Source organism: Dama dama, chromosome 15 (assembly GCF_033118175.1).
Source record: "Dama dama isolate Ldn47 chromosome 15, ASM3311817v1, whole genome shotgun sequence".
NCBI classification, from domain to species: Eukaryota; Metazoa; Chordata; class Mammalia; order Artiodactyla; family Cervidae; genus Dama; species Dama dama.
This window is the reverse complement of record NC_083695.1, coordinates 90,580,237-90,652,325: the sequence shown is the minus strand read 5'-3', so window position 1 is coordinate 90,652,325 and position 72,089 is coordinate 90,580,237. Positions and strand designations below refer to the sequence as shown.

Sequence of the window (72,089 nt, the reverse complement as noted above, 5' to 3'; positions counted from 1 at the left end):
ATTTCTCTCTGGAATCTTCCTCTTGTCTGTCAACTTTGTGCAAAGGAACTCGCCTCATCTACATTACAAATATCTCTAATGGTCTGGAAGTAGCAGAGGGACTGCATAAGAGTGAGCTGTCCTGTTGGAGGGTCTCAGGCTGGTTTCTCCCCAATTATGGTTGGACATAATTGCTGTTGAGATTGACCAAAAGATGTAGGCTTAATTCAGTTCCACCCAACAGACACGTGTGTAGTCCTACGCTCCACAGTGGGTTAAGGATCTCAGCAGGATGGGTTTCCTCACCTTAAGGGCCTTTGATCTAGTTCTGGGGAGAGAACAAGGGCTATAGCAAGAACTCAGTTTAGGAGGTGATCTACAGTGTGACCAATAGTGTGACCACGGAGGAAGGGAAAAGACCAGGTGTGGGGGACATTCTAGGTTGCGATGAACACCCTGAGCTGGAATGGGTGAGGGTTCCGGGAGGTCAGGAAGGGCGGCGCAGCCTGAGGTGTTGAGGAGGGACTTGGAGGGTTGGGTTGAGGGGTGGGACAGTGAAGGAATAACACTGTCAAAACGTGGAGGTGGGAATTGCTGAAGGCTACGTGGGTACAAGAGTGTCCTCCGCCTGGGTGGAACCCAAGAGGCAAGGGGCTTAGTGGGAGGGATTCAGGAACAAAGGGTGGGTGGGGGAGGAGAGCAGCTGGTTCTTCCTAGGTTAATAACTGTTTTTGTTTAATGACTAAGTCATTTCCGTCTCTTTTGCAACCCCATGGGCTGTAGCCCACCAGGCCCCTCTGTCTGTGGGATTTCCCAGGCAAGAATACCAGAGTGGGTTGCCATTTCCTTCTCGGGGGATCTTCTCTACCCAGGGATCTAACCTACATCTCCTGCATTGGCAGGTGGATTCTTTACCACTGAGCTACCTGGGAACTAGACAATACTCACTCCTAAATAAGGGAAACCAATACTGGATTTTTATTTATTTTTTGAAATTATTTTATTTTGGTCACACTACACAGCATGAGAAATCTTAGTTCCCTGAGCAGGAATTGAACCTACTCCCCCAGTGTTGAAAGCGCAGAGTCTTAACCACTGGACCACCGGAGAAGTTCCAAAACTGGATTTTTAGAGCGTGGCTAGGAAAAGCAAACTCCAGGCCACCTAGGAAATGGAAAGAAATCAAGGTGGGCTTCATGAAGTTTAGGCAGCAGAAGTGGCATGAGAAAACTCCAGGAGCTGCATGAAATAAAGTGGAGCCTGCTTCCACTACCCAGGCAATGCATTTTTTAAACTTATAAATGAGGCTGATAGTGATTCCCCACTACATAAATTGTAAGTATAACTGCAGTATTTTTCTGCTGAGTTCTGAGAAAATATGGTTTTTTGTTTTTGTTTTTGTTTTTTTTGTCTCTGCCAGTGAAATAAATACATGGACAGAAAATTCCAAGCATTGCTTCCATGGGAGGGATTGCAAAGGAGATGGTGAGCTTTGGCAAAAGCTCATGTTTTGTAAATGAAGCAGAATAGAAACTTGATTTTTCAAAAGAATAAAATTTTCATTACAAACGTAGGACCATTTATGTTGCAAAATTCAAACAATAGCAAAGTACACAAAGGCAAGAAAATGTATTGTCCCACTATCCAAAGAACATGGTTTTTAATATTTTGGTGTCATATGATTTTGGAACATGTTTTCGATCCTGAATGACGTGACTCATTCACCCCCCGCCCCCATTCATTGTGTTCTCAGGTTTGGGATTAGTATTTCTGTCTCTGTTGACTTTCAGAGTCAGTTCACCTCTGAACTCTGACTGCAGATAAGAAAGGAGATCGTCTTGATATTAGATGAGAGGAAAGTTTATTCTCAGATATGCATGAAACCAGCCCTAGGCTTGCTTTTTGATTTTTGTTTTTTGTTTCTTTTGTTTGCAGGGCTGGGGGAAGGCTGTAGATGGAGGTCTACATAGCATATGGCTAAATATCTAAGGTATGTGTGTGCTAAGTCACTCCAGTCATGTCCAACTCTGTGTGACCCTATGGACTGTAGCCCACCAGGCTCCTCCATCCATGGAGTCTCCAGGCATATAACAGGAGTGGGTTGCTGTGCCCTCCTCCAGGGGGCCTTCCTAACCCAGAGATTGAACCTGCATCTCTCTTACATCTCTTACATTAGCAAGTGATTCTTTACCACTAGGGCCACCTGGGAAGTCCATCTAAGGTATATATTAAGCCAACAAACTATTAAATGAAATCCATTCTGTCTTCCTTCCTTGACTGACCCACCTTTTATTGTTCACTCAGTCGTGTCTGACTCTTTGCGACCCCATGGACTGCAGCACGCCAGGCTTTCCTGTCCTCCACCATCTCCTGGAGCTTGCTCAAACTCATGTCCATAGAGTTGGTGATGCCATCCAACCATCTCATCCTCTGTCATCCCCTTCTCCTCCTGTCTTCAATCTTTCCCAACATCAGGGTCTTTTCTAATGTCAGCTCTTGGCATGTAGCCAGAGTATTGGAGCTTCAGCTTCAGCATCAGGCCTTCCAATGAATATTCAGGACTGATTTCCTTTAGGATTGATTGGTTTGATCTCCTTGCAGTCCAGGGACTCTTAAGAGTCTTCTCCAACACCACAGTTCAAAAGCATCAGTTCTTCAGTGCTCAACTGTCTTTATGGTCCTACTCTTACATACATACATGACTACTGAAAAAGCCATAGCTTGACTGTATGGACCTTTGTTGGCAAAGTAATGTCTCTGCTTTTTAATATGCTGTCTAGGTTTGCCATAGCTTTTCTTCCAAGGAGCAAACATCTGTTAATTTCATGGCTGCAGTGATTTCATTTGCAGTGATTTTAAAGCCCAAGAAAATAGTCTCTTGCTGTTTCCATTGTTTCCCCATCTATTTGCCTCAAGGTGATGGGACTGGATGCCAGGATCTTAGTTTTTTGAATGTTGAATTTTAAGCCAGCCTTTTCACTCTCCTCTTTCATCTTCATCAAGAGGATCTTTAGTTCCTCTTCACTTTCTGCCATAAGGGTAGTGTCATCTGCATTCCTGAGGTTATTGATATTTCTCCCGGCAATCTTGATTCCAGCTTGTGCTTCATTCAGTCCGACATTTCTCATGATGTACTCTGCAGGGAAGTTAAATAAACAGGGCGACAATATACAGGCTTGACATATTCCTTTCCCAATTTTGAACCAGTCTGTTGTTCCATGTCTGGTTCTAAGTGTTGCTTCTTAACCTGCACACAGGTTTCTCAGGAGACAAGTCAGCTGGTCTGGTATTCCAATCTCTTTAAGAATTTTCCACAGTTTGTTGTGATCCTGACATAGTCAAAGGCTTTAGCGTGGTCAGTGAAGTAGAAGTAGATGTTTTTCTGGAGCAGCCACCCCTTGGAATCTATTAAAATGTGCTGTCATCTGACCCTTGCACAGAGGCCCTCTGGCCACCCCTTGGGCACAGGGGTGAAAGCTACAGGTCTGGAAAGCAGCCTGTGTGGGCCCTGAAGCAGGCTTGAAGCCCTTAGGGCAGGCTCCCTGGAGCTCCAGATGGACCTGTCTCCCTGCCAGAGGGAAGCCAGAGCGGGCACTCCTCTGGCCTGGAGTTGAGTGAATCATTCCACGGTTTTATGTACAGGTGGAGTGCTGGGAACACAGAGGTGAGCGAAGACAGTTTGGTGGGGGCATGCAGAAACTTTCAAATATGTTCCCCCCTAAATGTGAATTCACAACTATGAATTGACCCAGTTGGGAAAGTCAGAGAGAAGGTAACTTGGCAACAAGGGGAGAGAAGAGAATTCCAGGCAGTGGGAAAAGGCCAGGCAAAGGTATCAGTGGAGAGACACCCAGAAAGGTGGTGGTGAGACTGGGACAGGAGCCCCAGGGGCTCCAGATGAGTGATGGGGCTGGGGAGGCAGGTGAGCACTGGCCAGGGGAGGGCGCTCTGACCTTGTTAAGAAATTTCTCAGTATCCTCAGTGAAGAGCTTTGGTGAGGGTAAATGAAGATACACCATCTTGAACTGGTCCAGGCTGGAAATGGTGGTCCTTTGGACCAGTGGGGTGGTGATGGAGATGGAGAAAGGCAGACAGGCTCCAGGGAGATTTAGAAAGTAAATGGCCAGGACTTTGAGGGGATTGAATCAGCGGCAAGTAGGAAATAGGTATCAGGGTTACCTGTTGGATAAATGGGAGGGGTGAGCTGGAATAGCAGAAAAGACAAGGCTGGAGAGGAGGTCGTGAGTTGTCTCTGGGACGTATAGGTTTGCGACATTCAGGAGGGCCCTCAGCAGGCTGCAGGGTACACCGCTCTGGCTGTTAAAAGGGATCAGGGCTGCAGACTTCGGTGTGGGAGTCATCTCTCCATGGAGGTGGTGAGCCAACCTAAACCTTAGGGTCAGGGTCCATGGATGTGATATCTGGGGACACACTGCTCATCTGGTAGGAATTAAGCAACCCAAGCTTTCCAACGCATATGAGAACCTTAAGGAAGAAATCAGCCCAGCAGTGAACTGTAATGAGAAAGAGAAACCTTCCGGCCACCCTGCTCGTGACATTTGTTACTGTCAACAGGCTTGTTGTGCACAAATCACCTGCAACACAAAGAGGATTATGGATGACTTGGTCATTGTCGCACGGAGTCTTTCTGTGCTGGTGACTTTAAATCAGATTCTTGTTACTTGCACACCATTTTGCCGTGTGTATTTGTAAATATATCTTGCTGGCATATTTTATGCTCCAGTTAATTTAGTTGACATCTAATTTAGTTGACATATAAAAATAAAATCAATTTTCAGACAAAATACCCATAAAATAAGTGAAATGCGATAATAGGTTTCAAGAAATTAAAACGTAATATATTTAGGCTTCTATTCTAAAGCAATCTCATCTAGAATAGTAGATATTGTAGATGTAATTTTTTCCCGAATCTCTGTCAATTACACAATAATAAATGTTGCCACTATATATTCAGAAATTTACTGCTTGGAGTAGTTTGTCATGAAAAATGAAAAATTTTTGTTGATGTTTCCTTTAAAATGTCAAAAAAAAAAAACCCCTAAATACAAATAACTTTGTATGTTGATGTTCAGCTGTAATTAAGCCACGACAATGATTATTACTTTGGATATAAACAGTATCAAATTTTCATTGGGTGAATTCTTTTTTAATTAATGTTGTGTTATGTTCTGTTTATTATCCTTTTTGCTTATGTTTCCTGCCATTTTCCATTTGTCTGCTTGAATTTTCTTTTTAAATGGTGAGTTAGCAACTGATAATGTGTATTGATTTCAGCTTTGCTTCTAATTTACATTTTTATCTCTTTGGTTGATGTATTTGGCTTAATCATTTTATTTTTATAAGCAGTTGTACAATTTTTTAATTTAGCAAGATGATTAAATTTGGCTTTTAAAGAAAGTTTGTTTTAGAAACTGGTCCCCAAAGCAAATTAGCATTTGGCATTTCCAGCATGTCAAAGGGGCTGGTCTCTTGAAGATAACTAGACACGTTAACGCTAAAATTTTAAAAGCGGTTCATCGTTTTGAAACCTCTGACTATAGAGAGCTGTGTATTCCAGTAGGTGGTGCAAATCGACTCCATTTCAAATGGAAATGTAATTTAAAATTGTGATGTAACTGTTTTCACTGTAAAAGTAATAGTTCAACATGTTTTCTAACTGTAAACTTATTTTCCTCTATTTCTAAAGGAAGCTTGATGTACTGTTTCAGTGTTCATTTTTCTTGTGTTTTATTCCACAGGTACTGTTATGGCCATACTGGGACAGGGGAGCTGAGAGAGAAAATTGGGGGGGGGGGGCTGCAAAAACCAGGGAAAGCTGGTAAAAATTATAACACAAAGACAAGTTGTTTGCTTCTGTGCTTCAGTTCTGTAATGAAATGAGCATAATGTCAGTGTTATTTGAGTAGTTTTATGCTCACACGATGAACTGAATGCCTTGTTTCATCTTTCATAGAAACTGGGGGTGTTTCACTCCCAGGAATCTGATACTCTCACACGTAAGATATGTATATAAGCATATTTTTAAATTAATTTTTCACTTGTGTCACAGTAATACACATGCACGAAAGGCAGCAAAGTCAAATGATTAAGAGCAGTGATTCTGGAGCCAGCCTGCCTGGGCTGGATGCCCCCTCCCCACCTCCCTGGATCTGTTTTCTTTTCTCTAAAATGTGGAACAGACTCCCAGCTCATAGTGATGCGAGGATTAAATGAGCATATACAGAAAGTATGTGAAGCAGGCCTGGAGCACAGTCAGCACTGCAGGAATGTTAACACTAGACTTTTTACAGTAAAACAGTGCAAAGAGAACTGTAATGCAAAGGAACTGTCTCTTGCCACATCCCTCCCATCCCCCCGTATCACTTCCTAGTGGCGAGCAGCTATTTCTCCTGCTGGTTGCCGACAGAACTTCAAATAGGATTCTTTAAAAAAATAGACTTATTTATTTGGCTGCGCCAAGTCTTAACTGTGGCATGTGGGATCTTTAGTTCCAGCACGTGAACTCTTAATTTGGGTGTGTGGGATCTAGTTCCCTGACCAGGGATCAAACCTGGGTCCCTGGCATTGGGAGCATGAACCAGCATGAACCACTGGACCACCAAGGAAGTCCCCCGATATTATCCTTACACAGGTGTTTCTTTTTGTCCATTTTGCCTATTTTTACGTGTGCAATTCAGTGGCATTACGCACATCCTCGGTGTTGTGGGACCATCCAGCTCCAGAATTTTTTACCTTCTCAAACAGAAGGCAAAATGCACAGAGGGAAGCTCTGTGCTCATTAAGCAATAGCTCTCCACTCTCCCGCCCCCAGCCCCTTGTCATCTCTCTTTTCTGTCTCTGAATTTGCCTGTTCTAGGTATCTCATGTAAGTAGAAGCATATTTGTCTTTTTGTAGTCAGCTTATGTCACTGAGCATAAACTCTTCAAAACACACCATGTTACAGCATGTGTCAGAACTTTCTTCCTATTTAAGGCTGAATGATATTCCACTGCGTGTCCATGCCGCATTTTGTTTATCCGTTTATCTGCTTGTGGACATTGGGTTGTTTTCTACCTGTGGGCAGCTGCAAATACGCCATGAACATGGGTATCCAAATACCCATCAGAGCCTCTGCTTTCAATTCTTCGGGGCAGCTATTTCTTGATTTATCAGTTTTTTACATTATCTTTTAATTTCCAGAGTTAAATCAGACAGGTGGGGACTTAATTATAACCCATCCCCTCTCTTTCTACGTACTCCCTATCCCTACCCCACACAGTTTCAGTTAAGTAAAACACCGGTGTTTTCTCTATTGTAACTTTACACATGTTGTCAGCTGCTGAACCAGACGTGCTGTAGTCCCTGGTTTACTTTCTGGAATACTCACTTTTATTTTTTCTGGAGTTAACAGTGACATCAGCTTTACATTTGCTCAGTTTTCTACGTACTGTCATCACTACATTATCTTTAACGCTCTGCTACACATTTACCAATAACAAGCTCCACTGGGGCAGACACAGGAGTTCTTTTTGTTTTGGTTTTCTCCTTTTGCTGAAGCCTAGTATCCTCCTGTCTAGAGTGGGCTTTCCTTTGCACCACGGCATCCTGTGGCTGTCTTTCTTTCTTCTGCTGCTTCCCTCATCCCATCTGTGTTGTCCGAAGCACGTTTTTCAGTGGTTTCCTGAGAAAAGGCACATGGGCTATAACACTGTTGAGTTCTTGCATGTGTTAAAAATAACAGCAGACGAATGGATAAGAAAGCTGTGATACATATACACAATGGAATATTACTCAGCCATTAAAAAGAACACATTTGAGACAGTTCTAATGAAGTGGATGAAACTGGAGCCTATTATACAGAATGAAGTAAGTCAGAAAGAAAAACACCAATACAGTATACTAACGCATATATATGGAATTTAGAAAGATGGTAATGATAACCCTATATGTGACACAGCAAAAGAGACACAGGTGTATAGAACAGTCTTTTGGAGTCTGTGGGAGAAAGTGAGGGTGGGGTGATATGAGAGAATAGCATTGAAACATGTATATTATCATGTGTGAAACAGATCACCAGCCCAGGTTGGATGCATGAGACAGGATGCTCAGGGCTGGTGCACTGGGATGACCCTGAGGGAGGGGATGGGAGGGAGGTGGGAGGGGGGTTCAGGATGGGGAATACATGTAAATCCTGGCTGATTCATGTCCATGTATGGCAGAAACCACTACAATATTGTAAAGTAATTAGCCTCCAATTAAAATAAATAAATTTAAAAATGTATTTGCTTTCCCCTCCCTATTTGGGTAGACAGTTTGGCTGGGAATAGAAAGCTGGATTGAAAAATCGCCCAGTATCATATAGGGCACCCTTGTTATTGGTTTTTGCTTCACTGCCGCTGCTGAGAAATGATTGTGCTACTTAGATTCTTGTTTCATCTTGAAAAATTTCAAGCCCACTGTAAAAAAAAAAAAAAACCCTGAAGAACAGAACAAAACACCTGAATACTCCACATCTTGCCTCATTATTGTTAACAATTTGCCACATCAATTTCCTCTGAATTTATCTTTCTTTCTCCTGGTCAGTCAGTCCATCCATCCATCTATATTTGTATCTATCTTTCTGCATGTATATTCACATATATATCTGTATGAGTATAATTTCTTTGTTGAATATCTGAAAGGTATAGGTATCACAATGCTGCCATCCTAAATACTTCAGCATAGCTCTTCTCAGAACAAGGACATTCATCTATATTTGCATAGAGTTCCCTGGTGACTCAGTTGGTAAAGAATCTGTCTCCAATGCAGGAAGACTGCCTATAATGCAAGAGACCTGGTTTCAATCCCTGGGTTGGGAAGATCTTCTGGAGAAGGAAATGGCAACCACACCAGTATTGTTACCTGGGAAGTCCCATAGACAGAGGAGCCTGGTGAGCTATGGCCCATGGGATTGCAAGAGTAGGACATGACTTAGTGACTAAATCACTACTACCACAGCAAGATATTCAACCCTGATAAAATAAAATCCAATATAGAGTCTGCATTTGAATTCCCCAATGGTCTCAAGTCATCCTTTATAGCTGCCTTGCTTCTTTTGCTGACCCAGTCACATCACATGTGTCCATTGTAATAGACTTTGTTGGGGCCCCGCCCATGTCTTGAGACCATTCAGTGAGCTCTGGCCAACTTGCAACTGCCAGAAACTGCATCCCTGTGCAGGATCCCCGCATCCCTAATCTCTCTGGATTAACTGTGAATTATCACCTCCCACTGAACTGCATTTTCAGTCCTGTGCTTCCACACCTTCATGTCTCATGTCAAGGATGAGCCTCTGCTTGCCTGCTGGTGATATCAGAGTGAAGACGGGAGTAGTTGCTTGGCTAAATAGGGTGGGAAAGGGGCAAGGGTCTAATCCTTCCATCTATAGATTTTCAACCAATTCTGCTTCCAGCCCCTGTTTTGCCCTGCCCCCACTTTCCCGAGTATTTGTGTCTCTGAGTCTTGGGGTCCCCAGTTCTGTATGTGGCACCTAGTCGACCTCCTACTGGTACCTGCGATATAGCCACTGCTACCTGTTGCATCGGCTACTGCTTCCCCATCTGTTTTGTATGTTCCAAAAAATATGCTGAACTTTTCTTTCTTATTGTCTCTTCTTTAGTTCTCTTCGTTCTTATGGGCCTGCACCTTTGAAAAGTTCCTTTATTGGTGGGATTCCAGAAGGAGAGGAAATAGAAGCATGTGGTCAATTGGCCACGTTGACCCAGAAATTTCTCTGTAGCATAATTTTAATAGAAAAAAAAAAAAAACCCTACTGTTTATTTAAGACTATTGAGTACCTGCCATGCACCTGTACATGGGGGTCAGAGCAAAACCAGAGATAATTCCTGGGTTTATGGAGCTGATGGTCTAGAGGAGACATGTTAACCCATGATCCATTACCAGCTGTAATAGGAGCTTTGAAGGAAGGTTCAGGTTTCTCCACTTTCCTGGGTGAACTGACTTGATCTAGAGAATGTGATGTTTAAGATCTGAAAATGAATTGGAGTCAGGGAGAAGATGGGGCAAGGTGGATGGGGGGAAGAGCAGTTGCACAAAAGCCAGTGAGAACAGAGAGTAAGGTTTGTGGATGGAATGCAGAAAGGGAGGGAAAGAGGGTGAGAGATGCTGCCAGAGGCAAGGGCAGGGGCCATAGGAGGCTTTGGACTCAGTAAAGACTGTCTTTGTTGTTAGCACAATGAAGGCCTCTGAGGGATTTTAAGAGTTGGCATGGTCTGATTCAGGTTTTCAAAGCCCACAGGATGCAGGATGGCTTGGTGGGAAGGGCAGGGTATATGCTGGGATTCCTGGAAGGAGGAAGTCACTCAGCTGAGAAATAGTGTCAGTTACATTAGGGTGTTGGAAGCACACATTGAGAGAAGTGGATGGATTAGAGAGATATGCCAGGACTAAGGGATGGCTTGGATCTGGGGAGCAGAGAAGAGAATGGAACAAGTCTCCAGTGTGTGGAAATGAATGGATGGTGGTCCTTTCACAGGGACTGGAAACTCTGCAAAATAACTAGATATTAGAACTATCAGGAACAAATAAATTGTCCATTAACAGAAGAACAAGCAAATGGATTGTCAGAGAGGCAGAGTTGGAGCAGCTGCGACTTTAACCAACCAGGAAAGCCAGAAAGTCAAGCAGACTAAGGAGAAAGAACATGGGTCGTGATTTTAGAAAATAGGGTCATGGTCATGGTTAAGGAACAGCTGATCAACCAAAGGTCCTTGATACACTCCTGATCTCAGTTTTAAGAGGACAAGATTCGACAAGGGGTCTCAGGAGAAGGAAAATTCAAGGATGTTGGGTAAGTTGCCTCTTTTAAATGTGATTACTTCATTTCCAAGGGAAGTTGGTTGTCCTAGATGACCACAAGGAAGACATGGGTTGGCCTCCAACGCAGGATTGTCCAGGTGGGTTGTACCTGATGCCACTGGTCTGGAGGCAGGCTAGGCAGAGCCAAGGGGCTTCTACTCAGAAAGGAGCAGTGGGCTTCCATCGTATCTAATGAGGAGCTATGCTCTGAGTGGGTATTGAGCTGCCTCTCTGTTTAAACAGCCCCCCAGGACCCTAGCTCCAGCTCCAAATTCAGCCCCATCCTGTTCCACCCTCTATCTGCCAGGCTTCAATGGGAAGCAGAGCTTGCTCCAGACAATTTAGAAGCAATGCTTTATGATGGCACTGCTCATGGAGGTGTGGGCAGGCTGCGAGCCCACGTGGGAGGACAAGGCTTCATCACCACCATGGGCGACTGAAGGTCCATGGGATGGAGTGGTGTTCTGGAGTATGGTGAAAACCAGAACCAGGGCGGAGGTAGAGGGGAGTAGAGGTTGCCCAAGAAATTGTGCCCAAGCAAGAAGGAAGCAGGGAAGAGACATCCTGGGTTTTCTCTTCTTTCTCTTCTCCCGAGTCCTTGTGCTCAAACCTGCCAGGAAGCCAGAGGGCAAAAGAGCTCAGGTGATACCGTTGGCAGGGTTGGTCTTCTGGACAGGTCAGACGAGAATGGAGAATGGACCAGGGGCAGAGGGGCAGGTGCAGAACCCCTACTGAAGGGCCTGCATCGCCTCCCGTACTCTGCAGGGATCCCGGCCACGCTGCTGCTGCTGGGAAATGCTATCCCTGAGTGCAGCCTCATCCTGGGACGCGCCCAGACCCCACGTGCACCCCAGGTCTGGCAGAGAACCTCACATACACCCACACTCAGCCTGAGCGTGGAAAGTTCTCCTGAGGCCAAATGGAAATGGCTTTCGGATTACCCACCATTTGGCTGGATTATCTGCACCATTGCCTCTGTCCATTACTGGGGAGAGCTAGGAGGGGTCTGGACCGTCCTTGGAGTTCCAGGATGACCTTGTGGAGAGCTGATTACAGTCTGCGTGCGGAAAAAGAAAATGTTTGACTGTCATTTTTTCCCCTCACTCTGGTTCAGTGAAGCTTGATCTCTGGCCTGTGGCTGGATCCCGTATGAAGAGCCTGTCATCGCTGGGTGATTTTTCTTGGAAGACCTCAATCCAGACCGAAGCAAGGCTTTCCATTAGCAAAGCTGTGCAGAGTCCGTACTTGCCTTTGAGGCTTCCAGGCTCCGGTGGGGTGCTTGGGGTGCCTCCTGCGCAGTACTTCTCAGCCCCCTCACAGACCCACCACCTCCAAGTCACAAGAAGGACAGATGCCAACACAGCCGCCGATCTGATGTCTGAGCCGAGGAAGAGACAGAGGCAGAAGCCACGGTCAGGGCCTGGGGGAGTCCCAGAGAAGCCTGGGAATTAGGATGTCTTCTGGGTGGGCTTTTCAGGTTGGCCCGGAGAATACCTGCCTCCGCCACAGTCTCCTTCACATTCAGAGCCCCTACTCTCTGGACAGACTTCCAGAACCTCAGAGCAGGTCCTTAGCTCTGGTCCTGCCCCCTCTGACTTCCTAGGCCCCTCCTCCTTCTGCCCTCATCACCACTGAGGCCCCAGGGGCCTCTTGACAAAATTCACTCACTTTGGGAGACCAGTAAGATGTAGTCACAAAAGAGCTAATGTTTGTTTACACCTAACCACACGGCAGGCAGGCTCCCCTGGGGGCTCAGTGATAAAGAATTCACCTGCTAGTGCAGGAGACATGGGTTCGATCCCTGGGTCAGGAAGATCCCCTGGAGAAGGAAATGGCCACCCGCTCCAGTATTCCTGGGAAATTCCAAGGACGGAGAAGCCTGGTGGGCTACAGTCCATGGAGTCGAAGAGTCAGACATGATCTAGTGACTGAACAACACTATATTTCTAAGTGTTGGGATTTTTGTCCTGCAGAGAAATACTGAGAGTATTGAGAAATACAGGGAAATATTGAGGTGTTAGCATTCACGTGGCTTTTGCTTTAAAGTTTGACTTAGAGACCAGACAACCAGTAATTCTAGATACACTTCTTTTAAAAGATATTTCAAAATGTGGACTATTTTTTTTAAAAAGTGTCTTTATTGAATTTCTTACAACATTCCTTCTACTTTATATTTGTTTTTTTGGCCACATATGTGGAAATGTTAGCTTCCTGACCAGGGATCAAACCAGCACCCCCTACACTGGAAGCGAAGTCTTAACCCCTGGACTGCGATGGAAGCGGTGCACTTCTAGCTGCACTTAAATTTTTTTAAGAACTCTGCTTGACTCCAACTGGATTGAGTTAGAATAGAGGTTGGCAATTTTTTCAGACCAAAGAGTCCAACCGCACTAAAATCCAGAAAACATGGTCAACAAATATGCAGGATGAAAATGCCTATTTTTTTAACAGAAAAAATATGTAACTTTATGTTAATGATATTGATAGGGTGATTAATAAGGGAATAAATTAATTATGGAATTTATCAACTCTGGTCCTGAGAACTGAGACTTGGTCTTAATCACTTGGCCAGTGCCCTTGGGGCCTGCCTTGAAGCCCCTGTCAGGGGGAAGCCTGTCAGGTAGTCTATTTACTATAAAAATTAACTCTGGCTATCAAAAAAGTCATGGCAAAAACTTTTCAATAGTGGAGAGAAGGTCTACCCCACATTGACCTGATCTACATTTTTAAGGTCTGATTCCTGAAGTTGGAAGCATTGAAAGTTTCGGATTGCATTCAGAAGATGTTGAAGACATTTTAGTATATCCTAGCCTTCCTGCTTAAAGATCTCAGCAGGGCTACGGCTGGAACTTGGAACTTCATTATTCCTCATTGTTTTATTTCAAGATCTGACTCTTAAAAGTCTGGGTTAAGCCCAGATGTCATGCAGATTTTAAGCTTTATAGTTTTATGTTCCATAACACAAAGCTTATTAAAGTGGATTCCATGGGAGCTGACGGGGGCGGGGGACTTTGCCTGCCACCAGGGTGGAATGCAATGCTTCTTTGGCAATATGGAAATATTCCTCGTTCAGGCCATGGGCCCTCTAGAGTATGAACCACTGATAACTGACTGCGGTACCATCAGCATCTAGTGCAATGTGGACGATAGCCTATAAAACACTTTCTTGGAACACATGTAAATTCATGATTTGAACATAGTCCATCTAGCACTCTCCACACTCAGCAGACATCGCTGATTCCATATGTTTTACAGCTTCATTTACATGCCCTTCTCCTTGTCTGGGTCTTGAACTCTTGGAAGACATTGATTTACGCATTACTTGTCTTGCTATACCTTCTTTTTCAAAATTCTTGGGCTTCTCTGCTGGCTCAGTGGTAAAGAATCTGCCTGTCAATGCAGGGGACACGGGTTCAATCTCTGATCTGGGAAGATCCCATATGCTGTGGAGCAACTAAGCCCATGTGCCACAATTACTGAGCCTGTGCTCTGGAGCCCAAGAGTCACAACTGCAGAAGCCCGCGAGCCCTAGAGCCTGTGCTCCACAACAAGAGAAACCACTGCAGTGAGAAGCCTGCACACTGCATCTAGAGAGTAGCCCCCACTCGTGGCTACTAGAGAAAAGCCCTTGCAGCAACCAAGATCCAGCAGAGCCAATTTTGTTCAAATAAATAATAAATAAATAATTTTTTCGATTTTGTTTCTGACCACAATAGCAATACATGCTCATTATGGTAGCTCAGTCGGTGAAGAATTCACCTGTCAACACAGGAGACATGGGTTCAACCCCTGGATTGGGAAGATCCCCTAAAGAAGGAAATGGCAACCCACTCCACTATTCTCTCCTGGAAAATTCCATGAACAGAGGAGCCTGGAGGGCTACAGTCTATGGGGTCGCAAGAGTCGGACACAACTTAGTGACTAAAACCACCACCACAGAAATTTGGAAAAGCCCAGTGAAGAAAATAGGAAATTCAATTAATCCTAAAATTTTGGTGTAACTTTCCACATTCCATGAATATGTACATATATTTTTACAAAAGAAGATCATCCTATAGGGTGTTTACCTTTCCTTTTGACTGTACAATGCAGTGTAAATGTTTTTCTGCATCATTCTTCTATGTCCCTCATGACTGCATTGGGTTCAACTTTATGTTTCAATTTTTTTTTCTCTAGCAAATCCTGCAATGAACATACTTAGGGACACATCTTTGTGCAAATATGTGGGTATTTTCTTGGGTTAAATTCTCAGGAGTAAAATAATTAGTACATAAATATGGATATTTTTAAAGCTTTTGGGGAGCTATTGCAACCAAATTACTCTTTGCTGCCAATAGTAATTTCTTAATTCTTGGTCCTGATGCCAGTGCTGGCAGTGTCTAAAATGCTCCTGGCTGCCCAGCGGGGCATATGTTGCCAAGAGCTGACCTTTGTAGATGAGACTTTCTGCTCCAGTGGTCCTTTGTTCCTTCCAGATGAAATGGTCTTTAAGGGTTCGATGCTTCCTGTGACTTTCTTTTAAAATCAATGGTGAAGGCAACCTCCAAGTGGAGAGCGCAGTGCTGTGCTGTCTGTTGCCCAAGCACTCAGCTTTCGTTCTGGTGGATTTCCCACTGAACCAATCTCATTGATTTCTCCTCAAGGAGGCCCTGTAGCTAAGGGCTCCCTTACTGAGAGTGAGACCTCCTCTCTAGAGGACAACTCTGGGAGGGTTGTGACATTGAGAACTATTCTACCCGCTGGAATTATTCTGCCTTAGACAACGCCCTGCTCTCCAGAGATGGCCATGGGGATCTTCCTGGGAACTGAGCCGAGGTGTTTCAGCAAGGCAGTTTTTTTAAAACTGGGGGCTGACTGTTCCTGGTGGCCTTTTTGGATGCCAGCAACAACTGGCCAGAGTAGGAGATGCTGGCTGGACTGGCCCTAGGCTGTCCCCGCACAAGTTGCAGCTGCTCTGGCCAATGGGAAAAGAGAGCTAATTTGCTGTAAGGGCCCTAATTGGCTGATGGTGCAATTCCGTGCCTACTATTTTAAGGCTGTGTTTCTGGCCCCAGCTTGGCAGGCTTGCTTGAGACATCTGGCAACAATGATCAGAAAGCCTCTTTTTTTCAAGGAGGCTCACCATCGATTCATCTGTGGACTCACAAGGAGAGGCTCATTTAGTAGAGCCAACATATTTCAAAGAAAAGTGTATTTTCATTAACTCACCTCAAAGCAGTAATTAGATGTTCAGAGAATGCAGTAAAAATTTATTTCTAAATATTTGGCAGTGAAAGGTCGAAGGCAGAGTGTGAGTACGTGTGAGTGCATGTGTGTGTGTGTGTGTGTATGTGTGTGTGTGTGCGCGCGTGCACGTGTCCAACATGTTGCATGTGTTTTAAATAAACCCATCATCTTCCCTCTAAAAGGAAGCAGGAAATACAATTGTAGACTTTGAAATTGAATTTTTAGCAATCGGATGTGTTTCTAAATACTTCTAATATATCAAAAGGAAAATGTGTGCTTAAAGGCTTTAAAATTCTTATCAAAGCAATTGTGAAGCAAATGAGGTGCCTTTTATTTCATTATTTTTTTTAAAGATGGTGGTGTCTGAACACTGGAAACCAAATATCAACCAAGGATCAAAAGCAACGGTGATGTCTTTGCATGCAATGCAGCTGAACTTCGATGCTCCCACGATCCAATTCACAGTTTATAATCACAGTTATCACAGAACCATTAAAAGCCTATTAAGTTGAATTCCCACAATTCCTTGAGGGCAAGGGCAAAGAGAGAGCAAAATAACTTTGAATGTAAATGTAACACAGCGTTCGAACGCACAGAATCTCTTTTAATTATGCCAGCGGAGGAAGATGTCGTATGGATGCGTCTCCCCTAGCAGATGGCTGATGGAAGAATACAACATGATGTCTTAGGAGGCTTGGGATGTTATGAAAATGATTTCTCTGAGCAGAGACTGGTAACGTGTCTGCCCGTTCCAGTCCTCTTTCTGGGAGGAGGAGGAAGAGATGACTTGTTAAAATGTGTTAACCGCAGGGTGGGTTCGCTGGACAAACACTGTGTGGTGTCTGATCGAATCAGCCTGAAAAGAGTCTTCGGTCCCATTCGGTGGGAGCAAAAGCCCAACAACTATCCAAGCCATTGTCATGTGAGAAATTTGATTTCATGTTTTTCCACCCTTCAGTGCCTTCGCTGACATTTCCCCTAACAATGCTATTATGTGCTGTAGAGCCAGACAGAGCAGTCAATAAGCTGTCCTGAGACTTCAGATAAAACCGAGTTCTCATCTCACTGCAAAACAATTAGAGGGCTCCTGCAGCCGTGAGCTGCGTGCATAGCAATGACGGTCTGTCCCCGAATCTCTGAGCCCACCCCGGACAGGTACACACCTGCGCGTTAGGATGCTGGTTCCAGACGGTCCACGCTCGTGTGCCCCTGGCGAGCTGGACGTGGTCCTTGCCTCACCTTTGTGAAGGAATATTGGAATCACCCGAGGAAAAACACCAGCACCGATGCTGAAATAACTAATTCCAATCAATCTGCCCTCACCTAAAATGAGCTCTTCCTGCATGAATTACCCACATTCACTGCCCAGTTATCTCGTTCCCACAATGGAGAAAGCAAATGGCTGGGTCCAGAGGGAGCGGGTTATTGACTAAGTGTTTAATTAGGCGCACAGCCCTGATGTGGTCATTCTCCCACCGTTGCAACGACTGGACCGTGGCAAGGCAGAACCGTGAATTAGGTTTACTCTCCTTTTCCTGAGCCACCATTGAATCAATGGGGCAGGAATTGAAATGAAACATAAAGACGACCACACTGCAGCCTGTTTATGTAACTGTGCAAAGAAACAGCATGTGTCTCGGGGTCCTGGGTGGGGGGAACCTCCCACTTCCCTGCTTCCAATCAGAAGGAACACTGAGGGTGGAGTGGTACCACTAGAAAGGTTGTAAGCACCTGAGAGAAAACCTCCTGGATAAATAAGATATAATCCCTTTTTATTTCCTTGGCTTACTTATCTTTATTTTTTTTGGTGACATTTCACATTTCATTTGCAATGAAGGAATATCCCATTAAAAAAGTTTATTAAAAATACTTTACAAACCCCAAGCTGTGTATACTTTTTTGCACAGACTTTTAAATTTTTTAATTTGGAGGATAATTGCTTTACAATTGTGTTAATCTCTGCTCCACAACAACGAGAATCAGCGCTAAGTATACATGTATCCCCCCTCTCTCGAGCCTCCCTTGGCCTCCCCGCTCCCATCTCACCCCTCTAGGTCATCACAGAGCACCAAGCTGAGCTCAGATAGAAACCCTTTTAACCTGCTACTTCAGTTTCCAAATCTTTAAAAGTATAAAAGTGCAGTGATCCTTGTTCAAGGATTAGGCTGAAGTGCTTATCTGTAGGTACAAGGGCAAAAGGGTCATGGGTGCCCTGAATCCACTGTCCTTTCACAGAGGGACTGAGAAAGTCTCATACCTTGACAAGGGCCTTGTGATGTTCTAGAGTGGTGCTTCTGAAACTTTATGTGAACACAGATCACCCAAAGTCTTATTAAAGATGCAGATTCTGATTTGGTAGGTCTGGGCAGGCGCCTGAGACTCTGCATTTCTTTCTTTTTCTTTTTTAATTTTTAAATTTTTTGGCTGTACTGGCTCTTCATTGCTGCATGGACTTTTCTCTAGCTGCAGCAAGCAGGGGCTACTCTTGGCTGCGGTGTGCGGACTTATTGCGTTGGTTTCTCTTGCTGCGGAGCAGGAGTTCTAGGGGCGCGCGGGCTTCAGTTGTTAGGGCACGTGGGCTCTAGAGCTCGGGCTTACTACTTGCCATGCATGGGCTTAGTTGCTCTGTGGCATGTGGAAGCTTCCCAGTCCAGGGATGAAACCCGTGTCCTCTGCCTTGCAGGCAGATTCTTACCCATTGCACCACCAGGGAAGCCCAGAGACGCTGCATTTCTAATTAACTTTGAAGTGGCTGCTGGTCCAAGGACCACATCTGGAGCAGTGAGGCCTTGGCGGGGCTGGGGAGGTTCCTTACCTCACAGCCAACTTTGAAGGACGTAGGGATGGAAAAGAGACGATGTGTAGAAGGCAATATTGCAAGACCTGATGCTGTGTAGGTTTCCTACTTGCCATTTCAAGGGACTCCCTGTGAACAGAAATACTCTGGAATGTGAAGAAAGAGCAGAGAAAGAAAGGACAAATTGGTGGTCATCCACACGATTAACTGAATTGATGAACCTTGGATTCCCGTTGAGCTGGTGCCTAACACCAGGACTCAGCCCACGTCTGTCATTTATGATTTGCCTTCTTATTATCTTTGTAACAAGGCTCTTTTATTAGTTTGCAATTTGCTTCCAAGTTGATGAAATCTCCATTATGTTTAATGGTATACAATAAGAGGAGAGAGGAGATTTGAAAAGGTCTACAGGTCTCTTCTTACCTTGGGGGACCTGTCTCCCCTCTCCTCTCCCGGTATGGGATAGAGGTGAACTTTCCATCACCTTCCAAGTCACTGTTCATTTTCTCTTCAGTTGAAAAATATATATTTATTTGGCTGTTTGGCTTTAAGATGGTGGAGGCTGGCATTTTCCATTCCAGGGCTCTCTGTGTCGAACCACACTTGTAATTACTGCTGTCTTTTATTCTGTGTCTTCAGAGGACTGTCCCATTCACACTGCGAGAGGACAAAAGCAGCTGACTTTCCAGGGGTTGAAAATAATAGCATCACATCTTCACGTAAACTTCAACAAACACTGAACACAGAGAAAATAGGAGTAACCAACCCCACCCGGGAGAAACGGGAATCACACTAAGTATTTCCGTCTGTCTTTTTCAGAATTTGGAGACAGCATAAACTTGGCACACCTACTGAATCTTAATGGTGAGTCTTATTTCTAAGGTGCTTTTTCTAAAAAAGCTAATGCTCTCAACTGGTATGTTGCTGTCACCTGTTCCTTGAGTTTCTGCCTGCTGCTGACATTGGCCAGCTGATCAAGGTCACAGAGGGCAAAGTGCCTGTCCACCAGCTCTCAGACAGCCTGGAGGCCCTGAGTGGCCTGCTTCCTGATTTTTCCAACATCATCTCCAACCTGCACAATCCTCTGGCCTCCTTTCTGGTTCCTGAGAGAGTCAAGCTCTGCCCACTATCAGGGTCTCTCCCAGGCTCTCCATTCACCTGGCACGTGCTTCCTTCTCCCTTTGGTTCACTGAAGTCATTCTTCGCTTCATTTCTTCATTACCTGCCTAGTCACCGTTCAGATTCATGCAGGTCCCTCTGTCATATGGTCTTGAGCACCCCGGAACCTCTCCCAATTATAGCCAGTTTTCTGTGTGTAATGTCTGTCTCCCCAGCAGAGAGTCAGGTTCGTGAGGATGGTGACAGTTTTTCCGTGACCTTCACTGTGTCCAGTACAATTTGCTAGGTTGCAGCAATTTTTTGAGTGACCAATTCTCCAAGTTATCAATCAAGCAAAAGCTTCTCTAGACGCGATTTGAAAAGTTTATCGCAGTTCATGTTTCAGCAAGGTTATCAAAAATTGTCGTTACCTGGGCAATGTCTCACATCCTCGCTGACTCGTGCGTATTGGTGGAGTCAAGGGTTTTTATAAATGTTGCTATTTCTACCTCTCAACTGAACAAACTTCCAAGGTGGTCAAGTTCTTCTTCTTGTCTTTCAATTCGTCTTACTTGTCTTGATCCAGAAATTGTTGAGTGGAAGGGAGAGAAATGCAGTTAATTTTCCAGATAGTTTGCAAGATAGGGTAAAACAAGGGAAAAAAAGTGCTTCATGTTACCAATGCCTGGGTACTTTTCAAGGTGGTGTGCAAATAGGTTGTGCATTCATTGTAATTTCCATTAGTTCTGTGTGAATCGTGAACTAATAGAAAAATGCAATGGAGTCACCTCAATTCGGTTGCTATTTGCAGAAAGAATCCAGATAGTTTACCTTGCAGAGTGAAATGAAAATGTGTTTTATAATTCAGATGCTGGAGAATTTCTCAGAGCTCAACATTTTATGAATGTGAAGATGCCTCAGATTTCCCCCCATATGCTAGTTAAATTGTCCGGGATGTGTGGATATGAACGAGGAGGCCAAATCTTCCCTTCGGTGGCATGATGAACTGCAGTGTGCCTGTGCGTGCAGGTCTGAGGGTTTCTGGGGGCAGCACGTGTGGGCACGTGGCAGAGGCATGTGTGAGAACATACTGGTGGTTCCACCTCTTTCTCTCCTGCAAAAGATGACAAGTCCTTAATTAAATTAAATCAAGGAATGGCACACCACACTGGAAGCACATGGAAGACAGACAGCTGACTTTCGTAAGGTCTTTAACACTTTGGATGTAAAGATCTAAAAGTCAAAGTATGCAAACAGCTGCTGTGTTAAAAAATACATTGGATGGAACAATTAGGCATAAATGTGGCAGATGGCTCACGGAAAATAATTTTTGGTTAATCAATTATTTGGGGTCCTGGTCATCTGATGTATTGGCATATCCACAATTTGTTGTTCAGTGACTCAGTCGCGTCCGACTCTTTTGTGACCCCCGTGGACTGTAGGCTGCCAGACTCCTCCGTCCAGGAGATTCTCTAGGCAAGAACACTGGAGTGGGTTGCCATTTTCTCCTCCAGGGGATCTTCCCAACCCAGGGATCAAACCCGCATCTCCTGAATTGGCAGGCTGATTCTTTACCTCTGAGCTGCCAGGGAGGCCCCACTTCTGACTTACAATTGGCCTAAAAATAGTGGATGCCAATATATATTCCTGACATTTTAAAAAACCGTCCATGATTTACCACTGATAAAAAACTGGTGTTGGTGATCGTCTTGGTGCTGCTGGAACGCAGAGCTGGCACATAGTGGGTGTGCAGTCTGTGCTTGTTGAGCAAGTGAACACAGCCACGTGCTTGTCATTGCCTCCACGGCCGCCTTGACAGCTTGTTCTGCATCACTGCATTATGAGCAGAGCCGGGCACATGCAAAGACCCAAGGCAGGACGGGGCTCCACCCTCTGGTGTTCTCGGCCCCAGGGATCTGAGAGCCCTGTGTGTTTACAGGACTTGCTTCCAGCATGGTGGCCTCCAAGTTCAGCCCAGTAATTCAAAACTCTGAAAAGAACAACCTCAACAACGAACCACCCCACCCGAATCTGCTGCTCGGAAATCCTAGCTGAAGAAAAACTATATTTCGTTTTTCCTGGCCGGGTTTTCTGTGTTCACTTTTGATTTTTCTTGGACACATTTTTGAGAATTTTAAACCATCATTCAAAAGGGGGAAACTGGCGAACACCTTAACCAGTGATCATATACCTTGCTTAATAGAGCAGAAGACTAAATTACAGAGGAGACGAGAATATATTCAGAGATGAGACTTCAGATCTAGAGGATTTTCTGCTCTGTTGGTGGAGACGAAGTGAACGCCCGTGGAACACTGCATTGGAAATGGCACTGGTTTTAGATTTTTGTCTCTGGCTCCCTCCTCCCTCATTGCTTTGCTCTCAGTCTTGGGATGTGGGGGAAACTGAGTCCGACCCTCATCCCTCTTCTCCATCTGTGCTGGGCTCTGTGGCAGGGCGTCCACTGGGGAGGGGGGCCAGTGGAGGAGCAGGCAACAGCGGTCATTGACTCCCGGCCTGCCAGGCTCACCGTGGGGAGGGATCGTGGCTGACAGGCCGGCGTGTAGTCAGGCCGGCTTTCACGCAAACGAAAAAAGTGGAATGATAAACAATCCTAGTAAATTCAGTGCCCATTAATTCAAACAGGGTCAGGAAAGTGCAGTGAAATGAATTCTGTTTGATGCTGTCGTTGACTTTGGCCTCGACACATCTGAGTTCTCATGCAGACTTTTCTACGGACCAGCGGTGTGACTGTGATGGAGTCCCTTCACCTCTCTGAGACTCGCTGTCCCCCTTCTGTGAGTGGAAGGTTTGCTAACACCTGCTCTGTCTCGGTCCGTGTTCCCCCACAGGCATCTCACCCAGGAGCCCACTGCCCTGGGCCCTCAGTGCTGGCCAGGGCAGAGGTCCCGTGTCCCTGACACGCAGCTCTTGTGAGGTCACCCTGGCCATGATTAGGAGAAGAGAGGGATGAGGACACAATTTCCTACCAAGAGAGCCGGGCAGCGTCTCCTGTAGACGCATACTCTTACTTTCGCATGGAGTAGCCGATAGAATGGTCAAGACAGGGCGTTAAAAAAAGGAGAATGGAAGGGAGAGGAAGAAATGAAGAAAGAAAAGAAGAAAGAGATGGAGAAAGAAGGAAGAGAGAATGAAAAAGAAAGAGAAAGGAAGGAAGGAAGGGAGGGAGGAAGGGAAGCAGAAATCACCTCACTGAGAAGTGAGGCCGCACTTGCATGTCCAGGCCCTGGAGGAAGACCAGTTCTCAGGAGCTGCCTCCACAGCCTGGGGGAGACCAGTTGGCCCTGGGAAAGGCTCGCGAGCCCTGGAGCCATCCTGCGACCTGGCGCCCCCCTCACTGGGTACAAGGTGCTGTTTCCTCATTTGTAGACACCAGCGGTTTGTAAAACACGTGAAAAGTGCTCAGCACGACCCCTGGCACTGAATAATTACTCAAGATTGCCTCTTCCTCATGGTCTCAGCTGCGCGCAGCATGGTGAACGCGCAGTGAGTGAGCCCCAGCTGGGCAGGGAAGCAGTCATGAAAGGAGCCCGTGGGGAGATCTGGGTCCTGGCCTGGGTCATGCCATGTCCTGGGTCATGCCAGGGCTGTAGACAAGGCGGAGTCAGCTCACGTCTCTGAAAACCAAGAGGCTGGGGCAGATGGTGACCGTGAAGACATTCAATGCAAAAGTCGTCTGTTGGAGGATTTGGAGGGTGTGGAGTGGGCCATTGTCTCAGGACTGTCTGGAGCCCACCTCTTTGGCCTGTGTGTGGGGTTCCTCACCTGGGACCTGGGGGCTCACACACTGCGAAGCAGCAGGAGCCCTTGGGTGGCTGGAGGACCCGCGCTCCTGCCCCATTGTGACAGGTGGGCTCTGATGCTATGACAACAGGGACCACTCCCGGACTTCCCTTCTAGGTAGAGCCTGCGAGTTAGAGGCCAGGAACAAGGGGGAGTGGCTTCCCAGGTGTAGAGCTCATGAGGCCATGGAGGGATAAGAGTGCCTGTCTCAGCCCCCTTCAGTTTCCTGCACAAAATGGTCAAAGGGAGACGCTTCAACCCACCCTTAGACAAGGACGGAAGATGGGTAAGAAGGGTGATACCCTCTCTCACCTTTCTCAGACCACAGGGGTGTGGTCAGGCACAGAACTGAGCTCAGATCTTACTGCTGCTACTAGCATAGTATGACTTCTAACAGATCCCTTCATCCCGTGTCAGTTCTTTCACCTGTGAAATGGGAATCTCATATCTGATTCTTGGAGGATCAGATGAAATTAGTCTGTGCATAAACCACTCAGCAGACTGGTATCTTGTGAATGTCCGCGAGGTAGTAATTGCTGTGTTCTCTGCTTTTTCTTTTTTTCATAACATCTATCTTCTGACATGGGCTTCCCAAGTGGCTTTAGCGGTAAAGAACTCACCTGCCAATACAGGAGCCATAAGATACACAGGTTTGATCCCTGGGTCGGGACGATCCCCTGCAGGAGGGCATGGCAACCCACTCCTGTATTCGTGCCTGGAAAATCCCATGGACAGAGGAGCCTGGCGGGCTATGGTCCACAGGGTCACACAGAGCCGTTCACGACTTCAGTGACTTACCAGGCACACACTCATCTTCTGACATACTATATAATTTAGTATATGTGTGACTTTTCTCTCCCTCCTAGAATATAAATTCCATGGACCTGGTATCTTTGTCTTTTTCCCCCACTGGTTATATCACAGAAAACAGTGGTACTAACCTCTTTTAGGGCAGTAATACATAGAAAATTTTTTTAAAGATTTGTTTAAAAGGAAAAAAAAATGGAAAATATGTTGGAAAATTGGGGCCTGAAGGCTAATCTCAGTCTCTTTGTCTGTTAAATGGAAGCATAATATACCAAGGTTAGAGGCCATGGTGAGGATTAATGAGACAATCGGTACAAAGGTGCTTAGTATAATGCATGGAAACACTGTTGCTAACTATTATATACATAATATATATGTATATATGTGATATCAGTATATGTGTCCACCATGCAGAACCCATGGATACAAAGGCAACCTAAGCAACTTGAGCATCCCTGGGTTTTGGTACCCACAAGATGGGATGGATATATATTTATACTGATATTCTTTCCTGTTGTATACTCTGCTCCATTCCACAAAGGTTTAAAGTAATGAGTGGAAAATATTAAAAAATAAAGTATAAAGTATATAAAAACAAAACCTCAGAACCAGTTTAAATATACTTTAGGAGACTAAGACTGGGAAAATATATAACATAGAAACATAGAAAATAGAAAATACATAAAATGCATAACATAGATATGCAGGCCATATGGCTTAAACAATAGATATTTGGAGTCAAACAAATTTGACTCTGAGTTTCCTGGCAGCTAAAGAGAGATGAGGAATAGTGTGAACTACATGCACTAACTGGTCAGGAAGAAACAAGCTTCTCAGGCTAAAGAGCTTGGCCTCTTTTTATCATCTACAGTATCAGGATTATGTTTGACTGAATATTATTATAAACAGCTGACTACAGAGCCTTAACCAGAGAAGGGTTTGTGTTCCCCGAGTAACAGTGATGCCGAAAACTCGGCTGCTCTGTGCACCACTGCGGAATCGAATCTCAGAAACAGGGTTTTGGGTGAAGTAAAAAAGGATAACTTTATAACTTTGCCAGGCAAAGGGGGACACAGTGGACTCCTGCCTTGGAAATATATGTCCCAGCTTGGAGAGGATGGTGAGAAGGTTTATAGTAATGGTTCAAACAGGGCGTGATCAGCTTGTGGACATTCTTCTGATGGGTTGGCGGTGAGGTAAGTGTGAGTCAGCATCATCAACCTTCAGGTCCAACTGGTCTGGGGTCGACGCCCCTGTGGGCTGCATACCATCATTAAGACGATGCCCCTGTCGGCTGCATACCATCGTTAAGATGATGCCCCTGTTGGCTGCATGCCGTTGTTAAGACGATGCCCCTGTGAGCTGCATACCATGGTTAACCGCTGACTTCTCCCTTCTGAGGACCTTCAGTATCTGCAGAAGAGCTCAAAGCTTCTGCGGTGTGTATCCCTTAGTGGGGAACCAGGAGCTTGCCCCAAGGCCACATTGCTGTTCCTTCCGACTGTTTGTTTCTCCCTGGTCTCATATCCCCTCCCTTCCCTAATTAACAACTGCTTGAATCTGCCCTTTAGAACTCAGGGAAGTCTTGGAGGCTGAAGGAAACCTATTTCCTGTCGTCAAAGAAATGGGGGGACACAGAACGGCCTGGAGGCCCCCAGGGTCCTGCTTGGAATCCACAACCAGCGCAGAAGGAGGCAGTTCAGGGCTGGTACAGATGCCCTGGAATGTCTTTGAAGCCCAGGTTCTTCTCAGCCTCTCATATCACCCTCAGTGTGGTGTCAGCTCAGGCAGGTAAATGAGGAGAAAGTCGAATTGCAAAAAGACAGAAGGCGCCTGTCAGTTGCATCTGCCCCTTTTCCTGGGGAAAACAATCGCTTTCCCAGGATCCCCACCCATAGACTTAGGCTTTCATTTCAAGGGTCACGTGTCCAATTTAGCTGCAAGGGAGTTGGAGGAGGGTTTTTTTTTTTTTTTTTTGACCAAGTCTTGATCTTAGTGCAATCTTAGTTCCCTGACCAGGGATTGAACCCACATCCCCTGCAGCGGAAGCACTGAAAGTGTGAAGTCTTAACTACTGGGTCACCAAAGAAGTCCTCGGGAAGTATTTTTTAAACCAGCCATGTTGCTACTTCAAAGTTAGTGTTCTATAATAAGGGAGAAATCAAGACAGAGCATGGCGTCTCCTAGTGGGGATCCTAGGAATGTACCAGGAACCAGTTTAGGAAGGAAGACTTTATCTCCCCAAAATCTAACCAGAGCCTACGATGTGGGTCTCCTTTCTGCTGCCGGCACCTAAGAGAATAAAAAGAACAGTGTTGACATGAAGTTTCCCTAAGTAACTTGTAGACAAGTTGGGAAAATTAAGGAAATTGTTGGTTTTGTGTCAGTAGCAGCCCATTTCGGAGACAGTAATTGCCACATTGGAGGTGACAGTCATTTCACAGTTGACCTTGCTGGTGGTGATCTGGCTGTTGCCGAGTAGAAAAGGCACTCTGCACACACGTTCACCTTCCTGTTTAATATTTCAGTCATTGAGTGATTGAATGCAGCAAAAATTTCACCGCCAACTAGTTAAAAAGCTATATTTCACGGTTACAATATCTAACAGAAGGGTTTATTTCACAGCTATCATGTTATAGCCATTAAATATATATTTTAAAAGAGTGAAATTAAAATGCTAGAGCCATTTTTTTTTTTACAGTGATTTAGTCCACAGTCTTGCAGAATACAAATGAACTCAAGTCAGTCGTCATTCAGCTGGTGAGAGGAACGCTTCCAGATGTAGAAAAACTCCCTACCCATGGCCTGATTCTCCATAACTTGGAAAAGCAGATTGGAGGAAGAGAAAAGAGAAAGGCTCTGAGTCTGGAGGCCCTTTGTATTATTTATAATTACTTAAAAATTGCTTAAAAACATATATATATATATATATATATATATATACACACACACACACACACACTATAGAATGAATTAGAAATGTATAGGTTGACTTTGAAAAATTTCTAGGGTATATTGTTAAGTGATGAATTTGAGCAAACTCCAGGAGATAGTGAAGGAAGGGAAGCCTGGTGTGCTGCAGTCCATGAGGTCACAGAGAGTTGGACACGACTGAGCAACTGAACTACAAGAACAACAATGTTAAGCAAGAAAAGCAAGTTATTGGACTTCCCTGGTGGTTCAGTGGTTAAGACTCTGCACTTTCATTGCAAGGGATGTAGGTTTGATCCCTGGTCAGGGAACTAAGATCCCACATGCCATGTGGTCAAAAAATAATAATAAAAACTTTAAAAAAAAAAAAAAAGAAAAGCAAGTTATGCTGTAGATCACAGGGTGCTCAGCTTGGTGCCCTGTGATGACCTAGAGGGGTGGGATGCGGAAGTGGGAGGGAAGCTCGGAAAGGAGGGGATATGTGTATACTTAGAGCTGATTCACTTTGTTGTACAACAGAAACTAACAACACTGTAAAACAATTATACTCCCATAAAAAACGGAAAAAAAGAAAAGCGAGGTACAAAACAGTGTGCATTATACGGTCCAACTTTTGTATAGCAGTGTAAGTCCCCTTTGTAGGTACAGGTGTTTGTGAAGGAATATATGAGAGCTATTGTTGTTATCGTTTTTATCTGGGATGACAAGAAGCGGGAGGAAAGGGTAACCAAAAGTTACTGGGTTTGTTTTTGTTTTTTTTAACCACTGGCTGCCAGGGAATTCCCAAAAGTTAACTGTTAAATTTTTTAAGGTATTTGTAATTTTTTGAAATCACATAATACAATCCCGTGTGCGTGCTAAATTGCTTCAGTCGTGTCCGACTCTTTGCGGCCCCACAGACTGTAGCCCATCAGGCTCCTCTGTCCATGGGATTCTGCAGGCAAGAATGCTAGAGTGGGTTGCCATGCCCTCCTCCAGGGGATCTTCCCAGCCCCGGGAAGGAACCCATGCCTCCTACATCTCCTGCATAGGCAGGTGGGTCCTTTACCACCTGGGAAGCCTGATAAAACCCGATTCCTTCCTTAGGTTTTTCTTTATTGTCTGAACTTTTAAAACCATGAGCAAGTATTACAACGCTAATCAAAAACAAAGACAATTGTTTTTGTTGTGGAAAATGAGACAATGTAATAGATGCACTTAGTTAAGAAATGTTTAAACCATGGCAAGGAAATCTTCCATTTCCATGGTTCCCTCCTCCAAAGTGACCCTGTCCGTTCCTCCATAGCAGGGCCAGTCCATACAATGTTGGTTGGTTCATGTGGTCACTTCCTTGCTCTTAATACCTGTTCCTGCTCTGCTCACCCCATGGGCAGCCACTCACACGTGTTTAATGGGAGCTCTGTTACTGAGATGTATTCTTGTAAATTATGTAGTGTTGTTTTGTGTGCATGTATTATTTATTTATGTAAATGGTGTTGGGTTACAGATCTCATTCTGTTCCTTCTTTTCCACATTGCTATGTGTTGTACAAACCACTGCTTCTCATTTTCTCTGCCAACAATGCCCCACTGAGTGTACCATACAGATGACATAATCTCTCCACCTTTTGACATAAAGAGTAGCATACTAAATGCACTCTTGTGCAGAGATTAAACAAAGGCCATAGTTATATGTACAGTTACATCATGACTTGAGAAGGAATGGGAGAAAACAACAGTGTTAACCAATGTCATTGTAATCCTGAAGACAAGGAAAGACTGGCCTTTGGTGTGACAGTGGGTTTGGGGATAAGGGAGGGGACAGCTGTGAGCAAGAACAGAACCTGTCAACAGCTAGGGGATACTCTCTGGGTGCATGCGTTTTTCTCTTTTAATCACATCTTCTCAATCAGGTGGAGCTTCCCCAGTAGCTCAATGGTGAGCAATCCACCTGCAATGCAGGAGCCACAGGAGACGCAGTTTCAATCCCTAGGTCGAGAGGATCCCCTGGAGGAGGGCATGACAACCCACTCCAGTATTCTTGCCTGGAGAATCCCATGGACAGGGAGCCTGGTGGGTTACAGTCCATGGGGTCGGGAAGAGTTGGACATGACTGAAGCAACTTAGTAAGCATGCACTCTATCAAGTAGGTTACTATTATTCCCATTTTACAGATAAAGAAACTGGGACCTGGAAAAATTAAGTCTCTTGCGGAAGGCTGACCTTCTAGGAGAGAGAGCTGGGATTGGACCCAGGGACGTTGAATCTATTGTCTATGACCCACTCTAACATTATGTTACCTCCTTTTGCGAGAATTTTCACTGAGAGTTGGGGTCTTGCCTTTTATTTGTATCTTAGTTTCCATTCATATTTCTCTCCTATAGATCACCACTTTGTAGAGGAGCTGTTTATGTAAAATTGGGGTGAGCTACAGTGGTCATCAAGCAGAACCCACATCCCTCTTGGGAATGGACTCCTGGCCTAGCTGCTGAGAGCGTGGCTTGGTTGGGGGGGTGGGGTCCAACCCTAGATACTCCTTGGCTGAAAAGAGCTTCTTCCTCAAGGTCAGTTGCTTCCTGGGTCCTCCACCTTTCCCTTCTACCCAGTGACTGATGGACCAGAGTCCTCTCACTCCATCAGGCCGACTCTGAGAAGCCACTCTGTCTAGAGCTCCCTATGGGGTTGGTCTGGACCTTCTTTGGGACCACCTCCCCCCGAATCAGTCCTGTTTCCTTCCCTCCTGTTCACAGAGAGATACTAAAGCCCACTCCCAGCTCACCCCTGGCATCCAAATAATCTTCCCAGCCTCTACCATTCTACATTTTCTGTAGAGACTCACGCGACCCTTCTCACCTTCCCGTGCCCGAAGGTCCGCCTCCTACCTGCAGGAGGCTGGCTCAACTCTGGGAACGTGGGCCAAATGCTTAGCCCTGAGTATGGGGCACTCCCTGACCACCAGGAAGGTCTCAAATAACACACTCTGTCTCCTTGGAGCTCATTGGCTCCCTCTCGTGGGACCGCATCCCCCTCCCCAGGCCACGGAACCATTTCCAGTCTCCGAGCAGCAGGGTGGCCCCTGTAACTTGAAACAACCGGCAGTGGTGGCCTTGGGCCATGACAATATTTTTTGTCTTGGAAAGGATACTTGAAAATTACGAAAATTATGCTATTTCCATCGCATGCCAGAAGCACCCAAATTGCATTTTAATCCTTTTACAGAGGAAGCCCTGATACTTGGCTTTGAGATTCAGATGTGTCTGGTTTTAATCAAGGCGTGTGTTGTTTTTCCAGTTCCCTCACATTGGACTAACACAAAAGACGCCAGAATCCATCACAAGTATGATGTTGAAAGAGTCCCACAGTCCACGTTTATCTCGGCAAGTGGAGGAGAAACTTCCGCCGATCTACAAAGTGCGGGAGAAGGTGAGTCCAGGGCGCTGGCCTGGTTCTCCAAGGGGGTGGTACTGCTCAGAGGGAACTGCTCACTAGCTCTCCCTGGATCCCTACACTCTGGCAGCATCCTCACTTCATAATTGCTCACTCTGGCTCCTCAAATACTCTCTAGAAGGAACTACCTCCTGGTCCAGACGATACAGTTACTCCTCTATGGACAGGGCGCTTAACACGCATTTCTACCTCCCTGGCCAGTTCATGAGCAGCTTAAGGGGCTGCAAGTGACCGGAGGTAGAAGCGGTTTGACTTCACACTTAGCCACTCTGGACCAGAGAGCTCTGGTCTACTAGGACCCTTACTGGCCAGATGAAGACGATGGCTTCAAAATTCCTTTCCAGCCTTCAATTCCATGCCTACTGACTTTCAATAGGTATTGAAAGTCGATAAGGTATTTTATTGACTTTGTCTCTTAATAAGGTATTTTAAAGAGAATTTGTTGTAATTTTAAGAAAGCTGGCAATGAAGTAGAGTTTCAACGCCTTGAGCTGATGAACACACCTAAGCCCTCGCCCCGGCGCTGTTTGCTCCATCGCTGTGGATGGGTTTAGTTCTCACTTAGAGGTCAACTTGCCTCCTCCGTCTTCTTTCCAGGCCACTGTAGGCAGGTTCTGGAAGCCTGCTGTGGTTCTGACGTGTGCTTTTTTGTCTCTCGCCTGGCTCTTTTCCAGCAAGCAGTAAAGAACAACTTCCCCTTCTCTGATCACGACAACCGTCACAGCTTTCAGGACTCTGGGTTCTACCTTGACTCGGTGAGTATTTCTCTCCACATTGCTAAAAAAATGAACAGCGACATCAGGGCTCTTGATTTTCTGAGAGCTGGTGAAGATTGACGACTGGCCTCAAAATTGGAATAAAATTAAAGCCTCATAACAGTTTACCGGGCCGGGGGTGGGGGTGGGGGGGAAGCGTAAATTCTCAAATTCCCAAGTGGCTTTCAAAATCCACACCATCCTCTCTTCTGCCTAGGTTTTTGTGAATTTCATGCTTATCCAAGTGCTTTCCCATAAACTGTCTAATTTGTGAACTTTTTTTTGTGAAGATCTGTCATGAGAAGGAGGGATTGCCTATGTGTGTCTCTGGATGGTGGAGCCAGGACCCATAAGGAGGCATCCAAGGAAAGGATGGGGAGTTTTCATGATATAAAGAAGGAGCCCCTACTAACTACAGTTATCTTGTTCCTGGAGATGGTGTTTCCCCATCACTGATAAAAAGTCTGATGGCGCTGGTTAGTGGTTGTTAACACAGCACTGTGCAATGGAAATAGATATGCGAGCTGCATGTGTAATTTGTAAATTTTCTAATGGCCACGTTAGTAAGATTTGAGGAGGAAGCCTGTGGGTGGAGAACCAGGCACTGCTTCCTTCACTGGGAATCCTCTGGGATGGGAGAGAATCCTCGGATCTCTCGGAGTAAGAGCCCTCCCACTGAGTGCTGGGGATGCAGCTGGGGGTGGATACAGCCGCCTGGGTGCAGAGAACCTACGCGGGCTTTCTGGCTGTCCAGGCTGGGGGTCTCTCTGGTTCAGCCGTCCATGTCTCTAGAAGCCTAGACCCTCTGGTGGGAGTGGAAGGCTACAAGAATCAGGAAGTTGTGTCAATTTACAGCCTCCCACAAGTTGATAAAGGATGCCTCCTATAAGAGTGGTCATTTAAACACAGGATGTTGTGAAGGTGGTTTTATTAAAGACCTCCAAACTGTGTGGCCTTGAATATCTTCCTCCTAATCCGCTTGTGATCCTTCTCCAGGGCTTGGGACGTAAGAAGATCTCCCCAGAAAAAAGGCAACACGTTTCAAGAAATTTCAATCTTTGGGCATGTGACTATGTTCCATCTTGTCTTGATGGCTTTTCAAATAACCAAATATCATATGTCTATAAGGAAGCTGTGGTGGTCCCAATTTTCAGACGCTTTCCAAGACATCATCATGAGATATGGAACACTTTTAAATTTATGCCCCAGCAAAGCTATACAGAGTTTTGGAAAAAGAATCCAAAAGTAAGGTTCCTGATTAACAGAAAGACCAGTTCTCCACTGGAGCCATAACCCTTCCAGAAGATCCTTGATGTTTTGCAATATTTATATGTCGTTGGACGTTCTACAAGTATGTGTTTTCTGATGCAGCACTGATGTTTGATATCAGATTTGTTTAGAATTATTTAGAGAATGTAGACTGCATGCATGTACATTAATGCTGAGATGATGTTTTCTTGCAGTGATAACATAGAGATTAAAGTCCTTATATAGAGAAACCAGAATGGCAACAGATAACCTTACCACTCCCCCACCTTGAAAATATTCTTATGGTTTTAACAAGGTTGAAAAATATTCAGGCCCTTTTAAAATAAAGATATGTGATGATATACACATTTTAAATGAATATGTTTGAAAGGAAAATGTGCTCATATTTAAAAATTGCCATATTAACTTCAGGGAGAGTTTTAAAACTACATGATTAATATAGGCTTACATTTTCATCTTGAAATTTCAAGCAAAATAGAGGAAGCTGGAGTCCCCTTACTGCATCTCTAATCCCTGTCCCCAGTAAAAAGCTCACCATTTGTTTTTGTTCTGTACATTTACAATCACATGTATGTGCACAACTATGTACAGATTTTGAACATAAACTGTCACATAGAACACGCGTTCTTGCAGTACATAAGTGATCTTCAAGTTCTTGCAATGTCAATAGGAATAGGTTGGTTTGCTTTTTAAACTACTGCACTGTAGCCCCTAAGATGGCTGTGCTATGTTAAAAAAAAAAAAACTGTCTTCCTAATGAGCACTTGAATTGTTTCTAGTTTGGAAAGACTTGGTGCTACATGACATGCTTGGTCAGGCTCTTTGGGCCAGTGTTTACATGCGCTCTGGAGTCAGGTCTGAGAGTTACCTTGTTACTGCTGGATTGGACCGTATGCATGGTTTTTGTTTGTTTTTTTAACATTTTGGTTGCACTGTGCAGCAGGTGGGATCTTAGTTCCCTGACCGGGGATTGAACCCCCATTCCCTCCACTGGAAGATGGAGTCTTAACCTCTGGGCCACCAGGGAATTCCTTGCACAAGGTTTTAATCTTCCAAATCACCTTTAAAAAAAGACTAGACCAAGTGAACTTCCACCAACAGTATCTGTGAGTTTTTATTTCTCTCCCCCCCAAATTATCTTTTAGATATTCAAAGACATGTAAGGACAAAAACTATCTTGTTATCTTATTTTGCATTTCTCTATTAGTGAAGACGACCATCTTTTCCCACTCAGGGGTCATTTCTATTTTGCCCTTTGAATGGTATAGTGTCACCCTCATTCTGTATCAAAATTATCTGGTTTCTATTTAACTATTTTTTCTATAGATGAATTTTAGAATAAGCTTTCAAGTAAATCCACTGGCAATTTGATAGGAATTTCCCTTAATTGAGATATTAATTTATAGAAGAATTGACATCTTATACAATGGTATATCTCCCCATTTGTTCAAATATTATTTTATATTCTTTAATAAAGTTGTATAATTTTTGTCACAAAAGTACAGTATGTTTCTTTTCTATGTTTAGTCCTGTGCATTTTGAAATGTGGCTATATTTTGAATTTATGTGTGTGTGTGTTTAAGTTATACTTTTTGGTTAGTTTTATCTGATGCATAAAAAAGGTTATTGATTTCTATAGGTGAATCTTATATTTAACTACCTGGATAAACTTCTTAGAATAAATAAAAAATATTCTAATAAAATAAAAATAAAGTTTTATTAATTTTTCAGTTGATTCTTTTGGATTTTCTATGTGGATAATTATATCACTTGTGAATGTGATCATTTATATAATTTCTAGAATTTATAGCCCCCGCCCATCTTTTTGCATCAGGTACGATTTGAATATTAGCACAGATAGTGCATATGCTTTCTTAATGTCTGAATTTATCGGGTCTGATTCTAATGGGTCGCTCTGACATCTGACTATTGTTGTGGGTTTGAGATAGGCAACTTTTACCTAGGTAAGAATATTCTTTTGCATTCTTACTTTCCTGGATTTCCCCCCCTAAGATATATATCTTTAAGTATATATACATAGGAAAAAATTCAAATCAAATAAAAATAAATGGTAAAAAGTGGTTTCTTTCACATTCCTGACTCCCAGTCTCCATTTGCTCTCCCAGCGCCAGCTCTGTGGCCTTTTTAAAAAGTTATTACTTTTTCAAAATTGAAGTATAGTTTATTACAGTGTTGTGTAAGTTTCTGATGTATAGCAAAGTGATTCAGATATAATATGTATATATATGTATTCTTTTTCACATTCTTTCCATTATAGTTGATCATTATATAGGATATTGAATATAGTTCCCTGTGCCGTACAGTAGGACCTTGTTGTTTCTCTTTTTATATACAGTAGTTTGCAGCCTTTAATCCTAAACTCCTAATGTATCCCTTCCCCACTTTCTTGTTTCATAACCATAATTTTTTTCTGTGTCTGTATGTTTCTTTTTGTAAATAAGTTCATTTGTCACATTTTTTTTAGATTCCGCTTATTAGTGATGTCATATAGTATTTGTCTGTTTGACTGCCTTCACTGAGTATGATAGTCTCTATGTCCATCCATGTTGCTTCAAGTGGCATTATTTTATTCTTTTTATGGCTGAGTAGTACCACATCTTTATCCATTCATCTGCCTGTTGACTTTCTTTTAATAGCCTTCTCTTGGTAAACTACAGCATGGATTTTTGCCTCTCTGTCTCTCAAACACATCTACGCTTAGTAAACACCAAGGGTTCCACTTGCCACTGCTGCTTTCTGCCACACCACCACCAACCACACTTATGAATACGACATTCTCTCTTGGTACTTACAAATCTACTTCCCTTATGGAAACATGGCTGCTTGGTATTTCGTTACATGGATATGTCATAGTCCCTTAATCTTCTGATAATCATTTAGGTAGTTTTCAGTCTTTTCCTACTATGAACAATTAGAAACAAACACGTTAATAGATAAACATTTACATTCAGTTGTGATATTTCTATATGTTAAACTCATTGAAATAAACTTGTTCAATTGAAGAGTATGTGGATTTTAAATTTTAATTCAAAGCTTCTCAAAGAGGCCGTGCTTCAGCTCACCACTTCACTAACAGATTATGAGACAGACAGATAGACAATGTGTTGCCAATGTTTTCTGTAGCTGGTTGTGTTTTGCTTCTCTTTGTTGATGTATAAACTTAGACACATATATTTTTATGTTAATAGATTTCATTTCTCAGAACAGTTTTACAAAGATCAAAGGAAAGCATATACCCTCTCTCCCCCATATTCCCACTTCTGAGACTTTCCTCTGTTATTAACATCTTGTACTAGTGTGGTGTATACCATATTTTAGCCTTGCATGTATATTAATGTAGTAAAATGTAAGAATCTCTTGTGTAATGGCTTCTGGAACCACTGGTTTTTGTTAAGAGTGTGTGTTGAGACAGAGACAGAGCGGAACGATGCCTTGCTCGGGACTCCTTTTGTTTGAGATTATTGAATGATTTGAACAGTTTTGTTGTAGTTCTTATTGTGTATGAGGTGACATTATAGCAAATGAAACTTTGGTATTTATTGAGATGATCATGTAAATTTGCTGTATTAATCTGTTAATATAATAACGTATATTCATGGATTTTCTAACATGGAGCCATTTTAGCATTCTGAGGACAAACTCAAGCTGGTTATGATGTATTATTATTTTGATAAATCCAGGATTTTATATGCAAATATTTTATTTAGGATCTTAAAATCTATTTTTATTGTGCTCTGACACTGCTTATATAAATTGCAGATGTCTGTAGAATTTGCCATGCAATCTCTTGGACCTGTTGTAGTTTACAGGTGTGCATCTTTGAACATCTTTTCAGTTTATTTTATGGAGATCGGTCTGTATGGTGCTTCTATTTCTTTTTTCCTTGGTTTTGGACATTTTTGTTTTTTGAGGAGGTCATCTGTTTCACATGGATTTAAAATTTTGTGGTGCTTTAATATCTTCTCTTTCGTGCTTTAAAGTTGCGTCCTGTCTTTGACATGCTGAATGTTGCTCACACATCTTTGCTCTCTTCACCAGATCTACGTGTTTGTTGCTGCTGTTTGCTTTTGATCTTGATAATTTGTGCTTTCATGTTTACTAATTTTGTTCCTTAGCTTATTTTGATTTTTTCCCTAGCTTCTCAAGGTGAAAGCATAGCTCAATTCTTTTCAGCCTTTCTTGTTTTCTTGTAAATGCAGGTAAGGTTGTTTTTTTTAGATACCACTGTGTAGCTACATCATGGTCTTCACATTATTAGCTCCTAGAAATTACTGCTTTCCTTGCTTCATGGTCTCCTCCTCTCTAAAACCAGGGAAGAAGTTCATATCCCTTTCACATTTTGTAACCTCTCTCACCAGGAAGCGTCCTGTGCCATTTTAAGGGATCACATGACTAGATCTAATCTCCATATCTTTTTTGTTTGTTTGCTTATTAAAAATAAGCATTGATTTCTCACAATTCTGGAGGTTGGGAAGCCCAAGATCTTGGTGGGGCAAGTTCTGTGTTTGATGAAGGCTTGTGCTCTCTATAATTTATTGCGGCAAAAATGCAAATTTCATGACTTAAGATCAATGGACTCAGGGCCTTAATTACATGTGGAAAATCCCCATTTCTATATAACTTAAGTATGGGAATGACATTGCTTTATATTCACAGGTTCTGCCACACTCATGAGATTACACAAGAATGAGGGTCAACAAGATCCCCTTAGAATGATACCTACCACAAATATCACAACCAGGTGATTTATGCTGGTACAACCCACTGACCTTATTCAAATTTTACCAGCTTTACCTCTGTGTGTGTGTGTGTGTGTGTGTGTGATGTGTGTAGCCTCTTTTGCTGGCTACAAAACTATATATAGTTTATACTTACCTTGCTAAATGGCTAATCAAGTCTAACATTTACATGATATGTATACTTGTAAATTCAGTGGGATATTTCAATTTGAGAACACTTGGGTTTTTATTTTAAATTTTATAATTTTGAGGGGTTTTTTTTAGTTACAGAAAATTTTCTTCAATTATTTTCTCTCTTTCATTCTCCCCCCCCTTTTCTTCTAGAATGCTTCTTAGATGGATATTGAAAGATCTGGACCTGTCTCCCTTGACTCTCCTATATTCCTTTATATTTTCTATTTGTCTATTTGCCCTGGATTCTGGAATAGCCTCTAAATTGTCTTCTAGGTTGCAAATTGTCTCTTCCACAACCCATTCTGCTATTTAGCCATTGTACTAAGATTGTCCTATAACCAAACAACATTTTAATTTTTAGGGTCTCTGTTTGGCTCTTATTTATCAATGAGATGTTTAATTCTGTCTGATAATAATTTTATTTATTCTGATACATTATTTTTTTCCATTTTGTTTCCTTGGGTACTGCAATGTCTGTTTGCCTTTCCAGCATGTGCAAACATATAGTGGTTTTGAGTTTTATGTGAGCGGTGTGTATGTTGTTTTCACGCTGCTGGTGTGAGGGTGGCTGAGAGACAGGATGTACTGCCTGGGGTGTAGCCAGGGGAAAGCGTTCTTAGCGCCTCTCTTGCCATTTCCCTGGGGCAGTGCCCTGCCCCCTCAGCCCAGGTAACCATGTACTCTCAATACTTTTGCTTTGGTGCGGACTCAGGTCTGACTCACTGTCTGGTACAAAGAATGTCACGTGGACCAACTCTGGCAGATAGTCCCTGTAAACAGCCCCGCAAGTGTCCTGGGTGCTGGGCTATGTGCTTAGTCACTCAGTTGTGCCCAATTCTTTGAGACCGCATGGACTGTAGCCCGCCAGGCTCCTCTGTCCACGGGGATTCTCCAGGCAAGAATACTGGAATGGGTTACCATGCCTTCCTTCTGGGGATCTTCCCAACACAGGGATTGAACCCAGGTCTCCTGCCTTGCAGGCTGATTTTTTATCATCTGAGCCACAAGGGAAGCCCAAGAATACTGGAGTGGGTAGCCTATCCCTTCTCCAGGGGATCTTCCTGACCCAGGAATCGAACTGGGGTCTCCTGAATTGCAGGTGGATTCTTTACCAGCTGAGCTACCAGGGAAGCCTGTCCTGGGTGCTGCTTCTTCCAAAATCCACTGCCTTCATGCTAGCACCCCTGGAATAGTTACCATGTTTGGAGCATCCCTGATGTGTACACCTGACTCTTCCCTTCTATCTCCTAGAAAATCAATATCACTTGTCATCAATAAAAAGTAACTAAAAGTAAATGCAATGGGGGGGAAAAAAACTAACCCAGAGTGATTAAATTCCACCCAAACACCTCAAGACTGCTTCCTCAAGACTTCTTGTCTGAGGGCTGTCCACGGATTTTTGAAAAGGAATGTTAGTATTAGAGATTTAGACACGCTATCACCAAACCCAAGGCTTTCTTCCCAATTTAAATAGAAGGTTTAGAACGGAATAGGAAAAGAAATAACTTTTTAAAATATGTAACCCAGTATATTATTGAACGCTGCAGCAGTCAACCACCTATAGTATCTCCTATGCTTCAGGAGAGTGTTGAAAACGGATGTCCTCAAAGTTGTCTTCTGACGCTGAAAGACTGTTTCTGTCCATACCGGTCACATCCCTCCCCTTGAGGGAGGTCTGCTGTACAACAGAAACTAATGCAACATTGTAAAGCAATTATTTCCAATTAAAAATAACTACATGTGACCCCCCCCCCACATTCAATGTACTGGTGATGAAATTTAAAAATTACCAAAAAAGTGTATAGAGCCAAATCAGCAATTCTGTGAAGCAGAGACATGGGAATGGGAGAAGATCAGCCTCTCCTCTTTGGGAGTGCAGAGTATATTTACCATCTCCAGAAATTACAAATTAGATAAGTTGCCCTTGAAACCAGTCTTTTTTACTTAGTTGATTTCTATGTAAAAAGTAACACTGTCCAAGGCCCTCACAATTCTCAGTCCAAGGAATCAAGATCAGAAGAATACAGCACTTAAACAGAGGGGTAGGTTTTAGGGGCTCCCAATGTTTTAGGGACATCCCAAATAAAATAACGCACTTTACAAAAATAAGTCTAATAACTTGGCAAAATGTCAATGACGTGCCTTTGTTGGTTCTTTAGTGTGTTGTTTTCAACAGAGGAATAAACAACCAGTTAAAGAAACCCCAACTTACTAATCAATGACATGCAGGTGTTTATAGATTTCTTCTGTTTTAATGAATTAGACTTGGACTTGTGCCATCCTAGAAATGACTTAGACACTAAAAGAACAGCTGACGGCTTAGAATTCAATCATGTTTGGAGTGATGGTGCCTTGTATCCATTCGAGACCCAGACCAGGAAGCTTCAGTTACTTACTGTGTGTGTTGAAGGCACGTGCATAACTATTGACATCCTAATTGATACTTGCAAAAATCTGATCTACAGACCCCAGACTCGTTGGTTTAAAAGAGCAGTGTGATGATCCTGTATGAGATCAACTCATAAACACTGTTTTTCAGCAGAGAAGCACATTCTCACGTGGTCTGTTTTGACATTTATGACCAATTTTAAGGATTGCTCTGTGCTCTCTCTTTGTATTGCGTATTTTGTGGCCACTTCTGGCCACGGTCATATCTGTTCTGGTGGCTCCACACTTGAGTCTGATGCAGTGGCTGTGTTTCCCCTTCCATGTGTAATACAACAACCCCTGTGAGAACAATTTTGTCTTTGCAGGTTAATGCTCAATTATAACTTCAGTCAAAGCTCAGGACACATCACTGCTCGCCCATGAGTCTGGGAGAGCGACCACTTCACTCAATTCAACATTTTTTATTTTACCTACAGAATTGGTACCATATTGAGGCCTCCTGGCGGGGAAGGAGGGTGTGGGGGAGGAAGGGTTTGAAATGATAAGCTAAGTATAGGTTTCCCATATGCTCTGCCGAGTTCAGGGAAAAATTCATGCTGTTATGGTAACACCCTAAGAACCATAAAACAAGCAAGAAGAATAAATTTCCTCCTCTGAGCTCTTTGCTGCCACCCACCATCTTTGGTCCCAGTGACTGGGGAAGACCCCTTAGGCTCGGCTCTGGGCTCTGGGGCTTGATAGCACTGCACAAACCTTGCTCTCCTCTGGGTGAAATGAGGCTGGTGCGTCCCAAACACACAGGGGAGGTTTTGTGGGAATCCGGGTGCTGCGTTGCGAACTCGGAAGGGCTGTGTGTAAGTGTGAAATGCGGTACATTGCCTTTATAAGTACCTATCAAAACAAATGAAAACATCTCATTTAACACACAGTATTTGAGTAAACACGTTGCGGCTATACCAAAATAATCCCCCCAAATATTAAACAACAAATCAACCCCCTGTCAGAGCCTGACTCATTGGATGAATGGTGGAATGAAGAAAACCGTAACTCACTCGTTTGATGACGGCTCTATGAAATCGGTGAGTTTGTGAGGCGTAGCGTGTGATTTCTGCACACAGCAACCAAAAGAACTTCAGATGCATTCTTCTCTCTCCCCATCGAAATCGAACAGATAGATCCGCGAGTTCCTGAATTGGGGGATACAGGCTCAGGAGCATTCCCACCTCCCAACAAATAGGAGCAGAACGTTCAGATACAAGGAGTGTCGTTTCCACTCTGCCTGGGCCCCAGGCAGGCTGTATCATTGGTAGCAGACAACCCTAGTTCCCAGAAGAAAGAACAACTCGGTCAGTACCCGGGTGCCATATAGCTGTTCACAGGTTTATCCGGGACCATAGCAGAGCACAGTCTCTTCTGCCCAAGAACACATTGCTATCTATTCCTTAAGGCTGAAAGAGAAACACTGAAGCTGTCTTAAATATTCTCCTGCTGTTACAACCTTCCTCTAAGCTTCCGTGACTGTTACCAGCCATGAGTGGTATATCCAATCCTTCTCCAACAAATGTCATCACACGCGGTTCCAAAAGAGGATGGGAAAGTCTCAACATAAGCCCGCCGGAGAAATCACATTGTTCCTCCAAAGCATATTGTGTATCGAAACCAACGCCTAATATCTGTGACATTCTAGAGCTCTAAAGGAAGGACTTGGCTCTGCTGATACACAGCCATCTGAGACTTTAGCTTCCTCTGTTAGGATCTGTAGCTCAGTCGTGTCTGACTCTTTGCGGCCCCTTGGACAGCGGCACACCAGGCCTCCCTGTCCATCACCGTCTCCTAGAGTTTGCTCAGACTCACGTCCATTGAGTCAGTGATGGTTAAGGCGGATGTGTCGGCCGACAGAATTAGGGCTGATTTCCAGCTCATCTCTAATGTGGCCTTGTCCCCACCCCTCTCAACTGCCCTACTGTCTGTGGGCCACATTCTCATGGATACCAATGTGAACATACATAAGACATTCCCAAACATCTTATGTGTTTATCCATCATTCAATGACTATTTTTACATTCCCAAACATCCTATGTGTTTATCCATCATTCAATGACTATTTTTCAAGCCCTTTCTTTGAGTATTGGACTACAAGGGTGAGCAGCAACAGACCCATACTTGCTCAATATGCCCATCATCTAGATTATCAGAGGACAGAAACATTCTGCAATCCCTGCATGCAATAGCCAAGATTTCAAGCTAAGAATGCTGATTAAGTGTGGATCAGACGATAATACTTTGAAAGGGCATAATTATAATCATATTATCTGTGATCAGGGAGATAAGATAAATGTCATAGAAATGTGTTTAATATTGGATACATATTACATTATAGAACAATTATGAATTTGTGTATCCTGTGTACATTAAAAGTTGGATATGTGTAAGGGCAAAAGCCGAGTCTAATTTTTTATCTGCAGGATGAGGAATTGACTTTAATTCTTTCTCAGCTAATTAAAGGAAAATTAGAAAAACAAACTGCTAAAGCACTAAATACATTTTGATTACTTATGGATATAAGCAGTTATTTTGGTTTTATTCATTGACTTACTGAAAGCATAATGATAGGTGAAATTAAGAATTAATAGAGTAATTGTGAGGGTTTATTCAGCAGACAGAATTAGGTCTGCTGTTTTCCCACCTTATAATTGGGAGCGTGAAGTTACAGGGTTTGCTCTTGGGTAAAGTTAGGCAGTATTGAGCCCCTGTTCAGATAAATCAAGCTATTCAAGATAGAACAAAGCCTCTGGGTTGGGGGAGAAGGTGATGAGTGTGATTGCAGCTGGGTTCCACTCTAGGTGCCTGGGGGAGACAGGAGAAGCCCTCCGGCAAACAGCTGGGCAGAAAGGGTCAACTCAAGGTGAGGCTGGATATGCAGGGAAGAGATGAAATGATAGCTAAATGATAGCTTGATGGAGGAAAGGTCAGCAAAAGGGGATATATATATATATATATATATATATATATATATATATATACACATACACACACACACATATATATATATTAATTTAAAACAATGCAGATTTATTATCTTCACAGTTTTGGAGGTCAGAGTCCAAAATGGCTCTCAGTGGGCAAAACTCAAGGTGTGGGCAGGGCTGTCCTACTTTCTGGAAGCCCCAGGGGAAAATCCATTTCTTCTCCCTTTGCAGTTTCCGGAACCTTAGTGTATGGCCCCTGCCTCCATCCTCAAGGCCAGTGATGCTGATCTGAGTCCCTCCCACATGGCCACCTCTCTGGTTCTGTCTTCAGATGCCCCCTCCAGCCCCTGACTCCTCCCCACTTTTTTCTTTTTTAGGATTTTTATTAGCATAGGAAAAAGCAGTGCTTGTAGACCAAGGCAGAGGAGAGAATGGCCATAGACGGACTAGGATGCCTGAAGATGGAGGAGGAGCAGGCGAGGCTGGTGCTTGTCTGGTGGGTGTGTGCCTGGAAGGGGGACGTGCCTCTGGGCGAGGGGTACATTGCATGAGGGGTGGGGGGAGACTAGAGAAATCTTCAGGTGGAGAGGGAGAACTTGGGTCCCCCTGGAGTGACCACTTCCTCACAGGGAGGTGACGGTGGGTCTTCCTCTAGCAGATGACTGATGTGGGACCTTGGGGAAGGCAGGCAGGGCCCCAGCTGGAGGAAGCCCTGGAGCTGGGAGATCATCTGGATTCAGAGAATCCATGATCTTACATTGGGGTTTCCTAACAGGTTCAACAGGTCAGGCGTGAGATAGGAGAAATTGATGATAGTGAAGTTGTCCCTGCAGGCAGGAGTGAGGAGATGGAGTCATGAGAAGGCCAGCCAAGGCTCCTGAGGCTGGTTGTCCATCTCACCTCCTGGGGAGCCTTCAGCAGTGCCAGAGTCTGGGTCCCACCCAGATCAGTTCATTCACCCAGCCCTGGCTGATTCCAGGGCTGAGATCTGCTGGTGAGACCCAATGAAACTCACTGTCAGCACACCAGAGCTTTTGGAGAAGTTACAGGGGGACTGAGGATGCTGCAGAAGAGGTGAGGAAAGGAGAGGAACTCACCCGAGCATGCACAGAAGCAGGGTGTGTGTGTGTGTGTGTGTGTGTGTGTGCACATGCTCAAGTGTGCATGCACAGTAGTACAATGTGGTTTGACGCATGGAGCAGATTTAGAATTGGAGCACAGGATTGAGGAAAGTATATTTGTGAACATATTTGGATCCTTTACAAAGATATCAAAACTGGATCTAATTTGGCTATTCATTTAACAAATCACCTTTATAAAATAGTTGAGCCAACCTGAGGAGTAAATATTTGAGTGTCCTAGAAATTCATTGCCAAGGAGAGAGGTTGAAAGAGCCCTGGAAACTGGGGCTAGTCTGAGATGCAATGGAACTCCAGCTCCGAAGCTCATTTGTCCCTCAAAGAAGGAGCACTGGCTGGTGGGCAAGGAAAATAGGAGAAAATGTGAGAAAGTAGGCAGAGTGCTGGGGCAGGAGCTGACACCAGGACATGGCCAGGTTCTCAGACCTGGATGCTGGCAGCATTTAGGGACTAGAAGACTGTGCCCTTCCACCTCTCTGCTGTACCCCCAAGATATACCTGCCCAGCATACAGGCTTTATTGGAAGGGACTTTCAAAAGAGTGTCCAGAATGCCTTTGCAGTGGGCAGTTATGAAGGGTGGTCTTAGCTTACAGGGTGAGCACAGCTTTGGTACCCAGCTCAGGTATTTCTTATCTTTGTAGAACTGGACAAGTTACTCCTAAGTATGGTTTTCACATTCTTTTTTTGGGACTACTTATAGAACTCACCTCCTAGGATTAAGGATCATATGAGGGGATGCTTTGTTGTTCAGTTGCTAAGTCATGTCCAACTCTTTGTGACCCCATGGACTGCAGCATGCCAGGCTCCTCTGTTTTCCACTGTCTCCCATAGTTTGCTCAAATTCGTGTCCATTAAGTTAGTGATGTTATCTAACCATCATATTCATGAGAGGATACATGCAAAATGTTTTTCACAGTGTCAGGAGAAGGGTGAAAGTACTTTACATAGGCACTCTAGCTAGCCACCTGGAAGGCTCCAGTGGCCAGTCAGTGAGGCCGGCAGGGTGACCCCTTCTAGGTCTTTTCTCCTGGATGCATGGAGCTGTGGGTTGTGCCCACTACTTATCAAGACTCTTTGACATTGTATCTTCACAAAGTCAGGTTCCAAGTTGTAATTCTCTTGCACCAACAGTGGATTGCATTAGTTCCTAGAGAACTGAGGAACATTGGGTGGGTGCTGGGTCTGATGTGGCCTTGACCCCTCATCCAGCCTTGCTAAGGGAAGACCATGCCATTCCACCCTGACCCCAAGCTGAGAGTAATGCTTCTCTTTTCTCCTCTGAGCATTCAGCCCACTGCTCTGTTGAGTATCTGCTTCATCTTCCTCGCAGGTTGCAGGGCCTTGGGGACAGGCTCACATCCATTCCTTTCACCTTGACCTTGTCACAACACTTAGCTCTCTGTCTGTCCCTCACCAACGCTGTATTGCGCTGATGAACAAGGAGCGTTTCAAAACACCAACCACTAAAACCAGTGTTTGCAGATCTGGGCATTTTTTAACCTGAATTTTAATAAAATGGACATTTTCCATCCTAGAAGCAGCAATGACCGTTTCGCTTTACAAAGCTGCAGCAGGTAAGTAAAGATGGGTCTACAAAGATGAAATCTTTTATTGAGGTCACACTGGTGGAAAAGAACTCCCCAATTTTTCTCCTCTGAAGATAGATTCCCTTTAGTTATTTATTTAATAGCTGTGATCACAGGTAGAGAAGGTAACAATTTTTGCTCTGCACTAAATATATATGAAGATATACATTTCATGAGGAAAAGTGCCCAAGGCAAAAACCGTTTCCCCCCCAGGACTCTGGTTAAGATGAACAACCCCAGTGGGCTCTCAGAGGAGTGTGTCATAACCACATAGCCTCTCGGGGATGTCACGAAAATGTGCGGAGGTCAGACCACCATCCCCGCTCAGCATGAAAGAGACACTCCAGAAAGCTGGGGACGGCCTTGTAGAATGAATCACTCCATCTATATTGCAAGTCCCCAAGCACTCAAGTGTACACAAGATTAATCAGATTCAGGACACAGCTTTTATTTTTTTCCATTGTTCAGTTTCCTTTAATGAACCCCATTCTCCTTGAAGGGCAGGTACAGCAGCTAGGCAATGGCAAGAGATGTTCACTTGAAGGCCTTGCCTTGACTGAAGGCTTTGCCCACATGCTGGAAGGCTCCATCCCAGGAAAAGTATTCTCAAACCACCATCTGAGTCTCCTCACTGCTGGGATCCAGTTTCCACCATACTGGTGGTCCACAGGCCAATCTGGGCTCCACAGAAAGGCAAGCTCCAGCCCTGGAAGACCCAGATTCCAGAAATGGGGCTGCTGTGGTTGGTTCTGTAGAGAAAGACACTGGCAAAGGCATTCTTCTTCAGTTTGTCCAATGGCTTGCAACAGTTCAGTGACAAGGCTGCAGCTCAGGGAGGTCTGGGAAGTGGTATTTGGAGTACCACAGGGACCAGCCCCCCTTATCAAGTGAAGTGAAGTCACTCAGTTGTGTCTGACTCTCTGCGACCCCACGAACAGTAGCCCACCAGGCTCCTCCATCCATGGAATTTCCTAGGCAAGAGTGCTGGAGTGGGTTGCCATTTCCTCCTCCAGGGGATCTTCCCGACCTAGGGATGGAACCTGGGTCTCCCGAATTGCGGGCAGACGCTTTACCATCTGAGCACCAGGGAATCCCACCCTGATCAAAGTGCTCCCCAATACAGCAATACCACAGACAGCGTGTCCTCATGGGAGTACTCGCGCTTAAATCCTTCCAACAAGAAGGTACTCTTGGGCAGGTGAGCAGACGGGTCCTTGGCCTTCAGCTCAGCAGCCAGCACCTGCTCACGTTCACACAGATCCTCCTTGGGAGCAGGGCAGCCACCTTCTTCCCCTCTTTCTGCTTTACCTGAGGCCTCTGCCTGTCTTCTTGAGAACCTTTCTCTTTCCATGGGGTGTCCTTTTTAGACTAGCTCTCTGCAAACCATTTAGGATCCAACTGGACCATTTCCTCACAGAGTTTCACCTCCCCCAAGACAACCTAGAACTGGGGCTGGTTCATGTGGGTGAGGAACCAGCAGTTGGTATTAAGGAAGGCCTGGCAGAAAGAAGGCTCCAGAATCTGTGAATAAAGACCCAACAGACTGCTGACAATGGTGATGTCAGCCGGCGTCACACATCCGCCCACCAGAAAAGTCTGAGTCTTCAAGGGAGCGTCCAGCAGCCCCAGAATCCACCTCACCCCCCTCCCCCTCCTCCTCTGTGGCCTCCTTGTGATGCATGATGCCCCAGTAGGGAACCGCCGGATCCAGGTTGGGGGCACTGTGTTACCGCCATCGGCCGACTCCACCCACCACCCCAGCTGTACCGCTGCCTCGGGAGGACGTCCTCGAGGCTCACATAGCAGGCAGCGACATCACCCTCCAACACACAGAATCCACTTCAAAGGCTGGAACCTTGCTGGTGGGAAATTTATGGAGCAATTCGGGGGGTGTGACTGGTTTGGCCGAAATGGAAGTGGGGTGGTGCCCGGAGCACAGGGACCTGAGCCCCGCTCTACTGAGTGGTGATGAGGGTCTTCAGGCCCTCCAGCTGTCAGGACACGTGTACAGGGTCCTAGGCTTCGTGGTGATTTCATAGAGATAGGGGCCAGAACATGGCTTAAAAAAAAAAAAAAAAAAAAACACACCAGGGGGCTTCCCTCGTGCCTCAGTGGTAAATAATCTGCCGGCCAATGCAAGAGACACAGGTTCGATCCCTGGTCTGGGAAGATTCGACATGCTTCAGATCAACTCAGCCTGTACACCACAACTATTGAGCCAGCACTCTGAAGCCTGGGATCCGCAATTATTGAGTCCACCACCCGCAACTACTGAAGCCCGCATGCCCTAGAGTCCATGCTCCAACTGCAACAAGAGAAGCCCCTGCAGGAAGAAGCCCATGCACTCACTGCTCACTGCAGGTAGAGAAAGCAGAGCAGCAACAAAGACCAAGCACAGTAAAAAAAAAAAAAAAAAAATCACATGTGTAACAAACACCAGTTATCCTTTCCTTTAAAGGACTGCAGAGAGCAGTTCATGTCTTTAAATATTTGGACAAAACAACAGCAACAAAAAACAGGTAGGTCATTTTTTTTTTTTTTTTTTTTAAAACCGAAGAAACTAAAGGTGCCTAACGCCCAAGTTGCAGACTGGAACCTTGAAAGCAGCTGGGCCAGTACTAATGGGCCCATAAAGCACTGCCCGGTCTCTGCCTGCTGCCTAATTACTCATCGGCTCGGCCTTTGTTCAGCCAGTGCCTGCTTTTACAACGCAGTCAAACAAGGTAGAACTGTGTCCATTTATGGGAAAGTCAAAGACCAATAAATAAAAAGTTTAATTTCCTGATTCCCTGAAGTCGATGGGGCTTAGAAAATACTCACCAATCCTTGCAATGATGGTCTTTCAGGAAAAAAAACTGTGTGAGCAGCACCTCGTATCAAATTTCATTGCTCATAAAAGAGAATCAGATTATGTTAAGTGAAAAAAAGCAGGGCACAATGTCCCCTGTGTTTACAACTACAAAACTATCTGCTAAGGGCAGAGGACTGGAAATGTGCAATTGTAATCAGACGTTTGTGAGGGGGGCAGGGTTCGGGGAGATTTTTCTTTTCTGTTTTCTACGTTTTCTGCTGCTACTTCGGTTTTATGACAACAGAAAAAAATTAGATATCGATCAGTAAAACAATTAGTTAATTGTCTAGCAGCTCCTAGTCCCCAGAACAAAGAGCATCACAGGAGGCTTCCCACGTTAAGCAAATCCATTAAAAACCAAGAAATTCAGCTAAGTGTCAGAGGACCGAGGGTCTCACTTTCATCTGGAGGACTGTTGATTTTTACGGATGTCCCAAGGAGCTCCATTAGTAAAAAATAATCCCTCATCAGGTCTCTCCACTTAGTGAAATCTTTCAAGTCATTAATAATACTTAGGAAACTTTTTCTCCATCAGTATGATATGAAAAATGTGGCAAGGAACCGAGTGTATGATTCCTTTCTCTAGGCATTTCCCATTGTTTTGAATACAGCTTGAGCGATAGGAGCCGGATTGCTCACAGTGACTGTTTACAGGGAGCAGACTGCAGGAGGGGACAGAACCAGTTCTGACTTGTTGCAGCCCACACCGTCTGGGTGAGCAGGCCAGTGCTGGCTTTCCAACCAGGGACTGTGTCCAAGGGACTCATCGCTGCTGCTCTGTCTGCTGACATGGAAGAACTGGTCGATGCATTTGCTGACTGGATCTCTTGCCTCCTCTCTTCTGCTCCTCGCCAGCACCTTCCCTGGCTTCCCTTTTTTCCCCAACTAATTTCTCCACTGGTGGTCCACAGAGCCCTGCTCTTCGCCCTCTACCTTCTCCTCCCTCCTCCTTGCATGCATTTTGTTGCTCAGTTACTTACCTAGACAACCACTGATGTAGCAAAACTGGCTGCACCCTCTCCAGGGGCACAGGAGATTCAAGATAAAGGAGTGTGTCTTCCCTCTCAGTTCAGTCACTCAGTTGTGTCCGACTCTTTGTGACCCCATGGACAGTAGCACGCCAGGCCTCCCTGTCCATCACCAACTCCCAAAGCTTGCTCAAACTCATGTCCATTGAGCCATCCAGCCATCTCATCCTCTGTCATCCCCTTCTCCTCCTGCCTTCAATCTTTCCCTCTGGGAGGTTACATTCCTGTGGGGAAGAGACATCAGACAGGCAAAAGTGATTTAACTTTAATGAGATGAATATTCCCCAAGGCAGGCCTGGGTTTGGGCTGTATCCTTATATGTCCCATAAACATGAAAACTCAGCAATTCCACATGTGAGCTCAAGCACTCCTCCCCCTGTAGCCCACATTTTGGTTAAAGACATCGTTGTCTATATAGTCACCAAAGCTTGAAGCTAAATGCCTTCCACCCTCCTTCTCACTCTCAGCATCCTGCCATTCCACCTTAGGATCATCTCTTTAATAATTCCCTTCCTTCCATTCCCACCACTGCCCAGTTAATCCTTCCCGTGTAGTCCTCTATTGTCATATGCCTTTGCTCTTCCATGGCCACCTTGCTCAGAGTGATGAGCCTAAAACACACCCAACTGCCTCGCGCCCTTGCTTAAAAAACACTGGAGGTTCCCATCAGTGAATCGAGTTCACCTCCCTGCCATGGCCTTTAGCATCAACTTCCACGTGCAGCTTTAACCACCCGCTTCCTTGGTCACCTTTGGGCGTTGAGCGCCCATCACTTCCCAAGCATATGGTGCTCGTTGACACCACGTTGGGTCATGCTGCTCTCCCCATCTCGAATGCTTTCCCACACCCTATCAGAAAGAGAAGTCCTGGGGAAAATCCTGTTGGTCTGCTGTTCGTGGCCCAAGTCCAGTGGCATCTTCTTGGGATCCCCACACTCCCCAGACTTGCCCCTGGGGCCGCTCCTTTCTAAAAAATAAAAGAAAGCAGAGTGTTTGAGATCAGGAGTGAAATCTCCATCTCACAGTTGTGGTGTGTTCAGTCGCTCAGTTGTGTTCTATTTTTTTGTGGCCCCAGGCTCCTCTGCCCATGGAATTTTCCAGGCAAGGATCCTGGAGTGGATTGCCATTTCCTCCTCCAGGGGATCTTCCTAACCCAGGGATCGAGCCCGTGTCTCTTGTGTATCCTGAATTGTCAGATGGATTCTTTACCACTAGTGCTTGAGCCATCCAACTGTCTCATCCTCTGTCATCCCCTTCTCCTTCTGCCTTCAATCTTTCCTAGCATCAAGGTCTTTTCCAATGAGTCAGCTCTTCGCATCTTATAGCCAAAGTACTGGAGCTCCAGCTTCAGCATCAGTCCTTCCAATAAATGAACATTGGATTGATTTCTATGCTCTGAAGAAGCCCAAACTGGACCTCGTGAAGAGCCCAGTGTGGAAGAACCTGAGACCCCAGCCTACAGCCAGCCTCCACCCCCAGATCCGAGTGGAGACACCTTCAGATGGTCCCAGCTCTAAGCCTTTGTCTCCTACACGAGGCCCTAGAGAAACCATCCCCTTCCTGAATTCCTGACTCACTGAATAGCTTGTTTATATTTTGGGGTAAATTTTTATGCAGTCTTAGCAGCTGGACCAAGGAGCAAAATGCCAATTAATTAGAATTTTTCCTAAGTATTATGTTCACCAAATGTGAGCATGCCCTGCAGTCTCTAAGGTCGGGCAGATAAACGCCTGTGGGAAAGAATAACTATTCCAGGATGAGGCTCTGTGGTTAGGTGTGTTGATAGACAGCTACGTAGGATATTGGTTAAAACAATCCATGTTCAAAGTCTTCAAAATGCATGGTAGGCGACCATACAGATGAATGCCACAAGAGGGCAGGTGTACATATGGAAATAGGGCTTTCGTGGACTTAACCTTAGTCTTTCTATTGACTTTTTTTTTTTCATTTCACTGATGATTTTGTTAGATATTGATCACTGCCTACAGATGGGCTTCATTTTGAAGACGTGAATCTACATTTCAAAATGCGACCATCTAGGAAAGGTCCCCTAACAGTTCATTTAATAAAGCCATATTTGTATTTCTTATAAAATATATTTTTGTAATGAAAACACCTACAGTTTCATTATTGAGAAAAATGGAGCCTATACTTTCAAGTGTCAGTGGGACAAACATTTCCTGACTTTCTATCACGGCATGAATGCAGATGTGTTGTTTACTCAATCTCATTTATTTCATAATGGGATTAAATAATGCTTCATTATTTCATAATGAACAAAGTAATATGTGATTTTGAAAAAAAGAAGCAATTACACTTATTTTTCTTTCACCTCAGAACCCCCCTCCCCCTAATACATTCTGACATTAAAATGAACTAATTTGTTGGGTAATTTAAAGTCACCTCAATCTCTCCAAGAAAGATGAAGAAATAGGCTTCTCAGACCCTGGGGTTTTACTGCTTACAGATTGTTTTACTCAAAATGTTTCTTGCAAACTTCAGGCAGTCTTGTTCCTGGAGTGCCTCTTACACACCACACATTCAGTATTTTTCAGCGGCTGGTCAGTGCCCATGGTTTAATTGCACTTATGGGTGTGACATGTCCGGGAGATGGTGATGGACAGGGAAGCCTGGCGTGCAGCAGTCCATGGGGTCGCAAAGAGTCGGACACGGCTGAGAGACTGAGCAACATCAGTGGGTCTGACAGCACTGGGACTTCCGAGGCTTTGGTGGGCAGCTCCCTTGCAGTTTGCGGCTTCCCCGGTGGCGCCGTGGTAAAGAATCCAAGTGCCCACGCAGGAGACACAGGAGACAGGGTTCGATTCCTGGGTGGGGAAGATCCCCTGGAGAAGGAAATGACAAGCCACCCCAGTATTCTTGCCTAGGAAATCCTATGAACAGAGGAGCCTGGCAGACTACAGTCCACGGGGTCGCAGTCAGAAACAACAGAGCGACCGAGCACACACTTGCAGTTTGCTAGGACTTCCCAGGTGGTGCTAGTGGTAGAGAACCTGCCGGCCAATGCAGGAGATCCAAGAGACGTGGGCTCTTCCCTGGGTCGGGGAGATCCCTTAGAGCAGGAAGTGGCAATCCACTCCAGGATTCTTGCTTGGAAAATTCCATGGACAGAGGAACCTGGCGGGCTACAGTCCAAGGGGTCGCAAAGAGCTGGACACGACTGAGCCACTGAGCATGTGGCATGGCCCAGAGTTGCCAAGCAGAGGCTGTGGCGCTCGGCAGTAGAGAACTGGCCTGTAGAAGTCATCCTGAACAACTCAGGAACCTCTCTGAACCTCAGCTTTCACATCTGTAAAATGGAGCTCGTATTTGTGTTTTTCTCAAAAGGATGTTGTGAGGATCGGCTGAAATAACGGATGTAAAGCACCTGAGCTTGTGCCTGGCATATAGCGGGCTGTTCTACCCATCTCCCCGCAGCTACGCCTCTCCTATGACCAAACGTGTAGGTTGGCTACTACATTACCTGGGACACAGGAGCACTCGGCAGACACCAGCTAGGATCACTGCCCTGCCTTTAGTCCTATAAACATCTTAGAAAATGATTTTAAAAACAAAGATGCTAAGTAAGTATTGCATCTCCATTACCAGCTCTGTACACATGCACGCTCTCAATGTTCTCTCCTAGAAGATGCTTCCAGAATGGGTGTTTCTTTCCACACTTTCATGCTGCATCTGAAGATCCAACATTATCACTGGGAAAAACTCCAGATCACGGAAGGCTTGCAGCTCATTTTCCTGGTCAGCAGTGGTGAGGACGGACACAATGACCTATTACAAATGGCAGTGATTTCCAAAGCCACCACTGCTGTTTCTCCCTCTGATGGTTTGCTGCAATGGAATTCTAGGAAGATTTCACACAACTGCCCCAAACCCACATCAGAGGCCACGATAACAAATTAGCTGTAGAGGGACGCTGGCTGTGTTTCCATGTCCAAGGTGCCAAGGTGGAAATCATTTACGACAGAACATGCACTCTTTGCATTAAGCAGACCCAGTTTATGCGTGACTCCAAATGGACTTCTTTGAAACTTCACTTCCTCCCAGCCCAGTTCACAGAGTCAGATGTTTTTATAGGGGAGAATTCTACAACAGCTGCATTTTTTCCCCCTTCAACATGCCAAATGTTTCTTATCATTACATGGTCTCAAATATATTTTACTATGAAGTTTTTTTTTAAAGCACCAATAACTCGCATAACCTTTAACCCGCGAGTGTAAACACGCTACATTTGGACAGGCAGTAAATTGTGACTCTACTTTTAAAGCTCCTTGGGTTAGCTTGGATAAATCTTTTAACTTCTCAGCTAGAGAGTCTTTAGAGAGACTTTTGTGGCTTTAACATTCCTGGAGTCACTCTTGGCACTTCCCAGATCCCACGGTGGGCGGGGTTGGTGCCCTCTCGGGGGTCCAGGGTGCCCTGGGCTCATTTCTTTCCGGTCCTGTTCCTCAGTACCCTGAGGTTCCCCTCCCCAGATGGTCTCACACTCCACTTCATGTTCCTCGAGCACGGGGACTGTGACTTATCACCGTGGCATCCATCGTAGTTCAGGAAGCTGTAACAAGTGTACTGGACTGGTGTGTTTTAAACAGCAAACACTTATTTCTCAGAGTTTTGGAGGCTGGGACATCAGCACAGTTGGGTTCTAGGGAAAGCTCTCCTCCAGGTTTGCAGACAGCTGTCTTCCTGCCGTATCCTCATGTAGCACAGAGAGAGGGCGAGAAAGAGGGACAGAGAGCACTCTGGTCTCTTAGCCTCATTATAAGGGCACTAACTCCATCAAGTGTGGTTTAGACATGGGTTTCCCTGGTGGCTCAGATGGTAAAGAATCTGCCTACAATGTGTGAGGCCTAGGTTCGATCCCTGGGTCAAGAAGATCCCCTGGAGAAGGAACTGGCTATGCACTCCAGTATTCTTGCCTGGAGAATCACAAGGACAGAGGAGCCTAGCAGGCCAGAGTCCATGGGGTCACAAAGAGTCGGACACAACTGAGCTACTAACAGACACAACCCCATCATGTGGGTTCTACCTCATGAGCTCCCAAGGGCCTCACCTCCAAATACCATCACAAGGGGAGTTAAGGTTTCACACATGAATTTCGGGGTCACAAACATCCACAACAGTATCCCAAGAGCCTCTCACAGTCCTGGACCATTTCCCGAGATCCAAAAGATGAATGGTGCCCCCTGGAGGTGTACAATGTGGTGGTCCATAGTGTGTGTGTGTGTACGCACGCGCACGCACACGCACGCTCTATTAGCACTTGAGTACTTGTTGAATAAAACATTTAATAAATTATAACATATTTCTGCTTAAAATTTTTAAAAATATCTTTATTCAAATTAAGTTTGGTGTTGTTTTATAATAATGTAAAATGTAATGCTTAAATAGAAAATGACATTTTAAATTAAAGACATCCCTTCAAAGAACTTAATAGATTTTTTTTTTCCCTGAATGACTCTAAGCATGACTTAAAATATTCTAACAGGCCAATGGTTTATTGATCAGAAAAACTTAAGTATTAAATTACTGGCTGAATACTGCCCTAGGAATCCCATTTGTCTTTAGATTATAAGGTGATTAATTTGATAAATAGCCAAGATGTATTTTCATCTCTGCAACATCTAAAAGCATAATCTGACATTCATTGTCCTTCTCTACAGAGATGTTCTAAAGAAGTGTCATAGCCCTCAATCAAAATTGAAATATCCCCAAGCATCAATATGCCCCAAATTCAGATTAGGGAAAACATCTCACTTACAGGCACTTTAAAAATCTTGTTCCCTCAAGATTGTTCCCCTACTGGAGAGTCAACAAATCCTGTTGACTCTGGAAAGTAGCAAAGACGGATTTAAGTGAATCTGGTGCTTGAAGTGGGACCCGGGGCAGCTTGCCAAGATCATGTTATTCTTTTGCTTGGAATCCTACACCCCACGCCGCTCCCCACCACTGCCGGAAGCTCCCTCCTTCCTTCTCCTCTTCCTCTCTCCTTTCGTCCCATCCAGCTGCCCGGGGCCCCAACCAGCTGTGCCGAGCGGGGAGAAGGAGACCCCTGGGAGGCCGCACGGGGGGAAGGGAGAGGCCTCTGGGCTCACGGACTCGGCCATCCTGGGTGAAGCCGGAGGAGACCGCAGGGTGGCCCGTTCTGCGCGCAGCTCCTGACTGACCGCCCACCCTGTGCGTCTTGGTGTTGGGTTTGGTCTCGGTGACGCCGCCCGGCAGCGTCTGGTCCCTGCCCTTCTGCCCTCATCATGGCCTCTCCTAGCGCCCCTCCAGAGCGGGGAGAGCTCTTGGTTAGGGGATCAGCCTTCTGCTCTAGGCTGTGGACTCTTGGCATGAGGGAAGGGTCGCTTTTTTCTTCACATCTTGACTCCTGGTGCCAGAGCCGCCACTGCCCTGGCTGGAGAAGTGAACGAATGAATGAGCAGCGGTTAAACGGGACAGTGTGCGTGCAAGTGCTTGGTAAACAGCGCGGTGTGACGCACATGCGCACCGGCCATTATTGTCTCCACACCTGCCGGGTCGGGGCCTTGCCCGGGACAGAGCAGGAGTTCCGCCGCGCCTTTGGAAACAGAGGCTGGAAGGCAGACGGGAGCCCGCGGTGGCGGCCTGGGCCCCCAGGAAGGCAGACGGGAGCCCGCGGTGGCGGCCTGGGCCCCCAGGAAGCAGAGGCTCGGGTGGCATTCGTGTGAGGTGTTCACTCGGAAGCGCCCGTGCGAACAGACCCCGGGGCGGGCAGGGCAGGAAGTGGGACCAGCCAAGAGGGAAGGGGGACTGTGATGCTGGTGGCCCCGTGACAGCCTTGGCCGTCCCCCAGGAGGCCCCGAGCTAGGATGGCCCTTTGGCGTTGTCCTGACTGGGGCCAGGATGGCCTGACTTTTGTCCCCTGCACTGATCAGACGTTGGATGTGGATCACTGAGGAAGGGACGTGAGCTTGGGCCAGGCAGACCTTCAGTCTCTAAAGGTGTGTGCTGGGCAGGCCTGAGGGTGCCCGGCAGCCCACCAGAGTCCACCACAACAGCTTCTCACAGAACCCAGGACCCGGGAGCACGCTTGGAGCTGAAGAAGCTGGGCGTAGGGAATCCTCCACCCCCAGGGGAGGCAGCCTTTGGAAACACACAGCCCTGTGTATACATGGGACGGGCGGTGGTCTTTGCTGCCACAGTGGCTGTGTACTCGGCCAGGTGCCAAGACCCTCCAAAGTCCAAGGCTGGGCCTCTGCAGTGCTGGAACATTCTATCTCTTGGTCTGGGTGTGGGGTCACATGGAGCCATGCACTTAAAACATTATCGACTTTCCTATGTGCATCATGCAACCCGCATCACAGTGGTGCTCTTCAAATTATTTAAAAAGTCTATCGTGTTCAACCTTCTAGTCTGCCTCCTGTTTCTCCTTTTAAAAGAGAAAAACATAATTGGGGTTTTATGACACACAATCCTGCCAACCCCTAGATGGAAACAAACACTTTAAACTATGAACTGAGCCAGGACATCAAACTAATCTTTGGATCAAACCTGAATTTCACTTTGTCTTTGGACACCTCTCCATTCTCTACTCAGACCCTTTAATTGCCTCCCATTTCCCTCAAAAGAAACTTAAACAATTTTTTTTTTTTTTTTGGAGACGGCTGGGATTGCAACTATTTTTATTTTTTCCTCTCAAACTTTCATTGTAACTCTCCTCTGTGCCAGCCACTGCTCTGTCTTTGGGCTTGGAGAGAGCAGAGCATGAGCCCTGGTGCCTGCCCATGAGGGGCCCACGGTCAGATGGAAATGTCCCTGCACACAGGCCAGCTACGTGTTAGCCGAGCGGAGTGCGCGGAGCTGGAGTTGAGGGCAGGGGGACAAGAATCCGCATGGACTTTGTGGGATAAGTGCTCTCTTGCCAGTTTGGAGAGATTGCGATCTAAATGGTCTGGCTTGTCTCCTGGAAACCTCATCTTGCTGTGTTTGTTCTCCAAACTCTAGGTCGCCCTGGCCTCCCCACGGCGATGGCTCCTACGTAGCCTTTGTGCGTCTGTACTCTTCCTTTGTATGCCCGCCCTTCTTATCTTTCTGTGCAAAAAGTTGGCTTGCTCTCAGATCCCCGTGCTTGCTGTTGGAGGGTCAGTGGCTTCCTTTGCACCCAGCCTCCTCTCACAAAACCCTCTCTGCAGTGTCCCCGGGTTCCCTGGTGACCGCTCCATTAAATGCATATGGAGTCAGCTACTGCTCTCTGGCCTCTTTTTTTTTTTTTTTTTATAACTGCAGAACTGTACCTCTCACCTTGCAGAACGTTCCTTCCCCATCTCACTCCTCTTAAACTTCTACTTAAGATTAGCTCACAAGGGACTTCTCTGATGGGCCTGTGACTAAGACTCCATGTACCCAATGCAGAGGGCCCAGGTTCAATCCCTGGTCAGGGATCTAGATCCCATATACTGCAAGTGAAGATCATGTGTACTGCAACTAAGACCCAGTGCAGTCAAAATATATATATATATATATAAATATTAAAAACAGATCAGCCCACAATACCAAGGTGGGAAGGAGAGCCTGGGGGACCTCAGGGCCTGAGGGGCACCCTCAGACTGAGCCCGACCAGCAGAGACCCACCAACCTCTTCCTTCAGGCTTGTACTCAGCCACTCAGTCATGTTTCTTTGTGACTCTATGGACTGTAGCCTGCCAGGCTCCTCTGTCCATGGAATTACCCTGGCAAGAATACTGGAGTGGGTAGCCATTCCCTCCTTCAACCCAGGGATTGAACCTAAGTCTCCTGCGCCTCCTGCATTGGCAGGCGGATTCTTTACCAGCCACTGATGCTATTTCTCAGGACAGTTTTAAGAACCAGATCTTTTGGTTGGGTTCAGACCACAGGCAACCTCCAGACCGCAGGACACACACACTTGGCAAGCTGCTTTAAGGCTGCTTAAAGCTGCTTTGTTTGGTCGCTGCCAGCTCCTGTCTTGCCCCCAGCACTGCCCCCAGCTCCAGGGGAAGGAGCATCCTGCCAGTAGTGTCTCTGGGCATCAGGCATTGTCCTGTATCCTTTCCTTATGATTTGGGAAGTTCTCCGAGTCCCACTGGGCCACAGGGCATCTTGCGAGATGAGGGGATTTAGCAGCCAGAGTGTGTTTTGTTTTCATAAATCCTGGAATTAATTGGCTCTTCTTGAGCCTGCACAGTTAATGGCTGGGAGAGGAGATGTAGGACTATGGCGTCTGCCCACCTTAGAATAAAAAAGTCACTGCAGATAATTCTGAAATCTGAGACCTGACGATTGATGATACCAAGAGGGGAAATAATCATTGCCTTAGAAAGCCTTCCAGCCTGTCCACATAGGTTCGCTCCAGCCGATTCTCACGTATGTATCCACTCTGAGGCGTGGAGGAGACATTTGGTATTAATGTGTCTCTGCACCCCATCTCCAGAGCCAAAGCAAAGAGGGACTATTATTTGTAAATTCAAACTGTGTGGACTGCCATTCAAAGTAATTGACCTCCAATCTTCTCTTTAATGTGTCATTAAATCTCTGGGTACATATTTGCTGACGTAACATTCATCGTGAGTCTGTGAAGAGCTGGAATGTACTTAAAATGCTTTTCTCACACCTACAGAGTCACTTCAAACCTACATATCAGCTCTCAGAGCCTCACACCTTGAGGTTTCAGAGCCTGTGGAGGAACTGAAACAAGCTTTCTTTCTCATTTTGAAATTGGCCAATCATAGAGGCGATTTCAAGTCAGCGTCATGTTAAAGACATTACCAAAATAGAATGAGCTAACACAAAAAGACAATTCCTCCCAACATCTCTGGTTATGCTTCATATAATGATGGCAAATGTGATGCCAAAAATCACCTGTTGTGAAGATATCATAAGCACCAACAAGCACCAAAAAAGGCATTCAACGTCACTAATCACCCAGGGAAACGCAAATCAAAACCGCCACATCACCTCATATCCATCAAGATGACTACTATAAAAAAAAATTGAAAATGCGTTGGTGAGGATGTGGAGAAATAGAAAGGCTTGTGCACTGTTAAGGGGAATGCAAAATGGTGCATTGCAAAATACTGTGGGGATTCCTCAAAGTGTTAAAAATAGAATAACCTTATGATCCAGCAATCTCACTTCTGGGTATACATCCTGAAGAACTGAAGACAGAATCTTGAAGAGACATTTGTACACTTAAGTTCATAGCAGTCCTATTCACAATAGTCAAAAGGTGGAAGCAACCAAAGTGTTCATCAATGGATGAATGAACAAAGAAAATATGAAATATGTATATATACATTGTATATTTTGTATATACAGTGGATTATTAATCAGCCTTAAAAAGGATGAGTCGTGTCTGACTCTTTGAGACCCCATGGACTGCCACATGCCAGGCTCCCCTGTGCTCCACTATCTCCCAGTACTTGCTCAAACTCATGTCCATTGAGTTGATGATGCCATCTGTCATCCCCTTCTCCTGTCCTCAATCTTTCCCAGCATCAGGGTCTTTTCCAACTGGTCATCTCCTTGCATCAGGTGGCCAAAGTATTGGAGCTTCAGCTTCAGCATCAGTCCTTCCAAAGAATGTTCAGGGTTGATTTCCTTTAAGACTGACAGCCTTGATGTCCTGTATACTGCATACTACATCATGCATGAGCCTTAAGGACATGACACTAAGTGAAATAAGCCAGTTTCAAAAGAACAAATATTGTATGAGTCCACTCATATGAGGTCCCTAGAGGAGTCAGAATCCCAGAGACAGAGAGCAGAAGTCTTGTCGTCAGAGACTGGGAAGATGAGGAGTTGTTGGTTAATGGGGACAGAGTATCAGTTTTGCAAGATGAAAGTTGTATAGACTGGTTGCACAACAGTGTGGATGCACTTAGCATCTTAACTGCGCACTTAAAATGGTTAAGATGGTGTATATTGCATCCTGTGTATTTTACCATAATTTTAAAAAGTTACACAAGGTTGCCTCCTCACAGTAAGTGACTGTCCAGTAAGGTCCTGAAGGAGTGTGTGTCACCCAGGTGTGTTGAGTCCTTGGCTGTATCTTGCTCCCCCATGTCCACCATGGTCTCTGGACAGGGTCCGGCAAATACAAGCTCAGCACAGTTTTACTGAACGTATGAGGAAAAGAAGTCGAGAGGGAAAGAGTAAGGGAAAAAAGAGTGAATAGAAAACCCACAAAAGATAAATTACAAATGGACAGTAACCAAATGAGAAAATTTTCAGCTTCACTAGTAATCAAAGAAAAGCCCATTAAAGCAACAATGAGTTTCCATTTCTCAGTATAAAATGAGCAAAGATTTTTATTATTATAATTTAAATACCTAAAGCTGGCAAGGATTTGTTGAGATGGATAACTTCAGACAGAATTGGTACATTTCTGTAAGAAACATAGTGGTATATATGAACAGCTCTAATAAAAATTCATATCTTTTGACCCAATAATCCTCTATCTAAGAACACATCCTCAGGAATCAATAAGACACTTAGACAAAGATTTAAGGGAAAAGATGCTTATTACAGAGTCATTTATAGCAGTTCAAAGACCAGAGCTAAACATCTGGCAAATGGAAAGATGCTTAGGTATGAGATGAAAAATTATGTAGCTACTAAAAATCATATCTTAGAAAAATAATAATGTAAGAAATTTTTACAATTATATGTACATATAGATTACGCATGTAATAAGATTAGTTTTATTTAAAAAATTGAAAACAGAGAGGAAATAGAGACGTAGACACAGAGAAAAGACGCATGGACACAGTGGGGATGGAGGAGGGACAGGTTGAAGCAGTGACACTGGAATGTATACCTTACCGCCGGTAAAACAGATCACCAGGGAGAATTTTCTATATGACACACGGAGCTCAAACCTGGTGCTCTGTGACAGCCTAGAGGGTGGGGACTGGGAGGGAGTTTCAAGAAGGAGGGGACGTATATCCATGGCTGATTCATGCTGATGTATGGCAGAAACCAACACAATATTCAAAAGCAATTATCTTCCAATTAAAAATGTTGAAAATGTAGTGTTTAATTTCTGGATGAGATGACTGATCGATTTTCCTATACCTTTCTCTAGCTCCTGAAAGTGAAAGTCGCTCAGTCATGTCCAACTCTTTGCGACCCCATGAACTATACAGTCCATGGAATTCTCCAGGCCAGAATACTGGAGTGGGTCGCATTTACCTTCTCCAGGGGATCTTCCCAACCCAGGGATCGAACCCAGGTCTCCTGCATTGCAGGTGGATTCTTTACCAGCTGAGCCACCCGGGAAGCCCAAGAATACTGGAGTGGGTAGCCTATCCCTTCTCCAGGGGATCTTCCTGACCCAGGAATCGAACTGGGGTCTCCTGCATTGCAGGCGGGTTCTTTACCAACTGAGCTATCAGGGAAGCTCTCATATTCTAAAATAAGCATTTGATGATATTTTTCTAATTAAAAAAATATGATTTGAAAAAAGGAAAATATCATGTCACCATCTGAATATCTGAAAGGACTCAGTGAAGGCAAAAGTGGCAAGGCTGTTCCCTGTCCTCAAGCAGTGGTGATGTGGTTGGGAGAGTTCCTCCATGGTGCTAGGAGTCTTGGCGTGCGGGTGACTAGCCAGGATTGGGAAGACTCTGCAGAGGGGCGGTGCTTCGGTAGCGGTGAAGGATTTGAACATTTGTCTCTGTTTCCACTGGACTTGGTAGTGCTTCCTCTGCCTCTCCTTCCCTGATATCACTCGTCTTGGGCACACTGCCCCTACGGTGGGTTGACAGTGCTTTAGGGTTTATTCTCTCTGTGATCTGCGTAGGCTCAACTCAACCAACACAGGATATTCTCCAAGGTTTATCTCCTTAATACCCTTGCTGCAGCAGGCTTTCAAGTCAGTGCTTATTTAAGGCATCACTTGGCTTGCATTTGCACTGGCAAGGATCACGTTGCTCAGAGATCGGGGCTAGAAGGTGGCAAGACCCACACTCTTTGAAGGGCCATTCCAACACAAGCCTGGAGTCCCAGGCTGCAGAGCTAGGAGGTGGATGCCTTGACTCGAAAGTGGGGAAATGAGACCCGTAGAGGGGCAGTGGCTTGTCCCAGACAGGATGCCATCTCAGGACCAGAGCTGGGATTGGGTCCTAGCTCTCCTGGCACCTGGGCAGTGTGCCTGTCCACTGCCCCCTGCTGCTGGAGGAGTGGCGTGACCCTCTCTTCCCACCAGAACACTGCACTCACTGCAGTGGTGCAAAAGGAGACTGGGGCGGGCTGCTGGGGATGTGGGGGTGGATGGAGGCTACTTTTAGTATGAGAATATAAGAGTGATGAAAATTATCTTTGTGTGCACATCAGGAGACCATCTGGATATCTTTTGAAATTTATAATAGAAAGAAATTGCAATCTAAATACAATATAACCATCTTCTATTTTGGTTTTGTATAGTTTCTTACTTGTTTATTAAAGAACTACATGTTCTGGAAGTTTTAGCCAATGTAATAAACAAATAAAAATGTGAATTATGACTAGTAGACATAAGACTAACTAAATTATTTTTAGATATTGTGTTTGCTTGCTTATAAAGCCCAGGGGCCCTACCTAGAGAACTATCGCTGAGAAGAAAACAGTTCAGTTTAGTTGCTCAATTGTGTCCAACTCTTTGTGACCCCATGGACTGCAGCACACCAGGCTTCCCTGTCCTTCACCAACTCCTCAAACTCATGTCCATTGAGTTGGTGATGCCATCCAACCATCTCATCCTCTGTCGTCCCCTTCTCCTCCCATCTTCAATCTTTCCCAGCACAAGGATCTTTTCAAATGAGTCAGTTCTTCGCATCAGGTGGCCAAAGAATTGGAGTTTCAGCTTCAGTATCAGTTTTTCCAATGAATATTCAGGACTGATTTCCTTTAGGATTGACTGGTTTGATCTCCTTGCAATCCAAGGGACTCTCAGAAGTCTTCTCCAACACCACAGTTCAAAAGCATCAGTTCTTTGGTGCTCAACTTTCTTTATAGTCCAACTCTCACATCCATACATGACTACTGAAAAAACCATAGCTTTGACTATATGGACCTTTGTTGACAAGGTAATGTCTCTGCTTTTTAATGTGCTATCTAGGTTGGTCATAGCTTTTCTTCCAAGGAGCAAGCGTCTTTTAATTTCATGGCTGCAGTCACCATCTGCAGTGATTTTGGAGCCCAAGAAAATAAAGTCTCTCACTGTTTCCATTGTTTCCCCATCTATTTGCCATAAAGTGATTGGACTGGATGCCATGATCTTAGTTTTCTGAATGGTGAGTTTTAAGCTGAGGAGAGAATTACACAGTCAAATGAGCCAAGGCAGATCCTCAACTAGCTGCAGACTCATAAAAAGGCTGGAGAGGATACAACTCTATAAGTATAACACTATATACACACATATGTACATTAGTTAAGCTGAATAGATATAAGGGCTGATAGGAATAAGTGGAAATTATCATATGGCCTAAACAAAGCTAGAGGGATAGCACATGAGTGGAAGCAGGAGCCTGACATTCTGATGATGCTGGGGACACAAAGGTGGAGGAGAGACAGGGATGCTGCCCGCACCAGGCTTGCTGCTACAGTAGGAGATGGCATTCATGGAAGAATAACATACCATGAAACATCACCATCATGAAACTGGTAGGAGGGAAGGTACGTAGGGCTCAGTGGGTAAAGAATCCACCTGCAATGCAGGAGATTCAGGAGACACGGGTTTGATCCCTGGGTCAGGAAGATCCCCTGGAGAAGGAAATGGCAACCTGCTCCAGTATTCTTGCCTGGAGAATCCCATGGACAGAGGAGCCTGGTGGGCTGCAGTCCGTGGGGTGGCAAAGAGTCAGCCACGACCGAGAGACTAAGCACAGCACAGCACACAGGGAGACTCCCCCAGGCCAAAGAAGGCAGGGAGGACACAGTTGCCACATGCAGACTGAACGCAACTAGCAAGTGAATGAAACAATCGAATGTGAAAAACGAAATCTAAAAAACCGGAAGAATACATCAAGGAATGGTTTGGGATAGAATCTTTCTTTTTCCTCTCAGTATAATATTAAAGGAAAACATTGCTAGACTTGATCACGTTAACATTTAAAGCTTCTGCACATTAGGAAACTACCACAAGCAAAAGTAAAGTGTAAATTACAAAGGAATTCGCAATCTACATAAGCACGAGTTGTCATTTTTCATATATAAAGAGCTTTATCCGTAAATAAGAAAGACACATGCACTTACACATAGATAGGCTCAGAACAGGATGGTTTCACACATATATGTTAAAATAAACAAATACAAAGGCCAATAAACATAAAAATGTTCATCATCAATCTGTCATAAAAGGCACATGAATTACCGTGGTATGTCTTCATTTTTTCCCAAGAAATTGGCAGAGATTTAAATGCTGATGAATTAAAATGTTAGGAAGGTGGCAGGAAACAGGTGGAAATATAAATAGGTACAATTTTTCTGGAGTGCAACTTGGCAAAATCTATCCAGTGCCTACTTGCTAATTTCACTCAAAGAATTTACCTTAAATCAATATGTGTTTGATCAAGGATGGTGTGAAGGATATTCACTCCAGCGTTATTTACAACAGAGCAAACTGAAAAAAATCTCACAGCCTAGCTACTGAAAAACCTCATTATGGGGACAAAATATGTTGCAATATATGGTTACCTAAGAAAATAACAAGTTATACAACAAAAGAATTTGAGTAGGGAGACCAGAGGCATGAACCCCACATGTATGGAAACTTGATATGTGACCTATGGTTGGGTAAGATTACAATCCAGTACGGACTAGATGGATGAGTCAGTGAATGGCTCTGGGGTAATTATTATCCATATGAAAAAATAAAAGGAGAGCCTAAGGGCACAGCACAGACCAACAAATTTCAGGCGGAAGGACAAAATGTGAAAAGAAACTTTAAAACTTCTAGAAGAAAATCTAGCATAATGTCTACGTAATCTCAGAGAATTTCTTAAAAGACAGAGAGGTCATACAAGCCATAAACTAAAATTTTGGTAAATACTACAATGTGAAACATCAAAAAAAAAAAAAAAAAAAAAAGTATATGAGAGGATAGAGCCAAAAAATGGAAAGATAGCAGCAGGCTGGAAGAAAATGAATCCAATGCATATAAAAGATGGAAGAATTACTGCAGAGGCTTCCCAGGTGGCCAGTAGTGAAGAATTCACCTGCCAATGCAGGATATGTGGGTTCAATTCTTGGTTAGGGATGATCCCCTGGAGAAGGAAATGGAAACCCACTCCAGTATTCTTGCCCGGAAAATCTCATGGACAGAGGAACCTGGTGCGCTACACTCTATGGGGTGACGAAGAGTTGGACATGACTTAGCAACCACACAACAACAGTTACTGCAGAATATGTGAAGTAGTGCTGCGCAGCTTGTTACCAACATTCTGAGTCAATCCCCAGCAAAGGTCCTTCTGCTCTGTATCATCTGAGCCAATAGAATGAGAGTGAGAAACACTTTCCTTTGCGTCAGAAACAAAGGAAAGCCTCATTCTTTGATCACAGGAAGGGGAGAAGTGAGCACATGTTCTTCACGTGCTCTTCAGCCACGCCCACACCAGCCAGTGGGCGTGGCTGCTGTGCAGGGATCTAATTGGGGGAAGGGGAGGGGGCGGGGTTATCAAGGGGGCGGGGCAAATGCACTGCTCTTGCTCCAGATCCAGTGTGAGGCTCAGCCTCTCTACACACGGACTGCTGCCGCCGTCTTGAATCTTGAGTGTAGTCTTATGGTATAGCCCACAGGCTGAGGTGTCTGTGTGGCCATTTTGCACCAGGAACTGTGGTGAGTGAGGCTTCTGCCTACGACCCCCTGTTAACAAGTAACAGCAGACTGAGCATAAAGGAAAAAAAACAAAGGTTAGATTTATTATCCACATTCTGTTTTTACCTCCCGGGAATTGCTAATTGGGCTTTGCTGGTGACGAAGGTTGACTGTGCACGGGAATCACCGGATCTTTTGAAAAGGCAGCTTGTTTGAGCAGGTGCAGGGCGGGGTGGAGAGCCCGCATTTTTAACAAGGTCCCAGGTGAAGCATATGGTGCTGGTCTACAGACCACCTTTTGAGTAGCAAGGCTATTAAGGGCTCCTACAGATAAATAAACGGGCTTCCCTGGTGGCTCAGAGGTTAAAGCGTCTGCCTCCCATGAGGGAGACCTGGGTTCGATCCCTGGGTCAGGAAGATCCCCTGGAGAAGGAAATGGCAACCCACTCCAGTATTCTTGCCTGGAGAATCCCATGGACGGAGGAGCCTGGTAGGCTACAGTCCATGGGGTCGCAAAGAGTCGGACACGACTGAGCGACTTCACTGTCACTTTCTTTCACTACAGATAAATAAGAAAGGAGAAATAAGCCCACCCTAAGTCTGGCAGAGGGTCTGAACAGCCGGTGCTCAGGAGACCAACCCTAGGAGCATTTAAACGTCTTAGTTGGGATGGGCCCCACGACAGAGGTTTCTTTCTTGCTCTTGTAAATGAGGTGCGTTTACGTAGGTGGGGGCAGGGTGGGGCGCTCTCCTCACAGCAGCCTGGAGCCCAGCTGCTGGAAGCCCTGCCGTTTTCACGGTGGAACTGGCAAAGCTGCTCTTGGAACTGGGCTGCTGGAAGAAGAAAAGAGGTTTTTATGGGTCGGTCTTGGAAATGGTGAGGACACTTGTTTATTCGCTCAGTCATGTCTGCCTCTTTGTGACCTCGAGGACTGTCCATGGGAATTCTCGGGCAAGAATACTGGAGAGGGTTGCCGTTTCTTCCTCCAGGGGATCTTACTGACCCAGGGATGGAACCCGTGTCTCCTGCTTGGCAGGCGACCACTGAGCCACCTGGTGAGGACACTACTGCTCACCTTTAGTTGGAACTCTGAGGTTGCAGCCAGCTGCGTGGGAGACTGGGAAGTATAATCCAAGTGGACCCAGGAAAAGAGGAGCTGCGTTTGGTGACCAGCTAGCAGTCTGCCACACATCTGGAGATGCTCAGTGCTCTAGTAACCAGGGAAATGCAATTAAAGCTGCAACTTGGTATCATTGTACAGCACTGTTAGAGCAAGATATCAGGACTGGAGGAGGTGCTTTCACACCGGATAGTCTCTTCTCCATCTCTTCATTCCATGCACATATTAGCTCCAACATACCATCAGTTTACTTTATAATGTTCATTATTTACGGTTTGCCTTCCATCTGTCAACTCCAAAAGGACGAAGATATTTGTCTATTATGTTAACTGCTATATTCTTAGTGTCCACAGCATTGCCTGAATGGAGGTGCTTCAGGTGACATTCCTCCAGTCACCGCAGCACAGAGCCCAGCCACCTGACACGTGAGAGCAGGGGCTCCTGGTGACTCAGCCCTCAACTGTTTGGACACATCCACCCTATGGCTCTTCCCAGCCAAGGCCCCAGCATAAGCACTCCTGCTATGCCAGCTCAGATTCCCAGTCCAAAGTATCCAAGAGGATAACCAATGACTGTTTTTTTCAGCCTCCAAAGTTGCTTTAGTTTTTAAAGTTAGTTATTCAGGTATAACTTACATTATTACAAAAAACTGGAAAATTCTTAAAGAGGTGGGAATACCAGACCACCTTACCTGCCTTTTGAGAAGCGTATATGCAGATCAAGAAGCAACACTTAGAACCAGACATGGAACAATGGATTGGTTCAAATTTGTGAAAGGAGTATGTCAAGGCTGTATATTGTCACCCTGCTTCCTTAACTTATATGCAGAATACATCATGAGAAATGCTGGGATGGATGAATCACCAGCTAGAATCAAGATTGCTGGGAGAAATATCAACAACCTCAGATATGCAGATGATATCACTATATTGGCAAAAAGAAAAGAGGAACTAAAGAGTCTCTTGATAAAAGTGAAAGAGGAGAGTAAAAATACTGGCTTGAAATTCAACATTCAAAAAACTGAGATCATGGCATCCAGTCCCATCATTTCATGGCAAATAGATGGGGGAAAAATGGAAACACTGGCAGATTTTATTTTCTTGAACTCCAAAATCACCATGAACAGTGACTGCACCCATGAAATTAAAAGACACTTGCCCCTTGGAAGAAGAGCTATGACAAACATAGACAGTGTATTAAAAGAAGAGACATCATTTTGCTGGCAAAGGTCCATATAGTCAAAACTGTGGTTTTTCGAGGAGTCATGTATGGATGTGAGAGCTGGACCAATAAAGGAGGCTGAGCGCTGAAGAACTGGTGCTTTCGAACTGTGGTGCTGGAGAAGACTCTTGAAAGTCCCTTGGGCTGCAAGGAGATCAAACCAGTCAATCCTAAGGAAATCAATCCTGAATATTCATTGGGAGGACCAGTGCTGAAGCTGAAACTCTAATACTTTGGCCACCTGATGCAAAGAGCCGACTCACTGGAAAAGACCCTGATGCTGGGGAAGATTGAAGGCAGGAGGAGAAGGGGATGACAGAGGATGGGATTGTTGGATGGCATCACTGACTCAATGGACATAAGTTTGAGCTAACTCTAGGAGATAATGGAGGATGGGGAAGCCTGGCGTGCTGCAGCCTGTGGGGTCTCAAAGAGTCGGACACGACTTAGTGACTGAACAACAGCAACAACTTACATTAAGTAAAATTCACTCCTTTTAAGTGTACACTTTGGTGATGTGTACTTAGAGTCATGAACATGTATAGTCATGAAACCAGCATCACAACCGAGAAATAAAGCATTTCAGTTGTCCCTCAAAGTCACCTCGTAGGCCGCCAAGCTCCGGCTACACCGTCACACAGCAGGAGTAGGAGGCAGCACATTCTGTTGGCTTTACTGTGTACTCATTGGCTGTATTTTTCCTACTCTGGGAATCTCCTTTCTTGGGAGCTCTGGCTAAGGTCTGTTTTCCCATTAGACCAGAAACTCTGTGTGACTTGTTCCTAGCATAGTTCCTACCATGTAGTAGGTGCTCATTAAATCGCTGTTTAATAAATGGAATGTGATGGAGCATAATGGTCTGGAGACTCTGGCTTCAGACACATGAGAAAGTCACATGACTTCTCAGCCTCATTCCATTTGAATATCAGATAGTCATACTACCCATCGGAAGGTAAAAGGCATATAGCTGATCCAGATTTATGCCCTCAGTTATGTCTTAATTTCTAATAAATATTTATCAAGCCCCTACTGTGTGCTAGGCACTGTCCTAGGTGTTGAGCATATGTAGATAAGATCTGTATGCCCATGGGGTTTACCATCTCCTGGGGGGTGGTGAGATGGTAAATGTGATGATCACACACATATGTGCCCTGGTAAATCATGGCACATGTCCTAGAACCCACCCCCCTCCTCATCCCATCAATGGTCCTACCGTGTTCTCTGGGACAGTGTTCTCTGGGGCATGAATTGCCAGCTTCTCTTAGAATCATTGCTCAAGAGGGGAATTGCTCTTCTATCATGGTTATTTGCTATCAAGGTTAGAGATGTTCTGAGAATCATTCTGTTTATAGTAATAGTGGATTCTTCTGAAATAAACGCTCAGAAGGCAGAAATGGGCAAAACCACCAGGCGGTCGACTCTCTCTAATAATCTCTGGCTTTAAAACAACAAAATAGACCTTTTAGATAAACTGAGCAGCCTCACAAAAGTTGTCCTGAGAATTCAACCTGGGGACACTTGCCTGAGAATGCCAGAAATTTCCACTGCTTCCCCCTTAACCTTCAATGACTTTATGGTTGGGAAAGAGGCTTACTGGCTTATAAATATTTCCCATTATGGAACTTTCTGGTAAGCTCCTCAAGTAATTTTAGATCTCAGCTAGTTTTGTTCTCCCTGTTGCCCAATACAATATCTTCCAGGGCTGCCGTGCTGAAGCGATCTAGAGAAAAGAGAAATTAAGACAATTTCCTTGCGTTCTGTAAGCGTTTGCTTGTGAATGCAGGCTGTCCTGCTGTTTGATAAATCAGATATGTAAGAAAACCACGAGAATCAAAGTTCACATCCAGTTGGGCGCTTTAGATGTACATTGCGAAGGTTGCTACAAAATGTGATAATATCCTTCCAAGGATATGACTAATGAGACTACGTATAGCACATTGGAGACAGCTCAAATGTGTAATTATTGTGAGAATTTCACAGACACATAAATATAATGATCTTCAGCTAAGTAAATTGCTAGCTACCAATGAAATAAATAGGGTCCCTTCAGAATTTGAAATAATTTGGAGTGGTAGGTGGTGGGAAATGATTCACCTTAGCTGCTGTCTCTGAAACAGTAATACAGAAATATATCTGCCAGCTCTGGTGCATTTGCATTGTTCTTCATATCCTGTGGAGTTTGTCAGAAGAGCTCTGGGCCCTGCTGCCTTCCGCCCCCTTATTCTGATAGGCCTCTGCGCAGCATGGCTTGGTGCTGGGTAGGAGCAGCTAATATTGTTTACCTCGGTTGGCATCCCAGCCATAATATTTTTCCAAGAAACACTGATGTGTTTAAAGGTCAGGTTGATACTGATTTGACGGAATAACATAAATTCATCTTTCGAGGAGTAAAATGGTGTACATGACTTGGTTTAAAGGTTAAACTGTTTTTTGTGCACTGGGTAGGTCAGAGATAGAAGACTTTAATACACAAAGTATAATTACCTGTTTAGATAGACACGGAGATGTGGCCCAGGGTTTGGATTTTCGGAGAGATGTCTGAAAACAGGAATCTATTGACGTCTTGTCATTCTTGAATATATTTCATTATAATGGGGAAAAATTCTACAAAGGTGCTCAGTTAGAAGGACTGTCTTTTTCCTACTCCTAGTTAGGTGTCTGTTGGGATTCTAGGAGTTGAGTTTCAGAGCACCAGGAGAGTCTAAGAGTGTCCTCAGACACAAAGCCCCCTCAGGGCCAATAAACTCCCAAATACAGATCTCATACAGTAGGCGATTCATTGGTAGATGAATGAATTGGTGGCGGTTTAGTCTCTAAGTTGTGTCTGAATCTTATGACCTCCTCTGTCCATGGGATTTCATAGCAAGAATACTGGAGTAGGTTGTCATTTCCTTCTCCAGGGCATCTTCCTAACTCAGTTTTTGAACCTGGGTCTCCTGGATAGGCGGTCTCCTGCCTTGCAGGTGGATTTTTTACTGACCGGGCCACCAGCAAAGCCAGATAAATGAATTAAATCCATCTTTTTATTTTTTAACCCACACAATGTGTGTGTGTGTGTGTGTGCGTGCGCGCTTGGTCACTCAGTCGTGTCTGACTCTTTGTGACCCCATGGACTGT

At 44.8% G+C, this 72,089-nt stretch overlaps 1 protein-coding gene and 1 pseudogene across 1 annotated transcript; one reads left to right on the top strand and one right to left on the bottom strand.

The window, feature by feature from the left end:
- Window positions 1-23,994: 23,994 nt before the first annotated feature.
- On the top strand, window positions 23,995-33,206 carry TEX36 (testis expressed 36). The gene is made up of 4 exons (XM_061163187.1): window positions 23,995-24,045; window positions 30,767-30,898; window positions 31,597-31,677; window positions 32,674-33,206. The coding sequence occupies exons 1-4, from the start codon at window positions 23,995-23,997 to the stop codon at window positions 32,968-32,970; spliced, it is 561 nt and encodes a 186-aa protein (XP_061019170.1). The 3' UTR covers window positions 32,971-33,206.
- A 13,291-nt stretch (window positions 33,207-46,497) lies between these two features.
- LOC133069912 (elongation factor 1-gamma-like) lies at window positions 46,498-55,963 on the bottom strand (annotated as a pseudogene).
- Window positions 55,964-72,089: the final 16,126 nt, after the last annotated feature.

What these genes read in the sequence shown, in the direction of transcription:
- TEX36 (XM_061163187.1), top strand. Translation starts at nt 23,995, where the DNA reads ATGGTCAAAGGGAGACGCTTCAACCCACCCTTAGACAAGGACGGAAGA. An exon ending in TAGACAAGGACGGAAGATGG is followed by an intron (nt 24,046 to 30,766) that starts GTAAGAAGGGTG and finishes TTGTTTTTCCAG; the next exon opens with TTCCCTCACATTGGACTAAC. An exon ending in TCTACAAAGTGCGGGAGAAG is followed by an intron (nt 30,899 to 31,596) that starts GTGAGTCCAGGG and finishes GCTCTTTTCCAG; the next exon opens with CAAGCAGTAAAGAACAACTT.